Genomic DNA, 58,650 nt, shown 5'->3' on the forward strand with positions numbered 1-58,650 from the left:
CAGGAATGCTGCTGCCCAAGTGCTGAGCCCCACACGTGAAGATGCTGCAGAGAACATTTTGGACAACCTGCTCTAGCTGATCCTGCTGCAGCCTGGAGTGTGGACTAGAAGATGCTGAGAAGTCCCTCCAAAACATAACAATTCAGTGATTCTGGGATCCTGGCACATGCTTTTGTTTGGTGGCTTTTGAAAGTGCACCTTGGGAGCAGCAGCTGTTGTATCAGACAGGCAGGCTTTGGCATCAGACCCATAGAGAGCTTGGAGCAGCCAAAGCTGAATTCCTGTGCTGCACTCCTTGGACAGCTTCATGCTCTGCTCTGCTTCTGAAGCTTTTCTGCAGATTGATGGGAAACTGTTACCTCTCACTGAAATTTCTACATCCACCAGTAAAGTCCCAGTGCCCAGAGCATCCTTGCAGGACATTGGGTGTGCAAATGCAATCAGAGAATGCCACAACACCCACACAAGCGTCAGCATCAGACACCAGTCATTCTCCTGTGAATGGCATGAACCAAGTGTGCCAGGGTGCCAACATCTCTTATAAGATACCTCCATTAATCCTGGAACAAGACTCCCAACTTTGATGTCCCAAACTTCGATGATCCTTTGGAGGAGTGGGGCCTGCATCAAAGAGTCCAATGCGTTCTTTGAGTTCAGGACTGTGGGGCAATGTCCCACTTTTCCCCTGTGAGGTTTTGTACAGTTGGTCAGGCATCAGTGTGGAGTTGGGGGACACTTTGGGGATCTTTGATGGTTTATGGTGCCTTCTAATGATGTGACCACAGCTGGCCCTGGTTTGTTCTGTCAGTTGGGCCTCATCAGAAAGGAGGAATTTGCCCCACCTCCACCAGATCTACTTCTTCTTGGCCTTCTCCCTCATTCTGGCTAAATCCCTCTTTGTTTAAGACGTCAGTACGAGGTTAACAGAGACAAAAGAAACCACAGGACTCAACCAGCATGTTTAAACAAACTTTGGTGTAACACACTTCTTTTGGACACTTCTGGTTTTAACAACCAACTCGTCATTCTATTATTCCTGGACTTTGGAAATGGAAGAAAATTAGTCCAGTTTAGCTTTAAATGAATGAATGGTCATTGAATGACAGAATATTTTGGGGTTGGAAAGGACCTTAATGTCCATCTACTTCCGTGCTCTCCCATAGACAGGGACACCTTCCAGTATCTCAGGCTCCTCCAAGTCCCAGCCAGTCTGGCCATGGACACTTTCAGGCATGGGGCAGTCTCAGCTTCTGTGGGCAACCTGTGCTGGGGCTTCACCACCCCACAGTAACAAATATCTACCAAATATACTTTCTAAACCTACACTCCTTCCATTTCAAGCCCTTTCAGCTTGGCCCAATGCTGTGGTTTAACCCCAGCCAGCAGGCACGTCCCACGCAGCCGCTCCCTCCCTCCCTGAGCACCAGGATCAGGGAGAGAACTGGAAGGGGAAAAACTGGAAAACTCCTGGGTGGAGATAGAGACAGTTTAACAGGGAAAGCAAAGGCTGAGCACACAAGCAAGGCACATCAAGGAATTCCTTCACCATTTCCCATGGACAGAAAAGTGTTCAGCCACCTCCAGGAGAGAAGGGCCCCATCCCACCTAACAGCTCCCTGGGAAGCTACAAAACCCAGCTACAAAACTCATCATTCCAAATGCCCCCTCCTTCCCCTCCTTCCCCTCACTTTATACCCTAAGCATGATGCCTCATGCTCTGGAATATCCCTCTGGTCAGTTGGGCTCACCTGTCCTGCCTGTGTCTCCTCCCAACCTCCCTGGTACTCCCAGCCTCCTTGCCAGCCTGGCAGTACAAAAAGCACAAAAGGCCTTGGCCTGTGAAAGCTCTGACCAGCAATATCAGAAACATCTCTGTGTTCAGCAGAACTCCAAAACACAGCCCCACTCCTGCCACTGACAAAAACATAAACTCTGAACCCCGCACACCTGTCAGCCCCATGCCCTTGTGCAAAGTGTGTCTCCAGCTCTCCTGTAGACTCCTCAAGTACTGGCAGGTGCTCTGAGGAATCCCCAGAGCCTTCCCCTTCCCAGGCTGCAGGGATGGAGCTGTCACACAGCCCTGGCAATGAGGCAAGAATATCTGTAGCCTGGCCATGGCAATGATGTTCAGGGAGGCTGCAGAAGGACAGACTGTGAATATCTGAGTGTATCAGAGTCAGGCCAGTCCATCCAGTGTCAGCAGAGCTGTTCTGTTGGGAGCAGAAACACGTGTAGGTGCTGGAGCAGCAGCAGCTGCAGCTGGTGGGATTGATGAAATGATCAAGGAACCCACCAGACCCTGTTAGCTGACCCTGACATGCCATGCTGGAAGTCAGCAAATTTGGGAGAAATTCTGGGGAAACTAAAACAACTGTCAACCACTTTCAGGGAGAGTATGAACAAACTCTGTAAATAAAAATACAGAAATTCTCCTTTCTGTGGAATTCCCTGTTTGAAACAAGGGGCAAATTTATGCCTGGGTATATATTGCAGTGGCACTCCTGAGGATTCAAACTCTCCTTTCTCTAGGGAGAAGACAGAAGGAATGATTCAGCTGCCTCTTTTGGGACCCTGCTTCCAGGTAAGCTCTTGCTCCTTCCTCAACAATGCCTCCAATATTCAAAGTCTTTCCTGAGTTTTGGAATGAATATACATATGCAAACACTGGGCTGGAATTGCTGAGCTCTAAGGAGCAATGAGAGCTTATGCATGCACTGAATTTTGTAGGACTTGAGCATTTTCTGTCATTCAGGAGGGCAAGGACAGAGGAAGTGATTTGGGAAAGAAGCTCAAGCCAGCTCACCTGATAATGAATCACTTTTGAATAAATCTGAAATCTAACAAATGGTTGAATAAGAAAGATGGGGGAGACTATTCAGTACTGAAACTCCACCCATGACCTTTCAAAAAACCTCTGGACTAACACAGGTGTGGTCTAAATTCCCAGGAAAAGTTACTCAAAAATCTTCTTGCGAAATCCAACTGTCTCTTCCTGGAGAGCATATAAACCCAGAGAGTGTGAGACTGCAGCAGAGGCATTTGAGACTCCTCTGCCACTTTGGGGCTGCGAGCAGAATCCTGTGCCACTCCTTCTCACGGTAGGCTCTTTTCTATGAATCTGTTATATTAGATATTACCTGTGTTAGACTTATTTTAATCTCCAGGAGTGTGTCATGCAGATGGACTTTTCAGACCCTTCTCTGCTTGATTTGGGGCAGCTTTGGGCATGCTCTGCAGAGTACTGTAAAAAGTCCCGACTGGTAGTTGCAGTTCTCAGTTTGCAGCTCATTGGTCACCACATTCCTGATCCAGGGCTGGAAAAGATGAAAAGGACCAGATACCTTGGGTCAGAGCAGGACTGTGTGCAGCTCAGCATCCTGAATCCAGTTGAAAGGGAGAGATGAGGGGCAGGGAGAAGAAGAAGACAAGGGCAAATGTGCAAGGTGACTTGTCAAGCCTTCAGCAGTGCTGAGCTCAGCCCCTGGCCAGCCCAAGGTGGGCTTTGTGCTTTAGAGGCTGTGGCAGCTTTGTGTGCCAGGAACCCTTTGAGCTGCCTGTCCCAGCTGCCTTATCCCAAATGCTGATGATATTAAATCTGTCCAATGAGTGTCTGGCAATGCAAATGGAAGCATCCCTGCTCTCCCAAACCTATGCTGTCTCTGAAAGGTGACAAAGCTCCTCATGTGGTTTCCATCATCCCAGGGAGCTTTTCAGCAGGTTTCTCATAAAGAATGACCTTACTGCCTGCTGAAAATCCCATCAGCACTGAGAAAGACAAAACAGGACAGGTGGCTGTCCAAGAAATTCCTGCAATGGTGCCTTTGCCTGTCCAGGGAAATCAATCAGCAAAGCTGAAGATGGGCATCAGCAGGAATCCCAAGCAACCAGGGCAAGAGCTGCCCCTCAGGGCTGGCATTGCAGCAGCCACTGTGCTGAAAAGATAGAGGTGTTATCTCTCATGCTTGCTGCTGCCATCTGCTTGGCCCCTTCATTTGCTCCCTCCATGTGCCTGCAAGTTCAGAGTCTGGGGTTGGATGACGTGGAAATGCAAGGTGAGCAGCAGGACACCCATGGCCCCATGTCAGCTGAGAGGCAGGAGCCCAGGTGGATGATTTGGGGTTCAGTGTTGGGTCTGACTGGAAGAGCTGAGTGTCTGTGTGAACCTGGATGGGGCCAGAGAGCTGTAGGCAGTGCAGCATTGCTGTTCTTTGCCTGCCCAATGGCCCATGAGATTAAAGCCCAGCTGAGCATGGCAGGGGGCTGAGCAGAGTCCGTGCCCAGCTGCAGGTGTGTGCTGTGGGAAGGTGCTGAGAGCAGGAGGGAGGTGGGCAAAGGTGACCTTGTCCCAGGGCTGTGCCTCAGTTGCAAGATCCCTTTGCTGTGAGAGCTGATTGCAGTCCTGGTGGGTTTGGCTCTTTCCTCCTACAGGCTGAGTGCTCCCACTGCTGCCTCCTCTGGGCACCTAAACCCTGTTTTTGGTTTCAGCCTTGTCATCCTCATTATTTTTATATATGCAGGAGGACAGAAATTACTCCTTTCCTGGTCTCTCAGAATCCCCTCCTTTGCCAGCTCTTTCCCCCTGCACCAAAAGGCTCCAGGCCATGACCTGCTCTCTCCAAGCTGAGTGTCCCTCTGCATTTGCCTTCCAGGGGAGCAAGAGCCCTTCACTGAAATCCTGCCACCATGCTGGGGCTGCTGCTGCTGCTGCAGGTGTTGGCCAGCTGCCTCTGGCTGGGACACAGCACGGTGGAGACACCCTTTTTGATTTGTCCTCAGTTCTTCTATGATGGGATTCCCCCAAATAATGCCCTGAACCCACAGAACCCAGCCTGGATCTGTCAGCGCTTCAGGAACTCATTTCGCTATGCCACCCTGTATGACAGAGACAGGAAAATTCCAGTGTACTCTGCTTACATCTTCCAGCCTAGAAACACTGAGAAACCTCCAGAGTGGTGGATGGTTGAGCCTCAGGTGAGTGTCCCTCTTACATACATCACCCTCCAGCCACTCAGAGATGAGCAGTTAAATTCCCACTTCTCCTGGACCTTGGACCCAGGCCACCTAAAATATCTTTGGTTTTATTAACTTTCTCCAAGGCACTTTTAGAGTATTTAGTTTTCCTAGGACTCGTTTCAGATACAAGCTCCTGTCAGAGGCTGATAATTTGTAACTTCTTTTCAGTGATGTGGCAGGAAATTCTCCCTGGCCCATATCAGTTCTGAGACATATTCTCAACACTGCTGTAACAGATTCCACTTCAACTGGGGTCTTTTTTCTTACTGAGCAAAACAGTTCATCCTTGAATGAACTGTAGTCCTCCCAGGGAAACCTCAGCTCCAGGACTGATTTCCTGACACATCTCCCTGTGTATGGGGTTACAGGAGGCAACCTCTGGTGTTCCAGGACTGGGGTACACTTGTAGTAGCCCCACATCAAATCACAGAATCACAGTGTGGCATGACAGGATCTAGGGGGATCCCTGGGCAGATTTGGGCTGTGGAGACAGGAGGAAAGGGAAGCAGATTTGGCAGGGGAGGTGATGTCCCCCCAAAGTCACCTTTCAATCCTAGGAGTAGGAAATGCTCCTTGTCTCGTGCATGCATCCATGCTCCCAGCACAGGCTGCAGGCTGGATCACAAAAGGTCACAAGTCAAACTGCGAGCAGTCAGATTCTGAGCTGCTTGTTCTTTAAAGCTTTTGTGTTCATGTGGGAGGGTCATGTATATGATTTTTCTCTGATTCATACATTTTCATACACTGAGATGACAAAAGATGGGATCTTGACAATCAGAGATTTCTGCTTCAGGGAAATCTCCATTACTCCCATTCCCCATTCTAACACCTCTTTCTTTTTTCCTGTCCAGCTCATAGATAAGAATGTAAATATTAAAGAGATGGAAAGAGAGTCAGATCTCATTGCTCAACATCATTTCACCTTAGACCAAATCGAAGAGAGCCAGGCTGTCCTTGATGACTACAAAGGACTGAAAGATTTGGACTTTGGCCATTTGATTCCCAGTGACCATATGGAGAGTCTAGGGAGCAAGATGGCTACCTTCACCCTGACCAACGTAGTGCCCCAGGACAGCAGTCTCAACAAGGGCCAGTGGAACATCTACCAGTCTAAAACAATGCCCAAAATGACCAAGGGCTGTACAACGACTTACGTGATCACAGGTGCTGTGCCTGGGAGCACTGACATCGCTGTAGGGAGAGTGAACAGACCCAGCCACATCTGGTCAGCTGCCTGCTGCGTGGTGGGCACAGAGCCCACAAGTGCTTGGGGGGCCATCGCTGAGAACAACAAGAATGAAGTGGTGACCATCACGCTGGGGGAGCTGGAGGAGAGGTTGACCAATTTCTATGGTAGAAAGGTTATTCTGTTTGAGAAAGCATGTCCCCGGCAATAAGCCTCATATCTTCAGTGGAAAAGGTTAGGTGGCTTTTCCGACATGTCATAGAATCACAGAGCGGGTTGGTTTTGACGGGACCTTAAAGCCTTAAAGATCATCTCATTCTCACCTGCTTGCCTTGGACAGGGACAACTTCCACTACACCAGCTTGTTCCAAGCCCTTCCCAGCCTGGCCTTGAACCTGTCACTATAGGACACAAAAAAACACAAACACACAACACTGTTCTCAAGGTGAAGGAAAAAAGGGAAGTTTATTTTCTGACTCTAACATTTATAGTTTTCCAAAAGTGACAGTGGATTGGGGGGTGACAGTGACACCTCTCCAATGATACTGGTCAAACTATCAGTCTATCAACTGTCTCTTCCTCCATAAAGGAATTCAAAACAATGAGTTATTTACAGAAAGTGTGTGAGAATGTTCACTACAAGAATGTCAACATCAGAAGGCTTAGAAAATCTTAAAAAACCAGGGTGACAGAATCCTTCCTGGGATGGGGCAGTCAAAACAGTGTTGTGTTGTGTCTGTATAAGTTGGACTGTTCTGTTCCCCCCTATCATGTAATGGTTCTGCCCTTGCTCTCCCTTCCCTCGTTTATGCTGCCAGTTATCCCAACTCCTCCCCAGTTGCCTTGGAGATTATGCATCCTTTCTCAAATCCCTCCTCCATGCCCTGTCCATCACTCAGCACTCGGACCCTTCTCTCTGGAACTCTCCAGAAACTTCTAACTAGAGCGTTGAGTGATTGGCTCAGGGGCTGGGGATCCAACCTCATCTTATCCCCATTGGTGTTCTCCCTAAGTCAATCATTTGTATCCCACTCCCTGCTGAAACCCTATTTGTCCAAGGTCTAACTCCTCCCCTGTGTCCCTCCCTCCTTATAAGCTGTTGTAATTTCCCGCTCTCCGTCTTTGACTGTCGGTTTCCCCTGGGACTCAATAAACTTGCATTCACCACAGCTGGAGAGCGCTCTCTTCTTATTTCTGCTGGCTGTAGTCATGAGCCCAGCCACGCCCTACCACAAGGTAACGCTGCTGTCATAGCACAGAGCGTTTGCCTTAGGCGCTGTCCTGAGCCACAGAGATTGGGATAGTGCCCACCCACTGCTAGCGGTGCCGAAAAGCTGGCCGGGACGTCCAAGAAGGACCATTTCCTCCAGCTGGACCGCTTCAAAACAGCTCTGGGTAACTCGTACCACAGCCTGCTCAGGGTAATTTACTTATTTATAATACCCCATATAACCCTGCCCTCCATCAGTGTGAAACCATTCTCTCCTGTCCTCTCACTCCATACCCTTGTCCAAAGACCCTCTCCAGCCCTCTTGGAGACCCGTGAGGTACTGCACTCTCAGCAGTCTTCTCCAGGCTGAACATCCCCAGCTCTCTCTCCCTCACTCCAGAGCAGACACACTCCAGCCCTTGGAGCACCTTCATGGCCTCCACTGGACTCCACTCCAACAGCTTTGGATCCTTCTTGTGCTGTGGGCCCAGAGCTGGAGGCAGCACTGCAGGTGGGGTCTGAGCAGAGCAGGGTAGAGGGGGACAAATGTCCTGGTCAGAGTCTGTGCTGCTTCCTTCTCTGGTGTGTTTCCAGCTCTGTCCCTCAGGGCACCTCCTGCTCTGCTCAAAGGCACAAAGATGTGGGCAGAGCCTCCAGCTGCTTTGCTTTGCTGCCCATGTCAGGAGAGAGCTCTGAGGAACGAGTCCTCTCCTCCTCAGCTGTCCCCAAGAGTGTGCAGCTGACTTGTCCCTCTCCTCCTTAGCCAGGCTGTGGCACCAGGGCGCCTCAGGGTGCCCAGAGATCCTGTCTGGAGATCTCCAAGTCTGGAGATCCCCAAAGCCCAACAATACATGATTGTGGACAACCTGCTCTAGCTGATCCTGCTGCAGCCTGGAGTGTGGACTAGAAGGTCCTGAGAAGTCCCTCCAAAACACAACAAATCAGTGATTCAGTGATCCTGGCACATGCTTTTGTTTGGTGGCTTTTGAAAGTGCACCTTGAGAGCAGCAGCTGTTGTATCAGACAGGCAGGCTTTGGCATCAGATCCATAGAGAGCTTGGAGCAGCCAAAGCTGAATTCCTGTGCTGCACTCCTTGGACACCTTCATGCTCTGCTCTGCTTCTGAAGCTTTTCTGCAGATTGATGGGAAACTGATTTGGGGAAATGTATTCAATGCTTGTCAAAGACCAATGTGTGCCCCATCATGGAGTTTGCAAGAGCTTACAATAAAAGGGATTTGCTGCAGTGCTGGATTGCAGGGTCACGTCTTCCATAAATCACAATTTGCTTCCCACTGAAATTTCTACATCCACCAGTAAAGTCACAGTGCCCAGAGCATCCTTGCAGGACATTGAGTGTGCAAAGGGAATCAGAGGATGCCACAACACCCACACAAGTGTCAGCATCAGACACCAGTTATTCTCCTGTGAATGGCATGAACCAAGTGTGCCAGGGTGCCAACAGCTCTTACAAGATACCCCCATGGATCCAGCAAGAACACTCCAAACTTTGATGTCTTCACTCTTGATCCTTTGGGGTGGGAGCCTTTGCATTGAAGAGTTCTGTGTTCTGTGAATTCAGGACTATGTGGGATTACCCTACTTTTCACCTTGGAGTGGTTGTACATTGGGTCATGCACTGTGGAGTTGGGGGACACTTTGGGGATCTTTGATGGTTTATGGCCCCTTCTAATGATTTCACCACTGTTGGGCCCTGCTTTGTTCTTTCAGTTGGGCCTCATCAGAAAGGAGGAATTTACCCCACCTCCACCAGATCTGCTTCTTCTTGGCCTTCTCCCTCATTCTGGCTAAACCCTACTTTGTTTAAGACATCAGTCCCATGTTGACAGAGACAGAAGGAAGCACGGGACTCAACCAGTTTGTTTAAGCCAACTTTGGTCTAACATCTTTCTACTGATTCTTAGGGAGAGGAGTCCCTTCCCTTCTGCACCGTGGGGTCCCTCCCGCAGGAGACAGTTCTCCTTGAACTTCTCCAGCGTGGCTCTACTCTCACTAGCAGCAGCCCAACCAAAACTGCTGCAATATGAGTTCCTCCCACAGGCACACAGTCCTCCCAAAACTTCTGGGACATGCCGACCTTGGTGCCAATGGTGTCTCCATTTCTGTTCCCTCATAGGTTCTCACCTCCTCCTAATCTCTGGCTGGAAATCAAACTGAACACCCTAATTTTCTTTGATTTCCTTCTTAAATATGTTATTGCATGTGAGTTACAAACATCTCTAATTGGCCCAGCTGTGGCCAGCAGCATGTCCATCTGCAGAGCCACCACAGATTGGTCTGCTGGACAATGGTGGAAGCTTCTAGCAGCTTCTCACAGAAGACACCTATGTGGGCTCCCCACTCCCAAAATCCCAGCTGTGCAAAACCAGCACACAAACCCCATCAGTGCCACCTCTGTCAACCTCCCAGGCTCTTCCTAGGACCTTCAGCCCTGGCAGTAATCAGAAATGCCCTGCCATCCCCAGCAAGCTTGGAAATACATGGGAAGCCCAACAGTGATAAGATTCAGCTTGGATCCTGTCCTATTCCATTCATGACGACTGTTGCTTTCCATCAGTTCTATCAGTGCTGGACTACTGGGGAGGTCCCAGATGCCTGGAGTTTGACCATTGTGACACCCATCCACAAGAAGGGCTGGAAGGAGAATCTGGGGAATTACAGGCCTGTGCAGCTGGCTTTGCATCCCAGAAGGGTTTTGGAGCAGATTGTCCTGAGTGTGATCACAGGACACATCCATGAGAACCAAGGCATCAGTCCCAGCCAGTCAGCAGGGCTTTAGGAAAGGCCGGTCTTGCCTAGGGAACTGTTGGAAGCCTGGATGCTGAGAATTTTAAACTTTCTCTGTTGAAAGGCACAAACCCTACTGGGAACACTGCATTTGACCTGAGGCTGTGGAGAAGGCTTCCAAAATTGATTGTTTACCCTGAAATTACAGGTGTGTAGTTTGAAAAGAAGTATGTAACGTCACAGGGTGAAAAACTTAGGGTTTAAGGTTTTTGAACATAGCAAATTACATTGCATATAAAGCAAGATGGAGATTTTGGGGTGCTGGCTGGTTGTTGTTCTTCACCTTCCTCTTCATCGGTTTAGGTAGCATTAAGTAATTGGCTAGAAAATCTGCATTGTGGACTTTGAGTGATTAGTTATTGGGTTAAAAGTAAATATACTTGAGGTGTCATTCCTTATTGGATAGTTCAGCCTTAAAAGACCAGGTTGAGAAAGATACTGGGCCATTTGTATCTTGTTAATTGAATCCTGTAGAACTCAAATTTGTAAGACAAATAAGAATTAATAAACACTAAGACCAAAAAAGAGAGACATCATCTCCTGCTCCTTTCATCCCAATCCAAACAATAAAGAAAAGAAAATCAAAACACAATAGCGAACCTGATCTCCTTTGATGACCAGATGACCGGCCCAGCGGATGAGGGGGGAGGCTGTAGAAGTGTCTACCTGGACTTCACCAAAGCCTCTGGCACACTCCCCCACAGCATTCTCCTGGAAAAGCTGTCAGCCCAGGCCTTGGAGAGGCGCTCTCCTGGCTGCCTCAGGAGCTGCCTGCATGTCCAGGCCCAGAGAGCCTTGGTGACAGTGCCACATGCAGCTGGCGTCCGGCCACAAGCGCTGTCCCCAGGGACCGGTGTGGGGCCTGGTACTGTTGATGATCTTTCTTGATGATCTGGATGAGGGGATGCAGGGAACTCTCAGCAAGATCACGGATGGTGCCAAGTTTGGAGGGAGACTCAGCTGCTGGAGGGCAGGAAGGCTCTGCAGAGGGATCTGCACAGGCTGGATCCACGGGCCGAGGCCACCTCTGCAGGCCGTGCAGAGCAAGGCCATGGAGCTGCTGAAGGCCCTGCAGGGAAAGGCCTGTGAGGAGCAGCTGAGGCAGCTGGGGTTCTTTAGCCCAGACATGGGGGCTCTGAGAGATCATTTCTCTCTCCAGCTCCCTGAAAAGGGGGTGTAGCCAGCTGGGGATCTGCATTTTCTGCTGAACAACCAGCGAGACGATGAGAGGGCAAGGCCTCGACCTCCACCAGGGGAGATTCTCTTAGCACATCAGGAGGAATTTCTTCACATAAAGGGTGATTCAACATTGGAATGGACTGCCTGAAGATGTGGTGGAATCCCAGTTTCTGGAGCCTGGATGTGGCACTCAGTGCTATGGTCCACTTGAGCAGGTGGTGATTGGTCCAAAGTTGGACTCCACCATGCCAGAGGCCTTTTCCAACAGAAATAATTCTGTGCTTCTCCCATGGAGCCAGCTTGGAGCTGAGCACAGGGCTGTCCCAGCTCCACAAGCATGCTGCCAGGCACCTTTCAGCTGGCATTGCCTCTGCTTTCTGCTGAGCCTGCTGTGAATGGGCAATAGGGATGGAGCCCTTTGCTGAGCCCAGAGCTGCTCCATGCCCACGGTGGGGTGGGAAGCACCTGAGTTCCCTGGGAAGGTGCAGCTGCACTGCCATGGCAGGGTAATTTTGCAGTTTGCTCTGTGTCTGTCCCTCTTTGGGGAGAGCTCTGGGCTCCAATGTGTCACAGGGATTTTAGCCACCATAAAAAAATTATTTTTGCTTGGAGCTGTGAGGAGACACTGCTACGTCAAGCCACTTTACTGAAAAGTGTTGTATCATGCAGCTGACTTAGCTGTTCTCTAGTAACACCAATGGTTCAGATTGCATTAAATGAACCATTTGTCAAGTGCTGTTCTGGAAGAGAAGGAAACAAGAAAATTAAGACATTTTCATAACCTGGCCTCTGCTGGGCATAACTCCTTTGTTCCATCCAGGAGTATCTTTGGCTGCTCATTGGGAAGGCAGCCTGGGAGCTGCTTCCTGGTGCTTTGCCATCCCCTGGGCAGAGCAGATGCCATCCTCATCTCCTAGGCTGGACACCGGATCTCTCTCATGTAGTCAGCAAATATATTGTGTGTGGTTCTGCATGAAAGATGTTCTGTTTGTGGCACTGCCCGGCCAATCTCCAGCTGCTCCTCCAGGGAAGATGCCCAGCTCTTCATCTCACCCTGAAGGGAGAGGCTTTTTCCTGGGAACTGATGACCAAAGGCATGAGGGTCATTCCTGAGTCTCACAGGAGGTTCCCCTGGAAGTTTCCTGTCTTAAATTAAATGCTAATCTAGAAAAAAGAGACTACTTTTACTAGTCTAAGTGCTTTCTCTTACTGGTAGCTTTTAGAAGAGAGGAAAGGCAAATTTATCAATACCTAATCATTGTTATTTTTACATCCAAAATCAGATAAGACATTATGTAAATATTAGATGTTTGCTTAACCATCTTAGCCTCTGGATACAAAGGCCACAGCTATTATAAAAGTTGTATAGGATTAAACCTCCTTTGATATCTGAGGAACTTATCTCTTGTGTACCTGGATGGGATTGTGTGAAGTTACACTCCATGTACATAAGAACCACCGAACCTATTCAAACTAATTACACAATAGGAGAGTTTCCCTATTGTTTCGTTTTGTTTTTACTGTTGCTCTTGGTTATTGTCTGGATTCTCCTCCAATGGGATTTACAAATTCAGATTTCACACACTGACTCTGCAAATATTGGAGCTCCAACTGCCAACAACAAACCCCAAACATATAAAGTCTTTTATACTTTCAAATATATCCTTGGTGGATGGCACTCTATTTAAGGGTGGCTCAGCAAGATTATCCAGATGATTATTTATATCTATGTAAACATCAGACCCATTCTAAGGAATACTTAAAGGCCAAAACATGAGCTGCTTCTGACAATCCAGGTCACATTCATGTTTACTCTGAAAGCAGCAACAATTTAAGCAAAGACTGATTTCACTTGACATTATTTTTTTTTAGGAACTGCTAATTTGTGATTCATTGTAAACTCAGAGCCTCAAATTGCTTCATAATCTAAAGCACCTTCCAAGATGGCAGATACATATATCAAAGGGACCTAAGAGGGAAAATATACTCAAGATCAGCCTGATATGTCTCAAGTGCTGCATGCATGGTTCTGCTGTGCCAGTGGGTTTGAGGGGTTTTACATCAGCTGCTGAAAAAGTCCAGAAAATGCCAATCCCATTCAATGGCAGTACTGTACCTTGGGAGTGCAAGTTGGCATCCTTTTGTTTTTGTTTTCACATGAAGTTACATTTCCCCCCACTACCTTCACAAAATATTCAAAGCCCCAAGCAAATGAAATGGTGTGATATAAATATGTTAGAAAAACCTGCAAGCTCAGGAAGGCTGAACCAGTGGTTCTGAGCTGGAAGTAAACAGGTTGCACTGCCTCCATCCTTCAGGGAGTAAATGCAGTGATTTATCTCTGCCCTTCCCTTGCTGGTTTATATGCAGGTGGAATTTAATTACTATGGCTACCCACAACCACTTTGTGTCTAGGTAAACTCTGGATCTTAGATATGTAAAAAGATTTAAAAGCAAGTGGTTTTATCTTGATTTTTGAGAGGAAAAAAAAAGGAAAAGAAAAAATGAGGAGAAGGTTTGGCTGCTGTCTTCCAGTTTCAAGCATGACAAGTCTTCAGAAAACAGCACTTTAAGAGTATCAGACAGATTGTGATTATCAGTGAGCACAGGTGAGGAAGGCAGAACATGAGCCATTGATGGTTTGGGAATGTATAAGCCAGCTCTTGTACATACACATGCAGATATTCCAGGTTAACACATGACATCCTTTTCTTCTAACAGTTGCAGAAAACTTGTTTTAAGCAGCTGTACTACTATAGGAAAAGGGGAAAAACACTTCCTGGGGTTTCATTGATTTATGGAATTGTTTATCCCAGAAAAAAACCCAGAAGGGACATGAAACATCATCCACTTCCAACTCCCTGCCATGAGCAGGGACACCTTCCACTATCCCAGGTTGCTCCAAGCCCTGTCCAAACTGGCCTTGGACACTTCCAGGGATCCAGGGGCAGGCACAGCTTCTCTGGACGCCCTGTGCCAGGGCCTCCCCAACCCCACAGTTAAGAATGTATCCCTAATATCCCATCTAACCCTGGTCTCTGGCAGTGGGAAACCATTCCCCCTTGTCCTGTCACTTCATGCCTATGTCCAAATTCTCTCTCACCCATAGGGTGAGAAGAACTGTTCTCCAAAGGGACTTGTTCCTCCCCACTGCCTGTCTGAGGCACAGATACATGCATTCATCCAGGTGAAACCCATGTTACCCAGCTGTGGCTAAAAAGAGGCAGAAGAATATCCAGACATTGCAAATTCCCAATAATCCAAGAACCTGTCAAGTATTATGTGTGTTTGAGCCTGTCCTCAGATGCCTGTGTGCTGGGCTCTCTTACTCTCTGCAGCTACGAAAGGAGCTCTCAGATTAATTGGCTGCCATGATCTGCATCATCCTTGTCTGAGCTCAAGGAATGAGGGAGGAACTGTCATGGAAGGCACAAATCCAAAATATTTGGGAGGAGGGGAGTGATGAGGAATGCCTGTATATAGCAAACCATAAGGGAATACAGTCAGATTTTCAGCTGCAGTGCAGCGGGTGAAGAGGTTTAATTCCCAAGGGGAACAATTTGAGGAGAAAAGTGTGCCTGTGCTTGACCCACCTGGGTGGGGAAGAGGCAGGGGGACACCAGGTGTCCAGCAAAGCTGCTCTGTTTGTGGGGAGGATGGTGTGTGGGCTGAAATGACAGCAGCACCATTTAGTGTGCTTGGGAGAATGGTCCATATGTGCTCCTGGTGGCTTGGGAGGGGCTGCAGTTATATTAGAAACACATCTGCTGTGTTGTAGGAGGAGGAGAAGTGGGTTTGGGAAGCAGTTCCAGGCAGGGCTCTTTCCCCAGCAGTCAGTGATGGGGTGCAGTCCTCCTCTTAGTATTGGTGATATTTTTGCCCGACCTCTGGGAGAAATGACAAGGAGGACTCCATCTTATCAGAAGGCTAATTAATTACTTTATTATACTATATTATTCTATATTATATTGCATTACATCTAAACTGAATCTGCACAAAGCACTCAGCTCAACTGCCCAGCATCTCATGACTGTCTGCTGACCCACAGTCTGCACACACACTTGGCCCCGACAGGCCAAGGAAACAAAACACCATCACTCTGGGTAAACCATCTCCACATTGCATTCTACTTTGGCACAACACAGGAGCAGCAAATGAGATAAGAATTGTTTTGATCATTCCTTTCTCTGCTTCTCTCACTGCTTCTCTCAGGTTCAGAGAATGCGAATCCCACACTGTAGATGGGAAGTCATGCTGTCCTCATAAGAGTTGAGCTGTAACATCTTCTGCCACCTTCACACGTTGGGTTTGAGTGTCCAGGCTTCCTCCTCATTTGCCACTGCTGGTCTTGGGATCGCTGGTACAATCTGGTTTCTTCTGTGGCAAGTGATTGTTTTCACAAGTTTGCATCTGAATGCCACAAATCCCTGAGAAATCTTCCCTACAACAGGAAAACCACTTTACTACAGATGGGAAAACGCAGGTTTTCTACAGCTTCTTCTATATTTACTATGAAAAACAACAGAGTATTTTTTGCAGAAGACACCATTTAGGGTCTCAGTTGCTCTTTCATTTGTCTGTTACTATTTCATCTGGCATTGGCTATTTCACCTCTGTTCCACCACAGAGCCAGTACAATGTAGATCATTCTTGACACTTTGTCCCATAGCACATTTTCAGAAATCCTAAAATGGCCCAGGCAACCTGCACTATGGTTGACTACCTTCACTAAAGCACATTTCAAAACATTGTTTACACTTTCTATGGCTTTATCCAGCCATGAATTGACAAAAATTCACTTTTAGTGTGGTTTCACAAGGTCCTCCCATCCCACTTTTCAAGAAAAATCCCCATTCAGCTAAGAAGCAGCAGTGATTAGTAGGGAACATGAAGAGAAACAGGGATGAGGATTAGCAAAGAGAGAGGAGAAGAGGAGAATTCCCAAATGTTAAATAGGAACATCTTGGCTTAACTAGGCAGGGGAGCCTGTGAACAGGAACAGCCTTGGTGCATCTCAGTGTAGTAACAGAAACAGGAAGGAGGCCAGACTGAAATAAATCTGAAGTACAAAGTTGTCATGACACAACTATGAAATTAGAGGGATGAAGTTAACAGAATTACGTGGTTGTGTTGGCAGATGCTCCCCCAGACTTCCCACAGTTTGGCCAGAGAGAAAAAACTGATTGCATAATCTATCTGAAACAACGTATTTGCATAGTTAAGCTTAATTTTCCCACAGAATAATCTCCCACCCATTATTTGAACTGCCATTCTCAGTTCCACAATGGCTGGGACAAAGACTTCTTTTTAGAATTACAGAATCACTGTATGGTTTGGGTTGGAAGTGGTCTTAAAGACCATCTCATTCCATCCCCTTGCCATGGGCAAGGACACCTTCCACTATCCCAGGTTGCTCCAAACTCCATCCAACCTGGCCTTGGACACTTACAGGGATGAGTCCACAACCTCTCTGGGCAACGTGTTCTAAGATTTGTTTATTTCAAAAGCTCTGATTCCTCTTTTTTTTTTTTTTTTTTTTTTTTTTTTTTTTTTTTTTTTTTTTTTGTGCCAGTATTTAACAGCTGAATCAGACAATCCCAAAATCCAGGGTCATGTGTAACATCAAAATCAAAGAGGATGTCCAGAAATCTCAGCAGTGCAATAGGGAAAGGCTGATCCAGTTGACAACTCTTCCACCTCTAGGGATTTTTTGGTTAGATTTCATGTTTTCCTCATTCTGTCTCACTTACCTTATTGGCTGCTTGGTGAGTCACACAAAGGCAGTGGAAATGATAAGCAGAACAAACCAGATAGCTGTAAAACCTGAAAATTAATATGGTTAGCAGCTGGAGTTATCTTTGTTATTACATTTACTCCATCTGGGACAAACAGGCAAGATTAGGGATAGGGTCTCATTTTGCCCCTCTGCCCAGAGGCAGGAATTTTTCCATGTTTCCCCATTGCTCCCAGGACCCAACCAGAGGGGACTTGGGCAACTAGAGATTGACCACAGTCAAATAACCAGGGACTGCTGACGTTGTGGTCTCTGGAGTAGTTTGCAAAACTCCTCCTTCCCTTCCTTCACCTCACTCCATTGTTCCTTCTCACCATAATGTGCACTACCATTTTCGACAGACTCCAGCTGGAATCAAGAGCCCTTGTGCAAAGTCTTGAGCATGTGCACAGTCAGACATAATTTCTATTTCATCAGCTAATGGCTGAGTGGAAGATGGGGAAGGGGGAGGAGAAAATCTCTTCAGACTGATCTAAATGCACTGGTGTAGCTGTGAAGAAATGTTCTTTTTGCCTTTTTTTTTATTCCTTTGAAAATGTGAAAAAAACTCAGCATTTAAATATTTACATTTTTTTCTGCCTTTTTCCAATTGAAGTGATTCACTGAATTCACAGAAAGTCTCAGAGAAGAATCTGAAAATGGTTCCATTTAAAAAACCCAGACTTTTGGTTGATCTATTTTCTTTTACATTCCTTACAAATATTTGAAAATTTCTTTATAAAAGCTTAAGTGCTTAAACAATCTGTTTATACTGTCTTTACTAACTTCTCACACAATACATGGGTATAGATTTGTCTTGCAGCATATTTAGTGGCTCTTCTAACAGAAATGGATCTCTCTGGAATAGAACACCAAACTGAAAGACCAACTAAGTGCTCTGGGTAGTGGAGTGAAGTCTTTAATAAAATGGCATACCTGTCACTGGCAGTGTCCCTGATGAGGAAGGGAAAGAGGACAGAAGATTCAAATCTATGGAGAGAGAGAAATTCTTGATTTTTGTATCAATTTGCTCTTCTGATGAAGAACACACCAGAGCAGTGCTGAGGACAGAGTCAGGCAAAGAGCCAGCTCATCCCAGCACCAAAGCAGTTCCAAGGGTGGAGTCTGACAGCTCTCCCTCTGCACAGAACACTTTAAAATTGCCATGTTTGTTTCTTGGCCATCAACAGATCTTTCCAGCCTGGATACCAGCATATCTGCTTACCTGATCCCTGTTAATGGTGGCATGAGGTGAACTAGAATGGGATCCATCTAAGAGCTTTACTTCATGTAAGACTGGAAGAATGACTTTCAAGGTGTCAAGCTAGTACTTGAAAACATGGTTTCAACCAGGACCTGGTTTTGTCTAGAAATGTAAGCTAAACCTTCCCTGGTGCAAGAAATTAATTGAATTTCTCTCTTATCCTGGAAAGGAAGCTCTGAATTTGCTCCTATATGGGGCAAGATTTTTAACAAGACATCCTGTAATAGTGGTTTCTTGATAAATTTTTTGTGCTGAATGCTGAAGGAGAACTGAGAAAGTTCCAGTCTCATTACAGACATCAGATTATAACAAATACAAAGTCAACACTTTAGGGGAACAAACATTTGGTGCTCTATTTGCAAGGACCTGACCTTGCAAAGGTTTGGGAGCCTTTCGCAGGAAACTGGAATTCCTGTTTTGTTGAATTAAAGACCAAGGGAGCTTCTTTTGTTATCCAGTACCATGTTTTTCACAATCCCAATTTAAAAATTCTAAAATATTTGCAGTTTTAAAATAGATGTAATTCCAATAGGCTGTATTATTTTCTAGGACTGGTTTATTGAAGGGTTGGATCTATCACAGCAAGAAATTTTTTTTATCTGGATTGCACCAAGTGAAATTTTCAATCATGTCATGATGGAAAAGACCACACACCAAAATGTGACTTCTGAACCAAGCACTACAGAGAAATAGATCTATGAAATAGGGGAGAAAGTGCTGGCCTGATGCTGAAACAATGTGTGGTCTGGTATGGTCGCAAGGGCTGGAATGACAAAATAGGCTGAATTTCTCACTGACAGCCATTCATTTTACAGATATAAAAGCCACAATAAACTTTCACAAAGCAGAAATCTGTACATTTTCCTAGAAATGTGTGGAGTTTTCTCTCATGAGTAGGGACACCTATTTCATGGTTACTTCCCAAGGGATTGAGTGAAGGAATCTTCACTCTAATGCCTGTGTACATTATCATCATATCAGTGGTAAGTTATATTTGACTCCTAATCAATACTATTTCTTTTGTTGGCTTTAATATAGGTATCTTGATACAGTTTAATATTATGCTATAATCTGCTAGTAGTTATTTTAATTTTATACTGGATAGTAAGTAATTCTGATGAAAGTCTTTTGTCTGTTACCTCCTGTTCATTTGTCTTAATAAACAATTCCTTTTTATATAAATACATCTGATTTTCCACCAATTGAACTTGCAGGACAGAGCGATTCCTTAAATTTAAACTGTTGACAAAATCTGAGGCTAAGGAAGGATTTGCCTTCATTTCAGCCCCTTTCTGGGAAGGTGTTTGAATACACAAGGGAGTTCTTTCTTCCCCTCAGTGGCAGGGCTTCTTCAGTTAACTTTTTTGAAGCTCCCACTCTCCCCATGACAGCTGGGGTGTCTGAACTCCACATGAGCAGGCCAGGACATTGCTGTGGTGTAATCACAACCATCCACAACCATCTTACCTGGCTCGATGGTCTGTGGTGGCCACTGGGTGCTGTCATTGGTGCATCTCATGTCAAGGGGAGTCCAGAAGACTTTGCCATTCTCCTCCTTGCACGTCCTGTTGCCAAAGGTGGGGGGTCTCTTATCGTAACCTGTCTGGCATTTGAAATGTAAGACTTGTCCCACGTAATGACGCTGTTGGGGCAGCCTTATGAAGGCATGTGGAATAGTCTTGGGAGGACCACAGAAACCTGTGGGAGCACAAGGCAGCACATGGTTAAAGCAGACAGATTTTCCATGCTGCTTCTGTTCTTGAAAATCTTGTGTTCTTAGATAATATAAACAGGCAGGACATAGCAAGCCTTTCTAATTCTTGGTTAGGATGTCAAATACTCATTTGCTTTTACTGTATCAATTTATTCAGACAAGATATTACAGAAATAGTTTCTTTCCCTCTGCAAAATAATTAATTATTCACCATTTTTACACTAGTTCCAAGGAAATCACCAAGAGAAGTATTGAATGAGCTCTTTACCTTTTTGTTTGGACTCTGAAAGGTCTTCTTGCTTCTGGGATGCAGTGCTCATTGGTTCTAATTCTGGCTTCTGTGTAAGTTCTAACTCCATCATGGGAGCCACTGACAACAATTTTTTCTTATCTGTGGTGAAATTACATTTGTTAAGTTACAGTAAGACAAATATCAGAACAAAGTGCCAGAACACCCAAGCTTCTAGAGGTTGGATAAAACTGCATCAAGTTCTAACTTAGAAAAATAAGCACAAAAGATCTTTTGTTAATGTTTTATACCAAGTTACACATGGAGGAGAAACACCTCTATGTATAGAAAAAAACCCAGCACTCACTCACCCAAGCATTTAAATGCTTTGTATCCTTTGTATATCCAAACAGCTCCCTGCTGTTCAATCTTACACTGAATTCCTTGGTATGTACCAGGTTCTCTGTCATAGCCAGGCTCACACTCATAATACAGTTTGGTTGGTGGTGGATACATGTGAGCAGTAACATCAGCAAATTCAGTCGCTGGAAGACGTGGGCATGCACCTGCAAATAGAAAGCCTGAGAATCAGGACAGCCTGGCATTTTACTTTATGGATCAAGGACTGCCCTGTTCTCAATACCAGACATGCCCAGCAGATGGACAACATGAAACATTTTCTTAATGAAGAGTCATTATTATCAACATTTTCTTAATGAAGCTGTTAATAATTGTTTTGGAAAGCAGCTACCACCACCAGAGTGTGCAGCCCTCAGTCTATGGAGTGAGGCACAATAGGCAAAAGTAAGCAATTAAAAGTTGCAATTGTCTATAAGCAAACATTGGGAATGGGCACAGACTTTCTGTTCTGTCTGAGGACACCAAAGAGCAGATTACTGTGAAATAAGTTTGCAAACCTAAATATAACTTGTCCCAAAACAAGGATGTGAAGTGTTGTGTCATCAGCAAATCATATCTAAATATACTTCTCAATCAGTTGGAATTAATTCAGTTAGATCATTTCAGTGCACTCAAAAAGCCTGCTCAAGCTGAGCTGGGGACCCAGAGGTTGATAAAGGCACTACTTAATGATTATTTAAAGTGTAAAGGCTGATAAATTAAAGAATCACATAGTCTGGTTGCACCAGGCCTGGCACTCTGGATCTTTGGGTGCATGATCCACAGTCCTTTATGCTTATGCACAACAGCAACAGCTATCAGGACTGAAATTTCTTAGTCATCATATTCTCACATTTTGTACGCCCATAATTAATGCAGCCTTAGCAACCAGCAGGAATGACTGCCAAAGGCCCTCGAGTCCCTGAGAGCTGTTCATCCTTTGGTGTCTGCCCTTGACTCCCAAAGTCCTTTTTCCTTGAAAGACCAACAGCAACTCAACCTGTGACTCCCAGCCCAAACCCTGCAATGCCCTTTTCTTTCATTTCCTCACTTCAATATTTTCTGCCCTTTTTACTTTACTTTGTCTTGCTGTTTAGTAAGTCACAAAGTTTGAAGAAGGCAACAACGGAAGGTATGTGAGCAGTTTAACAGCTAATCTGCATAAAGGTTGTTTTAATCCCCTTGTACCTGTGTGTTATCAAAGGATTCGCCTTGTAAACGACATCAGACTGTGGCTTTGAGAGAAGCGACTGCACCCGAAATAGTTAACCACATGTTTTACCACAGACTGTCAGGGTGATTAAAATTAAAGAGTTATCAGATCAGCAGCAAGTTGAGATCATGTACTCTCACTTTCCCTGAAAGCTAAAAGCTTGTTTCCCTCAAGACTTCAAAAGCCTCTTTGAAGCAGATTGCAGATCTGAATCTCAGCATAAGGCACTCCAACCTACAGCTCATTAGTCTCTTCTTAAGAAAACCCACAACGTTTAACCAACTCATCATAAAGGGCAAACATTCTTTTAATTGATGATCAGATGTTGGGTTCTTCTGAACTTACACACATCAGACAGAGATTGTGCAGAAATGGTGCACTTGAGAAAAGGTGAACATCCACATTGCAGCTGGATCACACACAGCCTTTCTTGGATCCAGCCTTTTCATTTCATCCACGTTGCTCAAGTTCTTGTCTTCTCACATCTAAATAACTGCAGTATCTTCTTTGACCTTTACAACCATATTCCTTTCTCTGATCTGGAAAGAATTTTGGAAGAGGAATTTCCCAGGTCTTGTTGTGACCTTGTGCTTGCCTCCCTTTGACTTTTAACTGCTTCATTGTCACATAAAATATTTTGCTCCCATTTTCAAGAACCATCTCCTTTGCAACCATCATAACCTTTTAAAACACTGGCTTCTCGTCCCATACTTCTCACCAATGTGCTTGATCAAAGTTGTCAACTTTTGGGTTTATTGTTGCACAAGTCCTCACACTAGGAGGAGCTGTGAATGAATACAGATATTGCAAAATATCCTTTGCTATGATTGCTCATTGTTCTTGTCTCAAAATATTTATCTTCAGAAGTGCTTATCTTTATGTGGTTTACACTCTTCTTTCTAGAAAAAGTAGGCACTCAGCATGTAATCCATGCACCCTGCTGCCAGGCAGTTTTAGGGAGCGAAAAGATCCTCCCTGAGCCTCCTTTTCTCCAGGCTGAGCTCCCCCAGATCCCTCAGCCTCTCCTCATCAGACCTGGGCTCCAGACCCTTCCCCAGCTCCACTGGACCTGTTCCAGCACCTCCATGTCTTTCTTCAGTTTCATGTCATGGCACCTCCTGGAATAGTTTGGGAAGATGCAGAGAGGATGCAGACCTGGTGAGGTCAGGACCATACTGACCTCTGGAGTGAATTGTGCCTAAAACTTCATTCCATCTTTGTGCCCAAGGAAACTACATGGTTTGCCACTAAAAAAATCAGCATCCTTGCTGTGTGAGTGGTAAAATAGCCAAGGCATTGGAAGAATCCAGGGAGAAGGGAATGGCAGGGTGGATTTTTTTTCTTCACCAGATTTCTGACTTTTTACATTTTTAGGGGAGATTAGCTTTGTGGCTTTGGGTTTTTTTTTTTTTTTGTTGTTGTTGTTGTTTTTCACCTTGCTGGTAATTAGCCAATCAACTTGATTTGGCATGATGTGAAAATGTCCATCTTTTAAAAGGCCAGCCCATCTGGGCATAACCTGCCTCACAGCCTGAGGTGTTTTGCACAGCTCAGCTTTCCCTGGATTCTGCATCCCTTTTCATCTTCTCCAGGGTTGCAATCCTGCTATTACTGGTTTGAAATACGGCCCTCACATTACCTTGAGATGTCTTGATGTTTTGTTTGCCTCCTCATTTTCCCTCTGCACTTATTCCAATTTTTCGTCCCCATGACAAGGTGCCACTATTTCCTTCTCTTGCTGTCCTGATGTCCACTGTTCTCTCATTCCTTCACTCACAAAATTCATCAGCCCCTACCAATTATTCTCACTTCCCACACTCCAAAAGTGTCCTGGGACTCCATTTCTCTGCACTTGGAGGCAGTAAATGGGCCAAACAGATAGGCTGGTGTAATTGTGTTCTCAGGGATTTAGCCTTTCTGTCAGTTGCAGAATTATGAGAACACTTAGGTCTCCTAAAGCAGATGGGAATTCCTGTTTCTCCCCATATTCATGGATTTTTGGTGCCTACGTCATTTGTGGAAGTTCTGGAGGTGGTTTCAATTATTATGATGGATTGGATGGAGAAAAACCCTTGGAATAAGGAGACTTGGGTATTGAGACAATAGACAGCCATGAAGCAATAACAATTAAAAAAGTAGTTATTGGTTCTGCTGAAGCACTCCCTAAATTAAGTTTGAAAAGATTTTTGAGACCTGCAAGCCTTGTCATCAGAGCCAACAGACAGGTGTGAGCTGGGGTGTCTGATGCCCTTTGAGATGTCTCAGGGCATCTGGGATTTCCACACGAGCTGTCAGATATCAGACAGGAGATACTGGAGGGAAAGAAACCCAGCATCTAAATCAGCATCAGCACTTTCAGATTTCTTCCCTCACATTTCCCATTCACCTCTGTTACTCACCCAACCACAAAACTGCTCTTGGTGGGTGTGCTGGCAATACCAGGCTTCATGAAACCCTCCCTCCTGTTTCTCTTCCATGTCTGAGCTGGCAGAGTAGTGACAGATGAGGCTCTAAAACAACACCTTTAGTCCACGAGAAGTGAGTGTGGAAAATTCGTAACAGGTATTTTTAGTGCTAGGTAAAACACAGACAGTGAGTCACGCCGCACTAACCTAAACTCAGAACTTCCTCTGTCACGTGGCTGTGTGTCACCAGCACTGACACTACTCTGATCTCAAGTTAAAGCAGCAAGGTGCAAAAATAGGACCATTTTCCCCTTACTACAAAGGCAGTAGGATGGGATTGGTAGGAACCTGGATGCTCTGAAGTTTTGGGCAGAAGCAGTGGAAGAAACCAGGCACTGCACACACGCGCCCAGTTCAGAGATGAAGAGCACCTCTCCCCAGAGACAACAACAAATCAAACCAGGTGAAAATGAAGATTTTTTTTTTTCCCCCAGCTGTGCCTGAAAAGCTAAATCAGCCCTGGGGATTTATGTGCTGTGAGAAACTGGGCTCTCTAAATGGTGCAGTCTCATGAAGATGAAACTGATACAGGCAAGGCAAAGGAATTGATACCAACAACAGGACTGAAATGGTAATGAACTTTTTCTTATTTCAAAACTTATTCCCAAAGGATCCTTTAACAAGCAAGCCTCAGCTCTGCAGGATTCTTTCCCCCATTAATGTCATTTATTGCTTATGTGGACTTGTAAGATGGGAATAGATCCCAGATGTGGGGTTGGGGTACAGACCCCAATTTTATTGTAACTTACTTGTGAGATTATAATTAACTGTTCATTAGATTATAGAGAGATTATCTTAAACAATAATTTGAGTAATAGTGAGTCTGCAGGAAGTGACAGAAATACAATGCAGATAAAGTGACCAGGCACAAGTTTTAATGCAAACAGCAATGAAGGAGAGACCAGCCTTAGGGGGATGGAGGTGGGTTTGAATATTCCCAGCAGTGGAGAACAAGAATGTCCTGTTCTAAGGATCTGGCAGTTCAGTCCCTGCTGAGTTTGCTGTACCAGATATCTCTGTTCAAAAAACAGTGTAAAATAAAGTGGAATATGAACTGGGACCACAGAAAACTGGTTTTGGGAGAAATGCACTTCTCTTACCTCTTGGTTTAATTCTGCTGAGCAGCTGTTTGCCATTGACCTAGACAGTGGAATCTGATGCAAAAAAATTCCATATACAGCAAGGCTAGAGCAGGTAGCACAGTGGATACAGCTTTGTCATGCCAAGCATAATTTAGCCTCAGGAATGTGACATTCTTAACTCCTTCTGTGAGAAGCAGAGCTGGGCAAACCTCTCTAGAGACACCTAATTTACTTTCCAAAGCAAAGCTTTAAGGTGCTTCTTTCTTTTTATCAGCTGCAGTGGTGGAAGAACATTCTTCCATGCTGATATTGATAATAAGAGTGGTTTACCTGATGTATTGATAATCTCCCACCTCCCTAGCAGAGAGGCTGGGTTGGGGACTTGAACCCAGAATGTGGAATTGGAAGAGGAAACATTAACAAAGAAGGAAGAGGAAGGAAAACAAGCCTGGGCACAGAGTGCTGCATAGAAAGTGCACTAAGTAAAACATGGGGAACGTTTGTTTTTGTTTCTGGGTGTTTATAACATCCTTGGTTCTGTGGTAAAGCCACAGAGCTCACTCTGAATGCAACCACGGCACATGGTTTTGTAGCAGAGCACAGAGCCAAGTTTTGAGAATATCATACATGAAAGCCTTGTTTTGGTGTGTGACACTTCTGCTTAAATAGAGAATCTCAGTAACCCACATGTCTTTGACATTTTCATCTGAAAAGAAACAAAAACTGTCTTTTTAAACAACAGAAGAGATAGAGATTCTTTCCTTTGTCTGGAATTTTCTCAGCCTTGCCTTTTGTAGGGCTGAAAGGGCAGTAGAGAATATCCTCTCTGAAAAGAATTGAATGGTCTCACAAATGTGTGTCCCAGTCTTGGAAAAGTGAAGGAAAAAAGGTCTAGTGGGGAAATTTTGATTTCAAATATGCCCTAAGGACTCATCTCACCTGACTTAGGGACTTAGCACAGTCATGGAACTTTGCCCTGGAGATCTCAAAAGTGAAATGGAAGTTTTCTGCACATGAACATGATCTTTCTGATGTCATAAATGAAGTGCTTTTCCACATAGAGAGGGTTATATATTCTTTATGTGAAGACTCACACTTTACAAATCAAGAATATCAAGAAAAAGCAGCAGGTGACTGAGTGCTGCTCCCCTGGCAGGGCTGAGGAACAGGGAGTCAAGTGAGGGAAGTCATGGAAGGGCTTTGGAAATGTGAGTTTTGGGGAAGCATTGGAGGAGATGGAGCAAGGACTCAGTGAGCCACGTTGTTCCAAAATTCAGGACCAAGGTCAGGGAATGGAATCCGTGGGTAGAAAATATCCAGAAGCTGGGCTTTGAAATAGCATTAATAAAACAGGGAGAACAGGGCAGAGAAAGCTGAAAGTTGAAGAGGTAGGGAGACTAAAATAACAACAATCTGAAGGCAACAGTGAGCAAAGTCAGGAGCAGTGGCCTGATAGAAGTAGCTAAAGAGTGGATTTTTTTCTGCAATAAAAGGAAAAAGGACATTACATCTCACCTCTGATGAGGTGGGAAAACAATTCCTCCAGCTGAAGAAGCAGGTACTGCAGCATCTCTGTCTGTAATATCTGCTTTCCTCAGTAGCATCACACTTTTAAAACTTTTCTTTTTACATTTTTTTACTTGTAGCTGCATATTGAGCCCTTTGTTGCTGAAGGCCACTGTAGCTGAAAGGTTTATAAAGGTATTTGCTCTCTAGTTGACCTTACAATAATCACTTGTCTGTGTTTGACAACTTTAATGTATTCTGCATTGCTTTTCAAATCCATGGGAGCCTGCACTAATATGCAAGTATAATGGGAAAGAAATCCCTCTCATTTACATGACTGAGATCTGGTACCCATCTTGTGTGAATGAAATTCACATGAATGAATTTCTTTCTTTTGTGAGTTCTAATCTTTTCCAGGTTTAAGTTGCAAATCTGTTCAGTGTATCCCTGTATGATGAACAGCAAGATGGAAAGGCTGTAGGAGCACAGAGCAGCTTTTACCTTGTGTTTGACCCTCACTTCAGGCTTCACCCCCATGCCTGCAGCTTCTAGGCACTGCTGCAGGATAAATGAGATAAATGTGATGCTCTTCACAGGAAAACCAGCATTTCTCTTCTTTTTAGCACTGAGGTGTAGTTTAATTTTTACTAAATGAATGATCATCCCATGCCTGAGCTTCCCCAGTCCTCCAGGACTTTTCCCTCTCAAAACTCTTTGAGAACTATCAGTGAAACTGTTCTGTAAAACAAATTACTTTTATTTCCTTCTCCCTCTAATTATATTTATTTCTGATTGTGCATTTTGACAAACACCATCTAGGGCTGGATGTATTTACAAAACTGAACCTGCACTGCTGGGACAAACTGAAAATACTGAGGCAAAAAAATAAAATAAAGCACTGTATGTGCTGAAGCCTGGTTGATTTCTGACCAGTTTGACCCAGCCCCTTTCCCTTTGCTTTGCTTATGTCTATTCCCAGGTCTCTTTGTTGATTCCCCTAAGGAATTAAATTAACAGGTCTTACAGCCACAATGCCTTAAGTGTCTCCATGATTAAAAACCCCTAAATTGGTGAAAGGTGGTGTTTCTACTTTAGCATGTGCAGGGAGAAATTACAAATATATATATAAATATTATGTTTAAGCATTGGGAAAGACATTGAAAATAAGTATAGGAAGCTGAGGAAAGAAGAGCTTAGAAATACAGTGGGGAATGCAGTCCTGTGCATTAATTCATTCAGTGGTGAATAAAATTACATGAAATAGCATAAAATGCAACTGCTCTGAAACCCCTAGATTTTTTTTCCAATAAAACAGAACGGTTTCTGATAAACCAGAACTGCCAGAAAGAAATTTCACAAGTTCCAGGCAGAGTAATTCAGAAAGTGTGATGTGGGGAACCTGACTCATCCCAGAACTGATCCCAGTGACACATCTCTGGCTGAGCAGCTCGTGGTGCTGCTCCTGCACGCAGCACCAAACACTTCCCCTGGGCTCTGGCTCCTCATCTGGCAGTGAAGGGAGAAGCTGCAGCATTTACTGGCAGAATAATGAGAATAAAATCACCCGGGGCTTCAACACTCCTGCAGGTCCTTCCTGCATTAATCAGTTCAGTCATTAGCAACACACTCTTCCCTTGAGGTGGCCAGCCCTGAGGAAAACTCCCAGCCCTGCTAAGGATGATCCATCAGCAGTTACAGCACCAGCATATCTGAGAGCCTGCCTCAGGCTGTGTCTGTTCATACCTCTCAGCCTGGACATCATCATCAGACACAGAAAGAAATATCACATTTATGGAGCGCTGAGAATGGAAGGAATTTTTTTCCCCTGCCTTTGAACAAAGCAGTTTAAATTTAAATACACTAATGCATCACCAGACCATTTTTCAATGCACCCACTTGTCATGATAAATAAGCCAAATCTAAGCAGTGTCACCATTTATAAATGTGTAAAATTATGCTGAATTGGATTAGCTGTCTCCATTCACAGTTTATAGGCACTGCTGATTGAAAGGCATGGCTGAAAAAATATTTCATTTCTATAGTATCCATAGCAAATTTGGATGGTATCTTTTAACTAATAGCATTGCCATCAATTTTACCTACAGGGGTGCTGGCATTTCAGTGTCTATTTTTGTTTCCTAAAGTTACAAGCAAAATGGAAAAAGGAAATTCAAAGGGCTGCCTCAGGCTGCTTTGATCTGCCCACTGTTCCAGTGATGGGTTGGAGGATACATACATTAGTCAGACAAAAAATATCCTCTAAAGCTCTGGATTTTCTGCAGTTGACAGCTTGTGGGCACAGAACCCATTTCTGTCATTTCCTTAGAATAATAAATTCCTTAAGCTCCTTAGCACCTTTCCTTTGCTGAAAGGAGTCAGGATGTTGTGATTAAGTTTTGGTGGCTCTAACAGCCACCAAAAAACCCAAACCATTTCTTCCCTCCCCAAAAGGCAAAAAGAGTCTTTTACCTGTCCTGTTCCCTTTGCTGAATCCAAACAAGAGCCACATCAAAAGCCACTTGTACTCCATGGGACTTGTCCCCATCTTTTCTCCACACCTCTGGGGATGGTGAAGTTTCTCAGAAGCGATGAGCTGTTGCCAGCCAAGCCAAGGAGCTGTTACTGCCTGATGAGGCTGTCTGGCAGCATCACCCACGTGTGCAGAGAGGGCTTTGGTCAGCAAATCATCGTTTTGCTGGCTCCACAGGAAAGAACAAAGGCTGCTTTCTGTTCAGGTATTAGTCTGTTATCCAGGAAACCAAAGTCGATGCTCAGCGTGCCATCGTGTATAGGATGTGGTTTGACACATCAGAGCTCCTGACTCCACAGCTCTCTCACATTTCACTACAGCTGAGGTCAGTAGGAGCAGGAAGATTTTAATGGGTTTGTTCAGGCACTCAGCCCCAAATCTGTGGCTGGACAGGTATTAGAGATGGACCAGGGGCTGTGGAATAGATGTCTGGTGTGTGACAATGGATCTCAGGCTCTACCTGCAAAGAAAAGGTTTCATTGCTCACTCTTTTGAGTTTCAGAGGTGAGACAGAGTAAAGATCCATTCTAAATTAAGTGAAGTGTCTAAGAAAAGTGAAAAGTCTGTGAGGCCAAAGCTGAAAGAAAAACTCGCATGCCGAGACAGCAAAGAGACAGAGAAAGAAAAACAGAAAAGACCACAAAGTCGATTTGCCCCTGACTTAGAAATTCCTTTGATAAAGTAGAACTGGTGCTAAATGTCACGCAGAATGAATATGTATGAACTTATTGTAAAACTGTATGCATATGCATTTGGAAAGGAGATAAAAGAAGACCCGAAGTCTTCAGAAGCACGCATGCCTTTTTAAGAGACTTGCGTCCGGCGCGCGTTGTAATTAAAACATATCGAGCTTTACAACTTTTACAAAGTTGTGAAGTTTCTTCTTTTCTCTGCAAAACATTATGGCACCCCAGATAAGACTTCTCTGTCCCCGCAAGGGCAGGGGAGATAAACAGACCTCCAAGGCGCGCCCCAAAATTTTTTTCCTGGTGGGGCTCCGCTCGTCTCAACTCACCACCTGCGAAGACACACAAGAACCTGCTGGCCTGCAGAAGAAGATACAGTATGTACTGAGGGGCCCCCAGGGGAGGGAAAGGAGAGCAAGGGAGTAAACCACCCAGAGACGTCTGGGTTCAGCTGATAGAGCAGCTGTACTAGAGACGGGGTTCATCATTCTGATAGAGCAGAACCGCTAGTGGCCCTGGGGGTGAGCCGGGTGAACCCGTGTATGTGTGTATTAAGGGTTCATCGTTCTGATGGAGCCGACCACAAGCAGTTTTAGGGGTGAGCCGAGTGAACCCATGTATGTGTGTGTTGGGGGTTCATTGTTCTGATAGAGCAGAACCGCTAGAGGCTGTAGGGGTGAGCCGAGTGAACCCGTGTATGTGTGTTGGGGGTTCATAGTTCTGATAGAGCAGAACCGCTAGAAGCTCTAGGAGTGAGCCGAGTGAACCCATGTATGTGTGTTGAGAGTTCATAGTTCTGATAGAGCAGAACTGTTGAGCCCGTGTGTGTTTTGTTTGTGTGTGTGTGTAATGTCCAGACACTGTGTTGCTGTATGGTTAATGTGTGCATTGTGTAGTCAGTGCACTGTGTTTGCAATCGTGCAAGTGTATAAGTGTATAGTGTATAAAAGAGAGTAGAGCTACAGTGCTATACGGTGCGAAGGAGGCCAGTGGTACCCGTGTTTGAAGCAGCCAAGTGAAACCTAAAGCACCAGCTGCAGCAAGCTGTAGAAGCAAAGAAAGAAGTGCCCTGCAGAGAAGCGAGAAGAAGAATGTCAGTAATAATATTTATCGTGTTTAAATGTAGTAATTTGTGTAGATTTAGTACATTTTAACCGTAAGTATGACCTCAGAGAGTTCCTTTGCCTTGGATGTTTAGACTTGATCTCTAGACTGTGTGCTGTTATTTTGATTGTGTCCAAGAAAAATTGATGTGAGTAAATGCTGAATTATGGTATGCTGTGTTGTGTTGAGAAAAGCGAGCACTTTGAGAGATATGCCCTTTCCCAGTGATTTTGTGTAGTGATTTTCTTCTGCTGCATTGTGGTAATTTGATTCTCAGATTGTATAGTAGTGTTTGTAGAGATTTTAAGATTTTGTTGCAACAAGAGTGGCATTTTAAATAAGAGAATTATAGTACAGTGATTTATGCCTAACTACAATAAAGCGAGTTAAAAGAATTCCAAGAATTCTCCCCCTCACAGCAATTCAAGCCTTAGCTCTAGTGAATTTGAGATAAAGGGGAAGAGTGCATGTGTCTGTGAGCATATCAGAGTTTCGGCTGTGACTAGCACAGCCTTTTTGCAAAGCAGTAAAACAAGTGTAAGTAGACACAGTGCTTAATTAGGTTGTGCAAGAAGAGAACTAGAAAAGACTGATATTTTGTTTGATCAGAACATAGTGTCTATGTCACGTTTTTGATTAGCATGCTGTGTGAGGTGACAGTGGCTGTCCCCTGGGCACAGGGACAGCTCTGGCTGCCCCGTCTCCCCAGGGAACACGGGAATGACCTGTGAGCAAAAGCTAGATATGCAAGTATTATTGCAGTGCAGTGTTTATTAGAAACACTAGTATTGCTGTTTTGCTGTTCTAATAAGTGTCAGGGCACATGCCCCGAGTGTAAATTAGAAGTTTCTAGTCAAGCAGATTCAGAACCTAAAGTCTTAAAGCTTGTGTGTGGGAATCACATCTGATACCTGCCACCTAGAGCTGTGTGTGTGTAAGAAGAAAACTGAGAAACTACTGTGAAAGTCTGTGAAAAGAAGTTTGAGTAGAAGCAAGATAAGGCAAGGAGAAAGAGGTAATGAGAACTGACCAGAGCAAACGCAAACAAGTTCCTAAATTAGCCCCTTTTGGGAGAGGCTCGCTGAGAAGAAGTTGCCAGTAAGAGCAGCTCAGAAAATAAAAAGATTTATAATACTTCATTGCTGTTAGTACTATTTTAAAATAAGAAGATAAATGAGATAGAGTTTTTTGCATGCTGATATGTCTTTTTGTTTTAAGAAATCACCCAGAATGGCAAAGAGACTGTGAGATCAGACTGCCCTCTAGTCTTGGCCCTTAAAAAAGAAAACAAAGCAAAGAGAAAGCAAATCAAACGTTGTTCAGCATGCAGCATAAGATAGCAACGTATGAAATCAAGCAAAGATTATCATGCTGAAATGCAAAGCAATCACAGTTCGCAAAATGAGTACATAGGATTTGCTAAAAGCTCCTCCCAAGGTAAGGGAGGAAGGGTAAAGATGACCTCCCCAAAAGAGAAGAATTTTTTTCGACACAAGAGTCATATATTCAGTTTTAAATAAAGCTTTAGTACCTGTAGAGAATGTTTATGTTGTAGTGTGAGAAATGAACAACTGGCCAGTCTGAGAAGGCATACTTGTGCAAACCTTTAAAGTAACATGTGTACTATGTGTACCTAAAAGCTTTTGTACAATTCGCTCAATTTGCTAAACATTCTCAAATGAGAAAGGTTACTCTAGAAGCAAATGATATAAAGATGTTAGGCTTAACATTAACAGACACCGAAATTAAAGACATTAGTAAAGAGATGTTAGAATAAGTAAAGAAGTGTTTTCAAGAGTATGGGCCTCTGCTGTACCAGGGAGAGTGAAAGATGCTCCCCCATGAGCATCAAGCTTAAAGAAAGAACACAACTAGTGAGAACTGAGTAGTACTCTCAAAAAGAAGATAAGGAAAGAATCAGCCCAATAACTGATAGTACTAGATTAAGAGCTGTCAATAAGATAACACAAAATTTATACCCTGTGGTAGCAAATCCATAGACTTTACCAACTTGTTTAACTCCTGAGCTAACCTGGTTCACTGTTTTAAGCCTAAGAGATGCCTTCTTTTGCCTCCCTATCCACGAAGCCAGCCAGAAAATTTTTGCATTCAAACTCAAACTCACATAATCCGTGTGCCTGAAAGCTTCAAAATTCCCCACTCCGATTAGAGAACAGCTTGCAAAGACCCAGAGTCCCGGGAAGCTCCACAAGGGGAAAGGAGGCTGTTGCAGTACGTGGACAATCTTCTAGTAGCCACTCAGAAGAGGGAAGCGAGAGAAGCCTAGACAGTAGCCTTTTGAATTTCCTAAGACTCCAAAGATGCTGAGTCTCAAAGAAAAAGCCACAAGTAGTGAAACAGAAAGTAATCTCCCTAGAGTAAGAAGTGAGTGCTGAGCAGCAGACTTTAAGGCAGGAAATCCATATGCCAAACCTTGAAACCCCAGACAACGAAAGAACTCTGAACCTTCTTAGGCATGGCAGGGTAGTGCCAGCTGTTTATAATTATAGACTGTTCGCCAGCCCCCTCTATACTCTTATTGCCAATAGAAACTGAGATCTCCAGTAGACAAAAGACGCCACACGGGCCTTTCGCCAGCCAGAGAGAGTGCCCCCATGTCAGCTCCAGCTTTGAAACTTCCAGATTTAAGTCCGCAGTGCTAAAAGTAAAGGGTGGCCACTGGCTTTCAACACAGAAGTTTCTGAAATACCAAGCCATCATAGTACAGCAAAATGATGTAGAGATCGTAGTGACTAATACTGTCAACCCAGCTTCTTTTCTCAGCAGAAATCAAAGAGAAGCAGTACACCACGCCTGGAGACCATTGAAGCTACCTACTCCAGCTGCCCAGACCTAAAGGTCACTCCTGGGAAGCGACATGCTGGGTATGCTGTGACCACCTACAGAGAGGTAATCGAGTCTGGACCCTTACCAACAGGAACCTCTGCGCAGAAAGCTGAAATAATTGCCCTGACCCGTGCCCTAGAAAAAGCAAAAGAGAAGAGAATAACCATCTACACAGACTCGAGGTATGCATTTAGAGTCATACATGCACATAGAGCCATCTGAAAAGAGAGGAGACTACTGACCTCACAAAGAAAGAAGAGACAATCCAGCTGCTAGAAGCAGTTCTGCTACCTAGAAAAGCATATTAAGGCACACCAGAGAGTGAACTTAAAATTAGAAGAAAGAAATGAGCTAGCAAATAGAGAAGCAAAAAAAGCAGCAAAGGGTGAAATACAAATTTTCCTCGAAAGTAAGCCATAATACAATAATACTAATCAAAAAAGACGTACAACTGCAAGGGGTGGGCTACCATTGAAAGAGAGCTAGTAATCCCTTCCCATTTTCGTAGTTACTAGTGAAAGAAGGGCATTAGAAAGCACACTAGGGCCTAACTACTTAAAAGCCTTTTATAGAGTGTAGCTCCTTTTTCGAAATGACCAAAGCTGCGAGTGATACAGAGTGCATTGAAATGAAGTGTTAACTTTGAAGCAGTAGTTTCCACAAGCTTTCTAGAACACACATCTGATTGAAACAATTGTTGTATCGTTGTCAAGAATTTATATGCCACTATCACTCAAGTAAGCCGACAATGTGATCCTTGCCTCCAGACTAACCCCAAAATACCCCCCAGCCAAAACTTGGTCAGACTGGGAGAGGCCATGGGCCTGTACAGCAGTGGCAAATTAACTTTTCAAAACTCCCAAGGAAAGGGGGGTATCAGTATTTACTGGTATTGATAGATACATTTTCAGAGTAGCCAGAAACATTCCCCACCAGAACTGTCAAAGCTCAAGAAGTGACCAGTTTATTTTTACAAGAAATAATACCACGCTTCAGAGTTCCGGCCACGATATCCTCAGATAAAGAATCACATTTCATTTCCAAAATAGTGCAACAGATTAGTAGCCATCTAGGCATAAATTAAGAACTTCACACCCCATACTGCCCCCAATTTGCTGATTAAGCAGCAAATCATAAGACTGAGGCAAGAAGTTAATCTACCCTAGCCCAAGCTCTTCCACTAGCACTATTGCAAATTCAAACTAAACCTTGAGCTAAAAGAATGCTGAATCCTTTTAGAATGCCTTATAGAAGACCATATAGAATACAAAGAGAATGTCCAGAATGTCCATCTACATGGTAGCATTAAGCAAACAACTCAGAGTAATTGAAAAACATGTAGCTAGAACTCAGAGCAGAGAGTTAGATAACCTAGAGATGATGTATATGTTAAGTCTCTTACAGAGAAGACTTCAGAACCACAGTGAGAGAGACCACTGCAAGTACTTCTCACCACCTTCACTGCAATCAAAATCAAAGAGCAGAATGCCTAGATCCATCAATCTTAAGTGAAGAAGGCCCAGAAGCCCCTTCAAGAGTGACACCAAGAGACAATAAACTGAGACTAAAACTTACTCGGGCAAAATGAGTCTATTGCGGTCGAGAGTAGTTCATACTTTAGTTTACAAGATTGTTTTGTATAGAATTATAACTAAAATTTTAAAACTAAAAAGTACCTCTACCCAAAGCAATGCTGAATAGCCTTAGTCCCAAGCATTTAATCAGTATACTAAATCCATGAGAAAACCTTCTGAGATAAAAAATTTAAACATATCTACTGTAGTAATCCATGAGAATCAAGTATGTGAAGAGCAAGAATAGCAAGAACAAGAACTGTGAACACTTCAAAGAATCTGAAGAGAAGAAATCAAAGTGCTGAGTCATCAATAAGAAGGCTTATGAAAGACCAGATGTAATTAGTGTCTGAACCTCCCCTAGTGTATATGAACACCAAGAAGTCTGTGATAACCTAAGTAAATCAGACTGTTAGTGTAATTTCACCTTGATACAGCCTGTAGAAGTGACCTGCCTTTGAGCTCGAATTACTACCAGACTTTCATTTGAATTCAAAGTAGACTCTGCACTTTTTACCACAACAAAGCCTTATACACCCCATACTAGTTCAGACTCTACCCAAACTCCAAACTTGAACCTAACATAGTAAAGAATGTGACTGAACAACAGCTATTATTCAATCCAGAATAGTCTCTCAAATGTGTAGAGTTGATAATGCAAATTAACATCTCAAAAATCCAACCAGCCTGCTCCTCCTTCCTAAAAACTTCCTTTGAAGGCTAGACAACATAGTTACAAAAACAAGCATATCTCAAGAGCAGAACAAGAAAAGAAAGAGCCGACTCTCCTAATGCCTAAAACCAAGAACACCAAGAAATCAGTTTCCTTAAGTCATTTCCTAAACTAGTTAGCTGAACACTCAAGCAATAGCTAGTAAAAGGTGCTGAACTGCAAGTAGTAAATGAACCCAAGCAAAGAAAGTGATTTTCTTTATTTATAGCTATCCCTTTTCCTACTGAGATCTAGATCAGTAATTTTCCCGGTCTGAAGCAGTTAGATTCTGCTTAAAAGAAGTAGAGAGAAAGACCCTCCCTCAGAGCTCAGCAGCAAGCTGTAAGATTTTGAGCATCACTTTTGTGCTGAGTGTTTCAAGTAGCAGAAACCCGATCCCAGTTTCTTCTGAAGCACTACAATGAATTTAAGCTCTTCTCTCAAACTTCCCCTTCATTAAGCTAAAGGCAAAGTGAGTGAAGTTTTGTAGACCAAGAAAGACATTCCTGCTTGCCACACATCTGAGAAATCAGGTGCTTTGGAGGGGGAAAGAGATTCCCTAAAGTCTCTACATTTCAGAACAAACATCTGCCTCAAATATGACCTAAACCTGTCAGATACACTTGTGAAGTGTGTCTGAATTTGCAGTGTGAGCCCAGCACATCCCTCTGGCAGGGAGGGATGGTCATAGACAGAAAGCAGTTCCTGTTCCCCATAACAAACATCTAACTAGCATATTAGAGACAAGATTAAGAGTTTTAAATAGAATTGATTCAGAAATACTGGTGAATAAACTAGCCACTGCAACAAATAACCTAACAAAATTGAAGCAGTCTTTATAGTAATCTCTATTGGCATTAGGAACTAGCCAGTGACAGATTTCAAAAGTACTGCCAAAGTAAAAAAGTATGAAAAGGCCAGAGACCAAGACCACAAGCTGATAGTAGAAGCACTTAGTATAGTTCAAGATAATGTGTCTTTAGCTTTCAGTTGTATACAAGCACAGTTATAGATACAAGCAACAGCAACTCTGATCATATGAAAAAAGAGTGAAAGTAATTTTCCAGCTGAAATTCAAGAAATTGTGTGAGATAATGCAATTGATTTTGAAAGGAAGTTCCAATCCTGGTGGACTATGGTAAATTTCACCTATGATCCTTTTTCTAATGTAGCAACTGCCTTTGTGCTTACCATACGTAATGCCACTGTTTATGTTATCCATCCCATCATTGCCCTAGGATTAAACCATGAAAAAACAATACTCTGTCCTTCAGAACATAGAGTGTGGGCACGAAAGATGAATGGAAAGTGGCAGACAGTAAACTTAGAATCCTGCATTACTAGATAACAGATAAGATTCATTTGTGAAAGCAATACTATTAATGCTCAAGATGTGTGTTTAGACACTGAACAGAGTATTTGTCACTTTGAAATTCATCCAGTCACTGACCAGAAAACTGTGCTCGTATATACTAAAAAAAAGTGTGTGTGTCTGAAGACTGCCTGTGCTGCTGTACAAATTGATAGCAATGATGTTATTCTGTCTAGTAGAAACCATTCTAATTTCTGTATTTGTAATTTTGTTAAAATTATTGAGTGTGACTTTTCATATTTGGTAGCAGTAACATCCCACCAGCTGATTAAAGCCAATTACACACTGTATCACAGACTACCACCTACCCCTATTGAGATGAACCTTACATTAGTGAAACAATTAATTAAGCACCAAGACCTATTGGAAGGCTTGAGAGAAATCCAAGAAAGAAGAAAGAAAATCTTAATTACTGTCCAACATGATACAAAAGAGATAACCAGAGTTCTACAAAAAATAAAACAAAATATAGATCATCACTAGTGAAATGTGATCTTTGAGTAGTCACCAAATGCAAATAGAATCTTTAATAAGTTGTGCCACCCCATTATAGTTTTACTAATATTAGTTAAAATAAGCTTAAGATTATCTATTATATTGTTAATTAAAAACTGGAGAATACTGCAACGAATAGCTGTACTAACATCTTTGTCAAACATACAAAGTGAAGCACTAAAAGACACTTACTGTCGTGAAAGTTTTCATTAAGAATTTACTTATTTCTTAGGAAAGGGGGGAATGAGACAGAGTAAAGATCCATTCTAAATTAAGTGAAGTGTCTAAGAAAAGTGAAAAGTCTGTGAGGCCAAAGCTGAAAGAAAAACTCACATGCCGAGACAGCAAGGAGACAGAGAAAGAAAAACAGAAAAGACCACAAGGTCGATTTGCCCCCGACTTAGAAATTCCTTTGATAAAGAAGAACTGGTGCTAAATGTCACGCAAAATAAATATGTATGAACTTATTGTAAAACTGTATGCATATGCATTTAGAAAAGAAATAAAAGAAGACCCGAAGTCTTCAGAAGCACGCTTGCCTTTTTAAGAGACTTGCGTCCAGCGCACATCGTAATAAAAACATACCGGGCTTTACAACTCTTACAAAGTTGTGAAGTTTCTTCTTTTCTCCGCAAAAAGGTCTTCTGTTAGTGAGGATAAAGCCATACTGCATTTGGTTTTGATGGAAGCATGTGTGCTTCTGAATCACAGCTGAGCTTCTGAAGGATGGACAGCTTGATTAAAAAAACAAACAAAAACAAGAAACATGAGGGTGAAGCTGCCAGATTTGGAAAAGGTTTCTCTTCCCTAAATTGTCTGGATGTGACATTCTTCAGTGAAAATTTTGCAAACGCCAGTGGAAAACTGGAGATTACCAAGGAAGTGTCACACTTTATGTAGTTTTTCTTCAGCCATTTCCACAGAAATTATTTCCTGTTAGTAACCAGAAAATTAACAGGGATAGACTATAGAAGAAAAGAGATTTAAACTATCTGTGGTATTCTATCATAATTGTTACATGCTGGGCATTTTTTTCTCCTTTATAACTCGTCAATGAATTAAATATTAACAGGCAAGCTAAGGAACAGATGTGACACATTTTTAACTGCTGCTGTGGCTGTATCCATCAGTCTGCCACCTTTCTCCTGATAAATCTCCCTTTGCCCTTTCCATGAAAGATTTTGTGCAGCTTTGTGATGCAGGTGACAAATCCTCCTGCAGGCCTTGCCAGGAGATTACTGCTCAAATCCAAATGCAACAGGGCATGGAGAACAAGTAAGATTTCTGAAGCAACTGCTGTGGGTAAAATGCTCTGCTCAGCCTGGGGCTACTTCATGCTCCACAGTATTTACTGTTTTCAGGAGTGAAACTCTCTAGGTCCTTCAGAGGGCTTTGGCATGAGCTTTTCCTATTACACTGTTAAATGTGGAAGATGATTTGATAGTGAAGCAAAGGCAGTAAATACTGTTTTTACGATAGCCGCGCTTTACGGCACCTTTTACGACAGTCGCATTTTACAGCACCTTTTTACGACAGTCGCGTTTTACAGCACCTTTTACGACAGTCGCGCTTTACGACACCTTTTACGACAGTCGCGCTTTACGGCACCTTTTATGACAGTCGCGCTTTACGGCACCTTTTACGACAGTCCCGCTTTACGACACCTTTTACGACAGTGCTGCTTTACGGCACCCTTTACGACAGTCGCGCTTTACGGCACCTTTTACGACAGTCGCGCTTTACGGCACCTTTTACGACAGTCGCGCTTTACGGCAGTCTTTACGACAGTGCTGCTTTACGGCACCTTTTACGACAGTCGCGCTTTACGGCAGTCTTTACGACAGTCGCGCTTTACGGCGCCTTTTACGACAGTGTTGCTTTACGGCACCTTTTACGACAGTCGCGCTTTACGGCACCTTTTACGACAGTCGCGCTTTACGGCAGCCTTTACGACTGTCGCGCTTTACGGCGCCTTTTACTCCTGAAAAATCTGTCTGAAAGTCTTAGAACCCAATTCTTCACCTTTTTCCAGGATGTTTGGAGATATGTAACTGCCTGAACTCTGCAGTCATCTGGGCTGGTAAAATTTATTATATTGCCTGGAAAGAAATCCCAAACTTTTTATCCTTTCCTTACTAAATACTGGGTCTGTTCTTTTGAGGTGAAGGGATTTACCTGCCAACATCTGCTTCAATTTCTTGCTTGGCCTAACTATTAAATTCCACAACTATTTTAATGATGAACCCAGATATGGGGGATGTTTTCTGCAGTTCTCCATCCAGCTCAATCTTTCATGCAGCCATTTGTTTTCAGGTAGCAAACCTCAGCATAGGTGAGTAACAGCCACTAAGGTTTTATCAGAAAATGTGAGTTTTTATCCAGGAATAAATGGAAAGCACAGTCAGTTGTACTGGGATGAATGGTGACTTCAGGTGGCTCATCATTGCTACTAACATAGATTGAAGACCTGTAAGTCAGCATTTGCACCTCTTAAAGGTCAGAAAAAATGGTTGTGGTTTGTGAGAGGAATTAGCCAGACCAGCTTTGGAAATAGGCCAGTTTGCTGAATGATTCTATGAAAAAAAAAAAAAAAAGAAAAAAAAAAAAAAAAAAAAAAAAAAGAGTAGATTCTGCAAGCAACAGACTCAAAGCAGAGCAAGGTAGAGTGAGAGCAGAGAGACCCAGCAAGGGCAGAAGGCACCCAGGCACAGATAAAAACTGGGATTTATGAGGTAAAAAACCATAACTAGCATTATAATTTAGATGATCAACATGAGATGTTATCAACAGTATTAGGAGTGGCAATAAAGGACAGGAGGTGCTGTGAAAACTCAGTGGGTATCTGGCAAATGGTGGAGGGGAAAAAAAAAGAAGAAAAAAGGCATCTTGAGAATTAAGGATATCTGTTGCTCCTTGATTTTCCTCCATTGATCAGCAGAGTTTTGCTGCTCAGGTAAGTCCCTCTGTTTCAGCAGAGAGCTGGGAGGAAAAGAGCCTGTCACATAGCTCAGGCCACCACAGACAAGATTATAAAGATTATTTTTATTCAATATCACAAGGTCACAAGTACAGAAATGGAGTTGCCATGGAGTAAACCACAAACACAGCTACAGCCTTCTTAGGTCTAGGTTTAACAAGGGCTTTTTGAAATCCTGTCAGTGCTTTTAAAACTCTGCACAAACTCATTTGGTCTGGAGAACTGTCCTTTGCTTAAATCGGTCTCTCAGCCAGCTTGAAGAAAAGGCAACACTGTGATCTCACCACAGCCCTTCCCAGTTCAAAGCAGTTGTAAACATCCATGTAACTCACAGAAATAAGCAAGCTTTGTGTTTTAGTCAACTTTTCTGCTGTTAATCATTCTTACACCAGTCCTGTATTCAAGGGAATAATGTTTCATACGGACCTTCCCAGGGAGGGTGTGGGGGTGGCTCTAGCAGCTCCCTAAACTCTGTTAATCAGCATATTGCTTATGCATCCTTAAGATTATGGTAATGGAGGTTGTGAACTCACATTGTGCACCCACAAGGGCCCTTCCCAACCTCCACAGCAGCATCCAGCTCTGCTGCAGGGCAGAGGTTTGGGGAACCCTGAGTTATACCACCCCCTTAAAATTATCTTCAGAAAATTTTCATCCAATCTAATTATCTATAAGGGCCAAACAGGTTTTAATCACTTTTTATTTCCCATAAAAGTGATTAAATTTCACACCTTAAATGGAGCATCATTACCATGTCCATACAGAGCTCAACTCAAGAGAGAGCTGTATGGTCAGTACAGTTGTCAGAGTTCCTCCTTTAGTCAGTGTGGAGTCAATAAGAGATCTGGAGAGTGATTCACCTCCTCTTCTGAACATCTACCTCCACCAGATGAGTCACTCTTATCTTCTCTCCCTTCCATCTGCACACAACTGTTAAACCAGCACAACAGCTCTTTTAGGTAGCCCCAGCTGGATGAGGCAGATCCATACTGGGTTTAAAAATGGAATTTAAATTGATTGTTTAGTGACTGAGAACAGTCTTTTCTGCCAAACATCCTGGATATGGGTCATCATGGCTCATATTAACTATTCCTTTATTTGATGCTGAGATAAATATGTGAGGAACATGAAAAACTCTTGGATATATTTAGTTTCCATGTAGTGAGTACTGCTGCAATGTTCTTAACACACCAATGTCTAGACTGGGTTCCTTAATACTTCCTCATGCAAATACAGCTGAATAGTACAGATAACTTCCTTCCTATTCTTATTTGCAATCATCATTCCATTGGCGTGAGCAAAAACAAAAATTGAGGAACTGAAGTGTATTATTGCATGGCCATATTTGCTCCTTCTCCTTTTTCTTACCAAGAAGTTACAGTGAATCAACTTTATTTAATCCTGTAAAGTGCACCCTGCAGTGAGCTTCTTACCCAAGATACCATTTCTTTGCTTTAGTCCAGTAATATTTTTATATTATCTATAAAGTTATGGAAATATAATTTAGATTAATTATTAGGTGAGTATGAAATTAATTGGAAAATCTCCAAAAAGAAAAGCACCCTTAAAATGGTTCAAAACTGTGTCAAATGGAAGGTCATACTGAGAGGCTCTGATTAACTTCCAGAAGAGAAGGATGCACTCAAAGGTAGTGCCCAGGTGAGACTTTGGTTATTCAGCATTTCCAGCAGTTCCCTGGATGATGAAGACCAGCTGGCAACGTCACAAACAAAAAACTTAAATCTAACCCTGAACTGCACAGCACATGCAAAGAAATCTCTTGGTTTGTGCTGTGACAGTGAAGCCATGGACAGGGTGCTACTTGTGGGCACTGCACCCTGAGAAAAGCATGGAGCAGCAATAGGAATGAAAAATGTTGTCGTCCTTATTGGCTACAGCTGTGGCCTGTTAAAGTCAGGCCTGCTCCTAATCTTTAATAATTAACCCAGCTGCAACTCTTTAGGGGGTAAGGTTACTTTCTGTACTATCTTTATTTACTTATATTCTATCCCCCTACTAAAAAAGGGTCTAGAAAACCTTTTCCAAAAGAAAGAACCAAAGAACTTGAAGCTGTCTGAGGAATGATGATGGAGAAGGGGACAAGGTAAGAGCCTTAGCAGTGGTAGTGATGGAGCTCCTCTAGGCATGGACCAGATGAGCCCTCAAATCTTCCAGCACTGGAGTCTAGGGACCATTTAAATAGGGCACGTCCCCTCTATTAGAGGCATCTAAAATCAAGAGAGACAAATGTGAGCAAGTTCAAATGCTCAGTTTGGCACATCCCACCACTGCCATTGCACCTTTGGCCCTTAAATTGCCAAGTGAATGGTTGAAGATCACCATTAGAAATCTTTCTACTGCACATCAGAAGGCACCTTTCTGCATTTTCTTTTCTTCATGGGCTGAGTAGATGCTTCTGTTTAGAAAGACAGAGCTCAGTGCCTTCCTTTAGCTCAGTAAAGGCACAGTTAATCTTGTCTTTGTGAATTTTGTTGAGTCAGCCCGGAATTTACCACTTTGTAGGAAGCTGATGTAGATGTTACAAGAACTGGGGCTAAATTCTCTGCCACAGAAATTAAAAGCAAACAGTTTCATTTCAGGTCCTAGACTCTAATGTTGTGCCTTACCCTGGGAGTGAAAAAACTTTCTGAACTGGATGGTTTTTGAGGATTACTTACAGGAATGCAAAAAAATAAGAAGCTGTAAATGCAAATAGTAGTGGGAACTATTTAGAGAAGTTCTTCAGCTTGAGTAACTTGGAAAATTTCTAGATTTAACCACTAACCAAGAAAAGTTGGTGTTCAAGTGTGAAAATTGGTGTGGCACTTGGGAAACAAGTACAGAGTGAGAAAATGAAAAGCTGTGTAGAAAGCTCAATGCATTTTGCTTCAGCCAGGCTAAAGAAAAAGAAAATGAGTTTTTCCTTCTTGAGCAGAAATTATTCAACCTGGCCCTTTCTTTCAGTGCAGAATAAGGGTTCATGCCTTGTTTCTTTGCTTCTAATGAGGCTCGGGACTTTGTCCAACATCTTTGTGATGAATCTCAAATCCTCTTCTTACAGAATTAAGTGCAATCCTTCCAATTATTGCCAGAGTAACCCAGGCTGAGATTTGTTACAGATGTCAGACCTGGTGATTTGGGACAGAATTTTGAAACCATGATGTCCTGTGATTGCTGTAGGATTTTTTGTAGGGCATTTTCCTAATGCACATTCAGTGGTTCTCAAATACTCCAGTGACACCAGTATTCAAGCAGTTGTAGATGAGGCAGACTAAAATGGGACAATTATGAATTAATGAGGGAGCACTGGTGTTCAGCAGAGCCAGACACTTGAAGAGAGAAAATTATGGGTGAGATATTAAATAAATAGCTCACCGGTGGGTACCCTTTGCATTGGGTTAGATCTCCCAGTGGAAGATGGGTTGGTGCTGTTGACCTAAAACAATTTTCATTGACTGAGCACTATTTGTGCAGTGGAGAAGGGTGGGGTTGGGATCTTTGGATTATTAAATCATATCATTATAGAGTCACAGAATGGTTTGGGTTGGAAGGGGCCTTAAAGATCATCCAGTTTCTACCTCCCTGCTGGCCATAGTGCCACCTTCCACCATCCCAGGTTGCTCCAAGCCCTGTCCAACTGGGTCTTGAACACTTCCAGGGATGAGAAGTCAACAGTCTCTCTGGGAACCTGTTCCAGTGCCTCACCACCTTCACAGTAAAGAAATTCTTCCTAATATCTAATCCAACTCTACTGTTCTTTGGCTTAGGGCCATTTCCCCTTGTCCTATCACTCCATGCCCTTGTGAGAAGTGCCTCTCCAGCCCTCCTGTGAGCCTCCTTTAGATACTGGAATGCTGCTCTAAGGTCTCCCTGACCAGGAGACGATGGATGTTCGAGGTGCAAACTGTGAGTAACTTGACAGGCCTGTGGAGGATTCCAGGGCACTTTGTGTCTTTCTCCTGAGGGAGCTCACCTGCTGAGACAAGATGAGGAAAGAATTTTGGATCAACAAGGTGTTTTCCACATTTTGTCAGTTAATGAGACGTTGGTGCAGACCCAGACTTTTGAGTTAGTCATCCGTCTGCTGTCATGGTGAAAGGAGAGGAGAAGCAGCTCAGATGACCTATTTCTGATGCCTGCATTGGGGTGAGATGAGCTCCACTGTGAAGTGGCTGCTTCACTGCACTGCCTGTGAGCATCCAAATGCTGCAGATGTCACATTTGGTTTGAGGACACCCACTAAACCTCCCAGCTGGCATTCAACTAGCACGAACAAACTCTGCCTGCTATAATTAGCACCAAACATTGCCCTGCGTTGCCTTGGTGTCCATAACAGTCTCCCAGTGCTTAGAGACCTGGGCAAAAACAACCTCCTTGCCACCAGGTTTAATCCCTTCAATTAGATGACCTAGAAATTGTCCTGGATTCAGACCCTCACCATCTTTCTGACTCTTGTGCACAGGTTATAAATGCTGGAGCACAGCAGGTTTGGGGCTGGATTCTGCACAGTTTCACTCTTGAAGGGTAATGCAATTAAAGGTGAAAGCAATGGACTGCAGCTGGCAAATCTGTACTATGGAGAGGTCCAAGATGTCCACATGAATCCAAACACCTCTTCTGTTCAGGGCCTCTGATGGTCAATGCCTCTCTACTGTTGTGACCCAGACAGTAAAACATGCTAATGAAATACAGGATTATTTCCATAAAGCAGTTCATATTTCATGCCCTGGAGCTGTTCTTCCACGAAAACAGCAGCTATTTATCAGGCTGTTCACAAGTACTCTTGCCCTGAGGAAGTTCTCCTCTGACCCTAAGGAATGAAACTGTCCACATTTTACAGCCAGACCTGATTTCACCACCTGCATCCATCCAGCTGAGCGGTAGGTGGTTGGTTTTGGAAGTTGCAGAGGAATCATTCATGTGGGGCAAATGGCCTCAAGCTTTCTCCCAGAGATCAGGACAAAGCTCATTGTAACTTAAGGACATTCAGGGCTGAAAAGGGGTCCTCACCCCAAAATGCTGAGCTCACACAGTGAGTGCAATTGGCTTAGAATCTGATTGTATTTACCAACTGCACAAAATGTGCAGATTTGGCTGGAGGTCACCTTCATCCAGCAGAATTCCATCGTGTGTGGGATGATCTTGTGCTTTGAAAGGGTACAGTGACACTGCAGGCAGGAGATCAGATGAAAAAACCAACATGTGGGATCTTTTATATCTCTCCTGGATGTACACTTGCCCTCTTCTCTATTGATACCTCTGATTATCACAGTTCAGCCCTTCTGAAGTCCTGTCTATTTTGATCCCTGCATGGTAATAACCATAACCCTATGCAGTCCTCTGAAGAAAACATTAAACAATCTTATAATTGTAGGCTCTGTCCTAAAGTGGATGGTTCCAATTCCTCATTTTCTTTATTTCTAGCTCCCAGAGGTCAACATTCCCTCATCTTGAGTTTGACTTGCTTTTTGTATTACTTTTAATATAGGGAATTATTAAATAAGCCTTTGAAAGTGAGAATATTTTGGGTAGAGTTTCACATGTCCCCATGTCCCAGAGAGGCTGATGTCCCTTGTGTTGAAGGAACAAAGAGAGGACAATTTCCAGGGCTGATTTACTTCCTATCAGCCAGACTGCCCCTCGCTCAGATGCCCTCATGACCATCTTCATTTTATCTGTCACCTGCATGATACAAAGAGTGGCACTCAAAAACCACCTCATTAGGCGTTTTCACGGGGAGCAAGTGGAAAACCTGAATATCTGATGTGACTAATAAAAGCCAGACACTGAGCTTTCTCAATTTGGAGTGGTTTTGTCAGGTCATTTAAAGTTAGAAGTGGAAAGTACTTCAGATGCTCTGCCAGATATGAGCAGATATAGCTTGGACTATAAAAGAATAGATGAAAGATAATATGAAAAAATAAATCATAATAGAATGATAGTATCTACCTGCTTGGCTGTTCAGTATTCACCAAGATGATAACATCTGTATAATTTCTCTTTAGTGGGATCAAGAAAATTAAAAAATTAAATACTTGTACAAAGACAGTAACTGCACCCATTTTAATGCAACTGGGTTTGCATCCTGGTTGCTGTGGCATCTCAAATGTCCATGCACAGCCAAACCTCAGCTTCTCACACTCCCCAAAAAGTGACATTGTCTGATCAGAGCTGCTGTCACTCACAGATTGTCACAGGCATTGCTGTGAGCTCCCCATGGTGGCACAGCCTGGCTCTGCCTTTGGAATGCTCCATTCTGGCAACATCCAGCCCCAGTGTGGAGCTTTGAAATGAGAAATCATAACCAACAACTGGGAATTTCCAATACATGGGAAACCAGAGGAGCTAAGAGAGGAGAGCTTCATGACAAGGACTGGCTGTCAAGGGCAACAAGCATCAGAAGGAGCCCACAATGCCTTGAGAGGCTGCCTGGAACAGAGGCTAGACAGAGTTAAAATAATAAAGTAGGTATTTATTAAAAAGGCCTTCAAAGGATACATCTTGACCAGTACAAGAGCCCAGCTGTGGCTACCCCCAAGATAGGCAACTGGACACAAGTTTTCACTCTTTAATAAGTTTTGGTCCATTTCCATATTGGGGTTAATTGTCCAATTAGAGCTCCAGGTTATCAAATCCCATCCTCTCAGATAGCTCTCCTCAATTCCTTGTTGTTAACAATTTTGGGGCCTGAAGCTGCAAAGGTGTCCTTGCTTCTGGGGCTGGAAAATGATTGTTCTGTCTAACTAAACTGAGAGGAGGACTTGCTAACACTTTATATGTTGGTTTATATCTTGGCTGGTTTTGTGCACAGGAATGCAGAAAAAGGCATCCTTCAGGTCTACAACAGTAAACCACCCTAATCCATCCCTCAGTGTGGTCAAAAGAGTATAGGGATTGGTTACCACTGGGTGTATGTTCTCTGTAATTTTGTTAATTGCTCTTAAATCTTGCACTAATCAATAACTCTTACCATCTGAGGAGACAGCTAAGAGCACCTCGTCCTAATTTTGGCTCCTCCGCTAACTCCAAATGTGGAATGGGCAATTCACTTCCTTGCCTTTCCCCTTGCCCAGCACCTGCAAACTCTACAATAATTTCTTGATAAAAACATTCACGTTAACTGCAGAGATGTCTCTGTGTTCTCCTGCTTGATGCCATGTGCAGTCTTTGAACTGAGACAGGACTCTGTCTTAGCATCACAGAATCATTTGGGTCAGAAGGGAACTCAGAGATCACTTTGTTCCACCCCCCTACCATGGCAGGGGCACCTTCCACTATCCCAGGTTGCTCCAAGCCCTGTCCAACCTGGCATTGAACATTTCCAGGGATGGGGCAGCCACAGCTGCTCCGGGCACCCTGTGTCAGAGCTCACTACACACACAGTAAAGAATTTCTTCCTGATATCCAATCTAATGCTGTCCTCTGTCAGGTTAAAGCCATCCCCCCTTGTCCTGTCACTCCATGCCCTCACACAAAGTCCCTTTCCAGCTCTCTTGGAGACTGCTTAGGTACTGGAAGGTGCCTGAAGTTCTCCCCAGACCCTTCTCTTTTCTGGGCTGAAGGATCACTGAAAACATCTCCTCCTGATTCTGAATAACTAGAAAACAACAGAGCAGAAATTTAGTCAAAATGTTTCTATCTTACATTTAAAAAGAAAGAGAGAAAATCTTCTTTTGTTTTTGCTTCAGGAAGCTCTCTGCACCAACGGAGAAGAAAGTCCCTTTCTAAAATAACAAGAAATTCATTAGCACTGCTTGTACTTTTTTAAGGTCACCATTATAGATATTTTTGATAACACATCCTTTTACGTGCATGTGGTCTGGTCTGATGGTGGAGATAATGCTGTTTACCTGAAGAGTAGGTTTGGGGTGGTTTTTTTTTTTTATGTCTTCTTTGTTTTTCAGGAACAGAAGGGAGGACCATGCTCACACCTGGCCATTGCTCGTTTATGGTTAAGGCATTGGAATGAGTGTAGGAGGAAAAACAAGGCACATGGTGAACACTGTGAGGTTGAAAAAAGTGAAAGCTCAGTGTTCAATTTCCATCATTTGCCTTCCATGGTACACTGATCAGATCCATGATGGGATCAGATCATCAAGGACTTTAGAGTCCTCTATCTCTGGCTACACTGCTTTTGTTTTTTTAAGAAATGTAAGAGTTGACAGGCTGGGCTACATTACCCATCAGGGTAGTTCAGTATCAGGTCTCTTTTTCAGAAACCAGGATAATATTTTTGAAGGAAGAGGCAAAAAATCCTGCCCAGAAAAATGCAGAATAATCAGCTTTTGTTCCTAATCTTGTTTCAACTTCCAGTCATTAGGTTGTTTTGTAACATAGAAGTTTTTCTGTGTTGCACAAGATACACACTCAGAATAAACACACAGGTCTTTGTTTCTCACTCAAGCCGTGTCTTGTGAATTGTAGAGTTATCCAAAACTGCATGGCAAACAATTATGTATTTTCATAAAATTAAAAAAAAAAACTATGACCAAAAATAAGTCCTAAGATATAAAGTGGAATATGGAAAGTATCCAAGTAAATAAGGAAAGTGCTGTTCCAAGGATTGTGTTCTAGGGATGATTGACTACCTGGCCACAGCCTGTGCTTGAAAACATATTAGGCATCTCAATTTTAGAAAGATAAACATTTATGAGATAAATTATATTCTAATTGTATAAGACAACATCCCTATATACATATCCATATATATGGTCCTCTTGTGAGATGGAAAGTGTAACTTCTAAACAGCAGGAAAATGCTGCTTGGGGTTTGAGGAAGTTCCAAATCCTAAACCAGAGTCATATCCCTTAGACCAGGCTGCTCAGGGATGAGGATGTTCCAGTGTTCCTGTCTCTGTTGGCATCACACACCTCTGTGGGAAAAAAACATTTGGAAGGGTTGGAATGTAAGTCCTCTACAACTAAACCAGCATTTCTTCATTCAACAGATTCTGAACGTGTCTTAGCTTCAAAAATTTACCTGGAATATCAATACCACTGGACACACTTCAGGGCCCACGACGCTGCACCTGACCCACATGGGAAGAAATCCACACAAAAAGACAGACAAGGCACAAAATTCTGCATGGAAAGAAGCTGAATTTCTCTTTAAAAGCTGGGGATCCCTAATGGAGGAGAAATCCTTTTGACATTTTCCCAGTGGTCAGAGCACTTGGAAAGTAAATCCAGAGCAAGTCTGGATGCTAAATCTTCTCCCTTCATCTCTCTGGAGAAGTACAGCAAGTAACAAAGCCACAGAAACAATCCCAGATTCATCAAACAGCTCAGATTGGAAACAAGGGTGGTAATTAGATCCCAGCTGGATTTATTCACTTTGGCCTTGCAAACCTCCAAGGATGGAGACTGCACAACCTCTCTGGGCAATCTGTCACTGTCCATGAGCATCTCAGAGCCCATTAATGTGCTTCTCACACCAAATAATTCTGTTTATACCAGGAATGTCGTGACAGCCACCACGACAGGACATCAGAGAATTCTCTTTGAACTTCAAGTTCTTGGACTCAGCTGTTTTGGGCTGAAAACGGGTTCATAAGAACTTGATATAAATCTTGAGCAAGAGGAAGGGTAACCTCACCTATCTGTGAATGATCAGAGCAGAGGCATTTCCAGAGCGACGTCGCTCTGCTCGATAACAACCCACAGTTCTTAGAATTTAATCTCATATCCAGAATTTTATTTCAGTCCAAAAAGATTACCTGTAAATTTGGATAGAGCTTTCATTCAGATGTTTGTAAAGCTGATTTTCTTCTCCACTTCCAAACCCTCCTTCACTGTTTGCCTTGGCTCACAGTGTCATTCTCAGTTATTAGTTTTAAAACTGGTGACCAATGCAACAGAGGTTTAATTCCCCATCCCCCTCATTTTCATAAAATCACAGAATCATAGAACATTATAAGCTGGAAGTGACACACAGGGGTGACTGAGTCCAACTCCCAGCAAAGGTTCTCAATCCAGATCTTTGTAGGTCCATTTCAACTCAGGATCCTCTAGAATTCCAAAAAGACAAACCTCCTGAAATCCCTCCAGTTTCTCAGGCAGTGGGATTTTCAGCATGTAAGGAACCTGCATTTTTGGCACAGAAACCCTCTGTGGCTAACACGGAGGAGTTCTGAAGAATTTCTTATCCAAATCCTTCCTCTAGCAGAGCAGCACAACCCTTTTTTTCCTCAGAGATGGCAGATATCCCATCTGTACTGAGTCTAGTCATGTGTAATATTTTCACTGCTGTGTTTTTGATGTTTTCTCACTTCTTCAAACAAGCCTGAGACCGTGCTGGTAGGACAAAATGGTCATTTCCTCATTTAAAGCATGTTTTTTTTCCCATGGCTGGCCAAACAAAAACACTCCCTGTGCAGTGTCAAAAGCAATGGGAGTTTTTTTCAGTTGTCATCAAAAATATTGAAGTATGTGTGTTGGAAACTTCATCTGTGATGAAATGTTTCTGTTCTGAGACATTTCTTACTCATTTTAGTTATGGAACTCAGCCAAAGTATGAAACTAGGTGAAACTGTGAAGCAAGTAAAAAATAGGGGAAAAAGCCCCACAATTTTCTGGGGGTTTGGGTTATTCTATATATGGCAAAAGGCACTGTTTCCTTCACTGCTTTCACAGTCACATTTTCAGCTGTTCCCTTAGCAGAAGAAAGAATATTTTAAATGTCTTTCTAATCATTTTCAGTTCTTTCAGGTTGCTACTCCCTGAAGTTTGGGGTTTTTTTAAGGTACAAAACCTAAGCTGATCTTCCCTCTGGGACTTTCCTCTTCATATTTCATTTTGCCCTGTGAACAAAGCTGAAGATCATTGGGAGGACAACAGCAAGCATTTTCTGGGAAAAAGAAAAAAAAAAAGGAAAATCAAATAATCAAATCCAGAAAGGTTTGGAGGTTCTGGCAGGGTCACCACAAAAAGTGTGGTGTGTAGCAGGGTTGGTTCTCTGTTTGGGATCTCCACCATTGGCTGGAAACCACCATTTAATGGGATTTAATTACTTTTTGAGCAGGCTGACACTGCTCTGATCAGCCCTCATGTTTTGCTTTTGTGCCCCGTGCTGATCCCCACCATTTCCCACCTGTGTGAGTGGGAGCTGCTCTGCTCTCCTGATCCTCAGCGGTTCTAAAGGGCGGTTTCTCACAGCCACCCCAAAATCTCCAGTTAGGTTGCCGTGCACTGCCCTCTAATGCCATTTTGGCACATTAGCAGCCCTCACCCTCAGAGGAGATCTGTAACATACAACAAATCATCCACATCCACCAAAAACTGCCATCAATGCTTTAGGGAAATGAGACATAAATGAGACATTTCATGGCTGCTTTTTTCCCCCCTCAGCACTGCTTTATTTTACACATTCTTAAAGATCACCATCAGGGAGAAAAATAAGAACTATTTACCTTTTCTGGACCATTTTGGGTGCTTGATGCTTCCAGGGTCCCCTTCAGCTGCCTCTTTTCACTCCACACATCTGAATTTCTTTAAGTTTTTTATTGCACTGCTGCTTCTTGGAGAGGATGAGATACCCAGGAGTGCAGGTGGCCACTCAAACGTGCATGTGCACGTTGGATTTATGAGGATACTTTCTCCTTTTTTAAGATTTTAATGCTTCCCAGCAGCCTGTTTGCTTTCCTGCTTCCTTCCTTCACTAAGTAGGCATTTCAGGAAAATTATCCCCAATGAATGCAGCATCTCTTTCCTTAATGGAAGCAGCTGATTTAGAGCTGCTGCTGTGTGTGTTTTGTTAGTGCTATTTTGTCTTGTGGGCATTGCTTTGCATTCATTAACACTGGGTCCCATCTGCCATCTCATCACGCAGCCAGTGCCACGCCATCCTTCTGCAACTTCTTGCTTCCAGCTTTTGGCTGATTACTCTGAAAAAATTGGGATTTGCGGCACATTTCACCACCTTGGCTGTTCACCTTTTCCAGGTGGCCTGTTAGTACAATGAGGGGTTCCATGCAAGGCTGGTGGCTCTTGTCATAGTGGGAAAATTGGTTTATTCACAGCTTTTTGGACCTCCCTGTGACTAATCCCATCTCCATAATCCTCCTCTCCTCTCCTCTCCTCTCCTCTCCTCTCCTCTCCTCTCCTCTCCTCTCCTCTCCTCTCCCCCAGCTGCATCAAACTCACCTCAAAATGATGAGAAAATTGTGAAACTGGGAGAAAAGAGCTGCAAGAAAACATAAAGACAGAGCCATGTGAGATTAGAAAGGCGGGCACAGATGTAGAACTGGTGACACAGAAATCATGAGTGGGATTCAAGAGGAAAAGCACCACCGTGGAAAGGTTTGGAATATGAATGGGAAAAAATAAAAATAGCTGGAAAATCAGACTTCAACACCTGTGAGGGTCTGTAGGAGGCACAGAGCTGGCCAGTGCTCCCCCACCTTTGCAGAGGAAAAGGAGATTTCAGCCACAGTTAACCCACCTTCAAGATGTGCAGTGCTGGAGATGAGCTCACATATTTCTCCTCCATTTCCAGTCTGTCTGTGACCTTTGCAGCAGGGTGAGGTTTCTTTACCTGCCTGCAGCCTCCCTGGATTTAATGAGAAGGATTTTCTTGGCTCCTTTGCTCCGGAGTGGGTGTGTACCAATACACTGTGGCTGTTATTACAGCGATGGATGAGTTTTGATCCGTGCCTACTGAACTTTCCAGGCTTAACCACGAGCTGCTCCTCTCCTTGTGAGTTATCTGATTCCTGCCTTTAACAGGGAGTTGTTTACAGGTCTGATAATTCAACCTTTACCCTCCCTGTTATGACTTGTTCTGAGGAGGAACTGAAATCTCCTGTTGCTCTCGTGTTTTCCACCTTTGCAGATTCCAAACTCCTTTGAGTTTCTCCTTTGAGTGCCTGTCATGCTGTGATATTGCTCTGTGACATTTCAACCCACAGGGATTTCTCTCCCTGCTTTCTGATGCAATTAATTATTGATTCCTTCCCTTAACATAGGATACATAGTTCTTTTCTCAGTGGGATTCTTATGCTGTAAAAGGAGAGTCTTGCTGATTTTTTTTTCTTCCATGAGGTGGCAGATGTGTGAATTATATCAATCCTTCCTTTAAAAAATGCAGGCATTGCTAAAGCAAAAAAAAAAAAAATAGGAAGATGCTTGGGAGATCCTCTAAAAATAAACTGAAGATAATTTCTTCTTATATTTCAGGAGCTTTCACTGTCATTATGAAAATAGACATATCTGTAAATGTGTTTAGAAAGACTGGGTTAATAGAAAGCAGCAGAAGTAGGAGAGGAAGTAGTAGCTTTATTATATTTATTTTGTCAGCTAACCACAGGGAAATAAACTGCACAGTAGCACAGTCAGAAGCAGTGCTGGAGATAAGGACTTTCTGATTAATACAGAGATAGTGCTTGTAAAATGTTGAGGTTGAGGTGCCAGATCTATCTGCTTCAGGGCTGAGGTTGTGTTTGGCTTTGCAGACAGTCTTGCATGTTCATTTGCATCATCATGTGGTGCAAGTGGCCATAATTCTTAGAAAACTCAGCTCATCTATTTCAGGTGCTTGGTATGAGCTGGAGACACACCAGCCCAGTGGAAGTAAAAAAGAAAATCCATTTTTACCTCTGTCAAAAGACGATATTAAATAATTAGTGCAAGATATTGGGCTGGAGAATTGGTATGGTTGGGTGAATTCCAGGCTCAGACAGATGCAGAATTTTAAGGTTTGCTTTAGAAAACAAAAATTGTTTCTGCAGACCGAACAAGTCCACTTCAGGCCCAAATGACATCATGCAGCAAGACCTGCTAATAGCCAAATATTTTGCAATAACAATTACCCAGTGACCTCAATAGCACTGATGGCACACTGAAGTGGCAGCAAACATGCTGGAATAAAAGACAGAGTTGTTTGAAATACACTTGACGAGGAATAAGTTTTCTGTTTTTGTAACTTTCTCAGTGTGACTCTGTTGCCAGACTCAGAAGAGTCTCATATCACTGTCTCTGTTTCCTCTCACCAAAATCTCAGGTGCCTTTGGTAAATAACTGGAAATACTGAATGGCCGTGGAGACAGGTTATTCACTGAATAAACCACCCCAGATGTGGAAATCCAGGGCACAGGGAATATTCCTCTGTCTGCTCTGGGGTGCCCTGACCCCCAGGGCAGCTCTGACTCTGACCCTCATCCATGGAGAAAGTTTCCCAGACTTCAAGGTAGACTGGAATCCACAAAAGTGTGCAGTACATTATAGAGAGCAGTGTAGGTGTATCACTTGCTGAGAAATTGAGGTTTTGGGATTTTTAGTATGTTGTAGATGGAAGGGCACAGGGTGTCATCCTGGGTTTCTTCTTCATGCTTCTTCCTCCTTCTCCATGGGTTTGGGTGGTGTTTTGTAATTGGGCAGAAAAGTCCCCATTGCAGCTCTGTGGGATCAGTTATTGGGTTAAAAGGGAAAATAACCCAGGTGTCAGTTCTTAATCGCATAGTTCAGTCTTAAAAGCCCTTGGAACAAGAGATTGTTGGCCATTTTGTGCCTTCTAATGAAAAGCTGCCCAACTCACAGCAGTGAGACTGTTTTACTGATAAGAAATAATAAACACCTGAGTGTGAACATGAACTGCCATCTCAAGTGCCTTCAATCCAGACCCAGAGAAATCAATGACTGGTACCTCCACACACAGCTTACTTCAGGAGTTAGAAACACGGCATGGAAAATTATAACAGGATGTGAAAAATGCCAATCAGTTGTTTTTAAAATTTTAAAAGTTTAATATCAATAAAATGGCTATAAAAATAGTAATACAATTAGACTAATAATAATTTGGATAATTTGAATTAGGACAATATGAGACAATAGAGACAAAGAGTTACAGAGAGTCCGGTACCTTTTCTGGGCAGCACGAGCCTGAAAAAGGACCCACATTAACAAAGGATTAACCCTTAAAAACAATAACGTGTTGCATATTCATACATCTCATATATGATGCATAAATTCCATTCAAACACAGGATTCTGTCTGGTCAGTGTCAGCTTCTTCCTCTGAATCCTAACAGGGCCTTCGAGGCGGGAAGTTCGTTTCTTCTGATAATGGAGCAATAAATTCTTTTTCTCTGAAAGATTCAGGTGTCCTGTGTCTGCTATCTCGCTGTGAGTCCTTTCTTTAAAAAAAGTATCCTACATAGCATAGTTTCTATTTTAACATTTTTTTAATAACCCAAAACTATATTTAACAAACTACTTAAGAGAATTAATACAGCATTACTTTCTAACACAACACATATGATATTCATTTTAATATTTGCGAAAAGCCAATCATAAAATACACGCATTTTTCACACAGAACATCCAGAGCAAACAGTGCTGGTATAAGTCCAGCCCTGCCCTCGGCTCCTGTCACTGTCACCACAGAGAGCAGCGCCTGCCGCCCGCTCTCGGGGGGACGCTGAAGATTCCAGTGAGGCTGTCCAGTGCTCCTAAACAACCCAAGCGCCCTCAGGGCTTCCCCTCCAAACCCTTCCCCATCCCCGTGGCCTCCTTCAGACGTGGTTCAGGGACTCTATGAGCAAATAAAACCTCCGAGAGCGCAGATCACACTTGGCGCGCACCGCGAGAACCCGAAGGAACCCGGGCTTATCTTCCGCGAGGGCAGCTGGGGCGGGGACAGCATTCCACCCGCCTCCTGCACTCCCTGCCGCCCTCCCAGCCTGACTGCTGTGTTATTTGCCGTGCCGCCTCTCCCATTCCCGGGATTAGCCGTGCCGCCCTCCAAGCTCCCGGGATTAGCCGTGCCGCCTCTCCCATTCCCGAGATTTGCCGTGCCGCCCTCCCATCCCCTCAGAACGGCCGTGAGGGGCGGCAATGGCGGCGCTGCCGCTCCCTCCTCCCGCCGCCGGGGGGCGCTGTGGCGGCGGCGGCGCGGGGCGCAGTGCGCAGGCGCGGCCCTTCCCGGCGGGCTCAGCGCCGGCTCATGGCGGCGGCGGCGCCGGGACGGGTGAGCGGCGGCTCCGGGCCCGGCCCGGCCGTGTGGGGAGGCGGCTCCGGGCTCTGAGGGTGTGGGAGGGCAGCGCAGGGCGGGTGTGCCACGCTCAGCGGCTCCTGGGACGGCTCCGGGCTTGTGTGGAAGGTGGGGGGGGCGTCAGGGCCTGCTTTGCCCCCTCTGTTCCCAGAGTGACGGAGGTCGCAGCCTGCCCTTCCTTTTATCGTGGGGACAGCTCCTGTGCCTCGCTGCCTTGTCCCTTCCCGCGGTGACAGCGCCATCCATCCATCCATCCATCCGTCCATCCAGAAGGGTCTGGAGCACCGGTGCGAGGAGGAGTTGCTGGGGGGGCTCAGCCTGGAGCAGAGGAGGCTCAGGGGGAATTTCTCGCTCTCCACAAGTCCCTGACAGGAGGGGACAGTCAGAGGGGGTCGGGCTTAGCTCACAGGTAACAAGCGACAGGACAAGAGGAGATGGCATCAAGCTGTGCCAGGGCAGGTTCAGGTTGGACATTAGGAAGAATTTCTTATCAGAAAGGGTGGTTAAGGTTTGGAGCAGAGTGCCCAGGGAGGTTTTGAAGTTGCCATCCCTGGAGATGTCCAGCTTAAAAATGGATGTGGCACTGAGTGCTCTGGTCTGGGTGACAAGCTGATCCTCAGACAAGATTTGGACTTGATCGCAGAGATCTTTCCTACCTTGATTGATTCTGTGGTTCCCCAGTGTGTGCTGTCTCCCCCTGGATAGCATCGGTCCTGCTGCCAAAATCCCACTGCTCTGTGGCAGGTGGGAATTCCTGCAACACCCTGTCCTCATCCTGTGCATCTGTGCCTTTATAACCTGCTCTGTGTTCATCCCAAAGCCAGATAATCCTCAAAAACCTTTTCTTTTTGCAGTAAACTTCTTGCTATTAAGCCCTAATTGTTCATAAACCTCTGCAGGATTCAATTAATTCTTGAGCAGTTCTCATCACCTTTCAAACTGTTACTTTTATACAGCTTTGCTCTAGTTTTGTATATTGACCACTAGCCAGAAAAAGGTCATTTTTCTCTGGCTTTAGGAAAAGTGAAATAAAAGGTGGGGTACTCAAACTATTAGCAAATAACCTGGAAATAGATTTATGGTGTCATTTGAAGTTTTTTTTTTCCTTTTGTCTTTCAGTTTTAAATTGAAGAGAAAATGTCACTCTACGATGACTTGGGGGTTGAGACCAGCGATTCCAAAACAGAAGGCTGGTCCAAGAATTTCAAACTGCTGCAGTCTCAGCTGCAGGTGAAGAAAGCAGCTCTCACACAAGCAAAGGTACAGTCCCTTCCTGTTTTTCAGACTTCTTTCATGTTCAGTGCATTGTGTTTGTGACCTCAGAATACTG

At 43.7% G+C, this 58,650-nt stretch overlaps 3 protein-coding genes across 7 annotated transcripts in view; 2 read left to right on the forward strand and 1 right to left on the reverse strand.

Moving 5' to 3' along the window:
- Positions 1-2,979: 2,979 nt before the first annotated feature.
- Positions 2,980-6,410, forward strand: LOC134417949 (endonuclease domain-containing 1 protein-like). The gene is made up of 3 exons (XM_063155817.1): positions 2,980-3,098; positions 4,650-4,977; positions 5,877-6,410. The coding sequence occupies exons 2-3, from the start codon at positions 4,684-4,686 to the stop codon at positions 6,408-6,410; spliced, it is 828 nt and encodes a 275-aa protein (XP_063011887.1). The 5' UTR covers positions 2,980-3,098; positions 4,650-4,683.
- Positions 6,411-15,311: 8,901 nt separating this feature from the next.
- On the reverse strand, positions 15,312-39,079 carry LOC134417008 (interleukin-2 receptor subunit alpha-like). 4 transcript variants are annotated; one of them, XM_063153670.1, is made up of 8 exons: positions 38,946-39,079; positions 29,510-30,030; positions 20,747-20,941; positions 20,415-20,537; positions 19,900-20,130; positions 18,105-18,158; positions 17,146-17,218; positions 15,312-15,836 (listed from the first exon to the last, which is right to left on the reverse strand). In XM_063153670.1, exons 2-7 carry the CDS (start codon positions 29,583-29,585, stop codon positions 17,166-17,168), a joined length of 732 nt encoding a protein of 243 aa, XP_063009740.1. In that variant the 5' UTR covers positions 29,586-30,030; positions 38,946-39,079; the 3' UTR covers positions 15,312-15,836; positions 17,146-17,165. The 4 variants fall into 4 exon arrangements, with proteins under 4 accessions (XP_063009740.1, XP_063009742.1, XP_063009741.1 ...); XM_063153672.1 differs by having other exon boundaries at positions 38,965-39,042; XM_063153671.1 differs by lacking the exon at positions 38,946-39,079 and adding an exon at positions 33,486-33,623.
- An 18,156-nt stretch (positions 39,080-57,235) lies between these two features.
- RBM17 (RNA binding motif protein 17) overlaps positions 57,236-58,650 on the forward strand; it is an 11,130-nt gene continuing 9,715 nt past the window's right edge. For both annotated transcript variants that reach the window (XM_063153675.1, XM_063153676.1), the window contains exons 1-2: positions 57,236-57,296; positions 58,440-58,580. In XM_063153675.1, the coding sequence (XP_063009745.1) occupies positions 58,458-58,580 (123 nt within the window). In that variant the 5' untranslated portion in view covers positions 57,236-57,296; positions 58,440-58,457. The remainder of the gene's footprint in view (positions 57,297-58,439; positions 58,581-58,650) is intronic.

The sequence above is a fragment of the Melospiza melodia genome, chromosome 4 (genome assembly GCF_035770615.1).
Source record: "Melospiza melodia melodia isolate bMelMel2 chromosome 4, bMelMel2.pri, whole genome shotgun sequence".
NCBI lineage: Eukaryota > Metazoa > Chordata > Aves > Passeriformes > Passerellidae > Melospiza > Melospiza melodia.

Bases quoted from the DNA above. Each gene is read 5' to 3' on its own strand.
- LOC134417949 (XM_063155817.1), top strand. From the start codon at position 4,684: ATGCTGGGGCTGCTGCTGCTGCTGCAGGTGTTGGCCAGCTGCCTCTGG. The intron at 4,978-5,876 runs GTCCCTCTTACA...CTCATAGATAAG, and splicing joins TGGTTGAGCCTCAGGTGAGT to AATGTAAATATTAAAGAGAT.
- LOC134417008 (XM_063153670.1), bottom strand. From the start codon at position 29,585: ATGGGGACAAGTCCCATGGAGTACAAGTGGCTTTTGATGTGGCTCTTG. The intron at 20,538-20,746 runs GTGAGTGAGTGC...ATTTCACCACAG, and splicing joins CAAAGCATTTAAATGCTTGG to ATAAGAAAAAATTGTTGTCA. The intron at 18,159-19,899 runs GTAAGATGGTTG...CTCTCTCCATAG, and splicing joins ACCACAGACCATCGAGCCAG to ATTTGAATCTTCTGTCCTCT.